The sequence below is a fragment of the Microtus oregoni genome, unplaced genomic scaffold, assembly GCF_018167655.1.
Source record: "Microtus oregoni isolate MIOR12 unplaced genomic scaffold, Mior012 000009F_ref0000495, whole genome shotgun sequence".
NCBI lineage: Eukaryota > Metazoa > Chordata > Mammalia > Rodentia > Cricetidae > Microtus > Microtus oregoni.
In genome coordinates this window covers 12,216,434-12,287,754 of record NW_024543068.1, presented here as the reverse complement: position 1 = coordinate 12,287,754, position 71,321 = coordinate 12,216,434, and the positions used below count along the sequence as shown (strand labels likewise).

At 45.7% G+C, this 71,321-nt stretch overlaps 2 protein-coding genes across 4 annotated transcripts; one reads left to right on the top strand and one right to left on the bottom strand.

The window, feature by feature from the left end:
• The first annotated feature begins 22,971 nt into the window (after positions 1–22,971).
• On the top strand, positions 22,972–30,849 carry Eif2b2 (eukaryotic translation initiation factor 2B subunit beta). Its single transcript, XM_041658333.1, has 8 exons — positions 22,972–23,189; positions 23,315–23,435; positions 23,588–23,736; positions 25,076–25,239; positions 26,811–26,906; positions 27,478–27,615; positions 28,804–28,870; positions 30,373–30,849. Exons 1-8 carry the CDS (start codon positions 23,027–23,029, stop codon positions 30,528–30,530), a joined length of 1,056 nt encoding a protein of 351 aa, XP_041514267.1. The 5' UTR covers positions 22,972–23,026; the 3' UTR covers positions 30,531–30,849.
• Positions 30,850–37,326: 6,477 nt separating this feature from the next.
• On the bottom strand, positions 37,327–71,012 carry Mlh3 (mutL homolog 3). 3 transcript variants are annotated; one of them, XM_041658665.1, is made up of 13 exons: positions 70,921–71,012; positions 66,449–69,746; positions 62,987–63,085; positions 61,491–61,576; positions 60,649–60,753; positions 58,728–58,800; positions 52,069–52,161; positions 49,407–49,518; positions 47,154–47,313; positions 42,414–42,437; positions 42,246–42,324; positions 39,422–39,573; positions 37,327–37,735 (listed from the first exon to the last, which is right to left on the bottom strand). In XM_041658665.1, the coding sequence occupies exons 2-13, from the start codon at positions 69,681–69,683 to the stop codon at positions 37,592–37,594; spliced, it is 4,362 nt and encodes a 1,453-aa protein (XP_041514599.1). In that variant the 5' UTR covers positions 69,684–69,746; positions 70,921–71,012; the 3' UTR covers positions 37,327–37,591. The 3 variants fall into 3 exon arrangements, with proteins under 3 accessions (XP_041514599.1, XP_041514602.1, XP_041514601.1); XM_041658667.1 differs by having other exon boundaries at positions 37,330–37,735; positions 52,069–52,140; XM_041658668.1 differs by lacking the exon at positions 52,069–52,161.
• Positions 71,013–71,321: the final 309 nt, after the last annotated feature.

Below are 71,321 nucleotides of genomic sequence, written 5' to 3'. Positions count from 1 at the left end.
CAGTCTGCCGTAGCCTCCAGCCCCTCCCCAGGAAAGGGCTGGCTTGTAAGGCAGAGGCTCTAGAACCCCAGCTACAAGAAAGGGAGAGGGAAGAATAAGGTTGGAGCAGTGAGCAGGGAGGGATGGTGGGCCTGCTTGGAGGCACTGATGTTCCTCTCCAACGGCCCCTGGAACCCATCCTGCTCCCAGGCACAGAGCCCGGGGTCCTGCAGGCCTGAGCAGATCAGGGATGACAGCTGGCCTTAGAGGGATTTTCAAGCCATACCTGGCAAGAGAGCAGGGAGGTTTGCTTTTCAGTGTCGGGGTCCTGCAGGCACACATCTTCATCCAGGCTTTTCCTCCCCAGTGTGTCTTGTCTAGTGCTCATTGGTGGGTGTGGCCACTGGCCCTGCTAGAGTGCTAAGAGAAAAGCCTGTCTCTCCGCTAGGACTATCATCCTTCACCATCCTGCTGCCTGTAGCTGCACGCACACACACACACACACACACACACACACACACACACACGGGAATATGCATGCACCCATACACTCGGGTGCACCACACTGACTCACAAGAGAGAAGTCCACAGGAACGCAGCTGGCAGCGAAGACAGCAGGGGGATGATTCCCTCGGGACAAGGGCACAGATGGGTGGTCTTTGGAGAACTCCAGTGTTGAGGTCATCTGGAAAAATGTTGCATTACAGAGATCCTCCCACAGAACACTTGGGCTAGTCAAGGAAGAAGACCCCATTCACTCATGTTCTTAGTGTCTTTGAGAAAACTATCCGAACCAGCTGCCAAGTTGAGGGGCTTGTGGAGTCTCCTTGTGAGGCTCAGCAAGCACCAACAGCCAGAAAGTACACCTGGGAGGGCTTATTCAGCCATCTGAGCTGGTTGGAAGTCACTATGGGATCTGCGGGGTGGCCCAGCTTAGCCATACTGAAAGCGGAGATTCCCTACATCCAAACCCAGCTACCACCCACTTAAAAGGAGGGTTGAGGTCTCCTCTCTGCCCACAACCCCCACTCCCACCTCACATTGCTGGTCCTGGCCAGGGCCCCAGGAAGGAAATCACTAAGAAGGATTGAGTGTCAATTCCCTTAACTAATCCGCTCAATGCACACAGGCGCAGCACGGGCTGTTCCTGCGCAGGCTCCCTCCCTGGCCCTGCAGACCCCAGCGGCTGCCCGCTGTCAGGCCTCTGCTGGGCTGTGAGACCAATTACCGCAGCCTTAATCATCACAGTGGCGGCGGTTCAGCGTTAACAACTGTCTGCCCACCAGTCTCCTTCCTGGGGCGTAGAGGAGGGGATGACCCCTAGCAGTTCTCCTCGAAGGAGCATGAAATTGTATCCCAACAACAGCGCGGTGGCCGCCATCCAGGGCAACGCCTGGCTCCCTTGCTGCCGGCTGGTCTTTTGCATGTTTGCCCGGCTCCTCTGACCACGGGACTGAGGACAGGCACTGGGCATCCTCTGAGCACTAATGTCATTGTTCCCTCCAGCCAACACTGCCAACTGCTGAGCTCAGGAAGGCGGGCACTCCCTGCCAGCCAGAGCAAATTAGGTGCCCGGATGTTGAGGTCTGTTGGCATTTCCTGTGTTGGCTTTGGCTGATGGGGCCAGACCAGTGGGCTGCCCTCTTGCCCTGAGCAGAGCCAAACAGGCACGTCCCAGTCTTGAGCCCACTGACTTCTGCCCTGTGCCCACAGGGAATCATGTTCCAGAATTAAAAAAAAAAAAAAAAAAAAAAAGACAAGGTCATCTTTCCCTGCCATGGTTCATACGGAGTAGCTGTCCTCTCCCTTGTAGGGTACTACAACAACTCAGGCCTGGCCTGTCCCCAGCTAGTCTGCCCCGAGCCCCACCCTTCAGGCAGCGGACTCTACAGACCTTCAAAAGTTTCAGGGCTTGTCCCTCTGCATGCTCGGGCCAAGTACCCTCTGCACATTCAAGGCTACCACCGTAAGACTTGGGCTGGAGACTCCCATGGATATGTGGAATGATTTCCTGAGGTCCATCCTGGGACCGCATCTGGGGAGCTCTTGGCACCTGGACTCTAGCTTGGGACCCAGCGGAAGCCCCTACCCCACCAAGTCCAGAGGGGCCGATTCCACCTGCAGGCCTCAGCCTTGCTGGCCGTTTCCTCAATCTGTGTTTTCTTTGGCACAGGGTCACTGGGACGCAAGACTGTCAAAAATAAGACGACTCCGTGATACTTATTTTCCCAAAAACTAAAACTGTAACACAATTGGGTCCTTTGTGTGTAGTGCGGTCCCAGGCCACCCCCTCTCCAGTTGGGCCTTTGCTACTCCAGCCAGATCCCTTGGGGCGTGAAGTACTCTTCATTCCCTGTCACTGGAGGTCTCTGGCCTAGGACAGGATTGGGCAGAGATGGCAGAGCCAAATCCCACCACAGAGAGCATTCCTAGCTCACACAGCTCTTCCCTCCTCCCTTGCTAGACATGAAATGCTGTCAGAGACCCTAGGAAGAGCAGGACACAGGACAAGCTTGAGAGTCAGAGACCCTGCTACACTCCAGCTTCAGTTTTCAACAAGACACCATGTGGCTGTGGGACTCAGTAGTGTTGTCAGAAAAATGGGTACAATAGAGGCACCCATGACATAGGATCTGTGCAATACTCAATATAGTAACTTATTTTAAATGTCACCTTCAGGACTGGATCAATTCTTAGCACCCACATGGCAGTTCACAATGGTCTATAACTCCAGTCCTAGGGGATCTAATGCCCTCTTCTGGCCTCTGAGCACCCTGCATGCACGTGGTGCAGAAACACACATGTATATAAAACACCCATACAAGCAAAATAATTTTTATAAAAAGATGACACTGTTTATACAGTTGCCTCCAGGTAGGGGTTGGCTGGGTAATCCCTCGGGTGTCGCAGAGTGGTCCTGGACCATATCGAGGAAGGAACCATTCCCGCCTTACTCGTTGCTCATTTACCTGAGGGTGGCGCTATCCTGCCGTCTCCGAGTGGGCTCTAGGCTGGAGACTAACTCTTCTGATGCACTCTGCTCTGCGACCATCAATATGCGGCTCCTCCACTAGCCTGGGCCGCCTGCTCTGGTGGAGCAGTGGCAGGAGGGGCTGGAAGAAGGTGGCTGGGTCTCCCGAAGTTCTGCTCGCCGTGGTTCCTGCCTTGCTCCTAGAAAGAGCGGCTTGGCACCTTGGCTCCTGGGGGCTCTGAGTTTGCTGGGTGTTGGTGGAAGGGAGGCGGGGCTACAGATTCCCTGTGCTGCGTATGGGAGCAACAGAATGCATAACTGTGTGTTGTGCTTCCGGGAAGCTTGAGTTATCACTTTATCTTTAAGAGACCAAGAACATTGGTCACTGAGATGGCCATTTCAGGTAGTACTGTTCCTTGCAAAATACTCTGGAATTCCGGAAGTCAGGCAGGGACCCATAAAAGATGCCTAGAAAGATGCCCTTCTCAGTGTCATTTATACTAGCATAAGCACAACAGACAAAGGACACGCTTGGTTATGTAGCGGTAGATATATTATATAACAGTTCAATATATTGCTCTAACTCCAGCTGTGCAAGGAATTAAAGAGCAAATTCTGCAACGTGTGTTTGGGGAAACAGTGACGTGGCAACACCTGAGTGAGAGTCAGGGGTCTACTCATTATGTGTAATCTTTATTGTGTTTTAAAATAGGTTATGAGCGAATAACACCACGGAATATTATTTGACCTTTAAAAGGAAGGAAATTCTGACACAGGCAGAAACAAAGATGAACTTTGGAGCTATACTCCGTGAAGTCAGCCAGACAGATGTGATTTCATGCATAAAGCATGGGCACACAGTTGCTGTTGGTTTGACGGAATGTTCTGGAGACAGACGGTGGCGAAGGTTGCACAGAGCATTCATTAGTGTGGTAGTGCTGACCCTAATGCCTGAGAGAGCCCCTTAAAGGAGGAAAAGACTCAGTTTGGCTTCACTGTTTGAGGGGTTACATCTCTGGGCACTTGGCCCCATTCATTTGGGCAGAACATACTGGAGATAGGAGTGTGTGGCCGAGGAGGACGGAGGGCAGCAAGCAGAGGGAGAGGAGGAAGGGACCAGGGACCATGTGGCACCTGCAGAGGTGTGCCACTTCCTCCAGCTAGGCCCCACCTCTCATTTTCCAAAATGTCCCCAAATAGCGCCACCACCTGGGAACCAAATGTTTAACACATGGGCTTTCAGGGAACGTTTGGTATTTAAACTATAGCGCACACAGCAACGAGGATGTGCTTAACTACGTGCTTAAACATCCGTAAAAACGGTAACCTTTATGTGATGTGTATTTTGAGACAGTTTAAAAGTGTAGGTTATGGGGAAATACGTTGAAAGGTTCATAGAGATTGTGTGCATTGGATTATGAGTGGCGTTTCTTTTATTCTTTTTAGTTTCTAACAGTGTCCCCCCAATAAATGAGAATTTTTGTTGTTTAGAAGAAGCTTTTTCCCAGAGTCTCCCAGATGTGTGGAAGTGGATGGAGCTTCCAACTGCAGTTGGTAACACAAAACCACAGCCAGAGTCTTGGTGGAGAGAGTGGCATAGAGACCTCGAGACTTCTAGCCTGCCTCAAGCACCCTACCCTGCTGGCCAGCCTCCTCTGCAGGCCCTCGACACTTTGGGTCTGTTCTTTGCCCGCGATCCTCTCTTCCCAGGAAAGCCCAGTCACTATCCCGAAGACACTGCCCTTGCTCTAGTGGGAATGTGGGTTCGGGGCTTTCTCAGACAGCCAGTACCCAAGACGCCTTCCCATGCTGCTCCACCCCAGTCCAGCTGCAAAAACAACATCCCATACCCAAAGCCCTGTTATTGCAGGGGGAGTGAAGCCTGGCGAGCAGCTCAAGGAGAGGAGATGGGGTCTGCAGAGACCCAGGGTCAGGGGTGTCTTGGGCAGCTGGAGGCTCTCCCCTTGCTGTCCCCTAGGGAAGCCTGGCTCTGAGGTGTGTGAGGAAGGGATTTGGGGAAGCCTATGGGACTTCAGGATTGAAGGACAACTTTGCCAGTGGCTCCCTGACTCCCTGGGGACTAAGAGGTGGGAGTGGAGAAGGAAGTCAAGCCACTTGGGAACCCGCTGAGCCAAGCCGTGGGTAGGAGGCGGCACCATCGTGGCTCCTGGGCTGGCCAGGGGTAAGGCTTTCCCACGGGGTGCAACCCGCCACTGGACTCTGGAGCACTCACTCCGAGTCTCATGAGGCGGGAGAGATGCTCTGCGTCCGGGAGCTGGCAGCCAGGACTTTTCCAGGACCCTTCCATCTCAGCAGTCTGTGAGCAAGAAGTAAGACCGCTGCTCTTCAGCGGTCTTAGCTTCAGCTTGTCTCTTCTGCCGGCTCCCTAGTCATGTGACAGGGATAGCTACACAGAGGCCCCCGAACTCTCACAGAGACCAGGTCCAGGTAAAAGCCTGTGCCCTACTGGATGATAAAAGGCTTTTCTTACCACTCTAGTATGCTCTTCCAGAAAGAACTAGGGGAGTCTCCGGAGAGAGAGAAACCTGGGTTAAAAACTATGTGTACCCTGTCCCCCACTCGCTGTGGGACCATGAGTTTTCAATTCCCTTACTATAAACAGATGTTAAGCCAGGCACAGTGATACATGACTGTCATCCTGGTACTTGGGAAGCAGAGGGAAGAAGATCTCAAGACGGGCCAGCCTGGGCTACACATTAAGGTAACTCTTCTGCCCACTCTCTTTCACCTCTCTCCCCATAGCCCTCGCAAAGTGGAAGGCACTGAGCTAATATTTACCTTGTGGATCCCTAGAAGGCTCTGAGGGCAAAAATGCAGTGTTTGGTACAACACAGGTCTTCACACATGAGTGCTCCAAAGTGACCGTTTTTGGTTTTGCCATTTCATTTTTTTTATTTTAAATTAACTTACCAAATAGAAGGTTTCAACATGGCATTTTCCATACTTAGCCTTGGTTGGTCTTCTCCCAGCCTCTCCCTCCCCTACTCCTCTGTCCCATTCCTGCTTACACCCTTCCATCCCAGGGATTCCCCCTCCCATTTTTTAAAACAAGATTATTTTTTATTTGTGTGTGTGTGTGTGTGTGTGTGTGATGTGTGTCCAGGAGAAGGCCTCAGATCTTCTGGAGCTGAAATAGGGACAACAACAGCCATCCGCCACGCGGCTGGAGTTGAACTCTCCTCTGCAAATGAAGCAGGAGCAGCCACTGTTCTTAAAGGCTACATGGTCATCCCTCCCCCTTGCGCTCTCTCATCGCATGCTCTGTTACCCTCCCCACCCCTCCCCTTAAGCTCTCCACCACAGGCCCCTTCCAGTTTCCTAGCCTTCATTCCCACATAAATACACATGTATCAGTATGAGAAGACACATATTTGTTTTTCTGAGCCCGGGTTACCTGACTTAATATAATATTTTCCTACAAATTTTATAATTTCATTTTTATTCACCACACATGTACTGATGGGAATCTAGAATGATTACTTCCTTGTTGTGGGCAGAGAAGCAGCAAACATGGATGCACACGCATGTAAGATTCAGTGTCCCTACCATGTGAGCCCCAAGAACCTTGGGACTCAACTCTAGGTTTCGTTGTCCCCACTCCCCTAGTCTGCTCTCTACAGAGAGCAGCTTGAGGGTCCCTCTCAAAACCAGTCAGGGAGACCCCTCCCTGAAGCCAGACAGTCACTGCCTTGTGTCGGGATGTTTCTGGCATCCTGGTGGTGGTGGTGGTGAGGGGCATGATGGGAGCAGGTGAGCCATGGGCCTCTGGAAACAGCAAGCTGGCCACATCTACAAGTCACTGAGTGTCCCTTATGCACAGAATGTCAAGAAGCTTGGGGTCTCAGGGCAAAGGATCCTGGCTGGAGGGCACGGGCGTGCAAGCTGCTGAGCTGCTGTGTTCTCAGGTAGGTGCAGTGGTGACCCCTCGAAAGAAAAAGGGGGTGTTATTTTTGTCTTTTATCTGGCCTTTGAACTAACAACTGGGTCCTCATTAAACACTCTAGAATATAATTTTATAGAGATTTTTTAAAAAGTCATCTAGGCTATGAGATCTAGACCTACTGAGGCTAAACCATCATGCTATGCTCCATACCCCTACAGTCTGTCACAGTGTTTCAAAATTACCAGACTGTTGTCAACCACTGTCACTACTACCGGTGAACCACGGTTACTGTGTATCAATCTCTGCCAACAAAGGAGATCACCCAATTAGGATAGGGGGTGAGCTTGAGGCTGTCTGTGACCTTCTAAACCCAATCTTTCCATGGCTAACCATTCAGTGTCACTGTCAGCACAGCTGAAAGAATAACTGGTGAACCTCAATCTTCACCCCCCACCCCCTCTTCAGAATCACAGATGGCATTTGTTTTAGTCTACCTAGGGGCTTGGTACGTCCTCACCTAGCAGAAGGGACCTGTCATTTGGAATAGCTGATCTGATCTGAGCCAGCCCTCTTAATGGGGCTGTCCTTGTTACCAAAGGAAAGAGGTGAGCAAAGAGCAAGGTGCATGGTGCTTTTCTGCATCCTCCGTGAAGCCCGGGATAAAGGACTCAAGAAGCCCGTGTCACATTGAGAGTGCGCCGGTCTGTGAGGGCGGCTGCTGACATCCAACAGGGAACTGAACAGCGAAGTGGACTTTTCTAACCACAAGTCCCAAGTCTGCCATTTGAATTTCTCTCCAAATTCCTAACACTTGACTGTGTTCAAGGGGACAGTGCCAGGTTCTACAAAATATAAATCTACATTTAGACCAAGAGAAGCGTCAAGCTCAGCAAAAGCAATGGAAGAATGGATCCCACCTTGGCAGAGCACAGTGCTGGGCTCCTGGAGGATAAAAGGGAAGCTTAGCCCAGACTACAGCAGCAGAGTAAAGACAAGGGGTTTGTTGTGAAGCCTATGGGCCTCTACATTCAGGCCTGATGGAATCTAAAAGCCCAAGTCAGCCTGTTTCAAATCATCAGTTCACTGGCAATTCATTGCTCTAAGGACCTGGCTCTGCATACCTCTCCTGAAGCAAATACCAGGTTTCCTTCTGGGCAGTTACCTGATTTTCTCCTAAAGCAGAGCAATCTCTCTCCTTGAGGCCAGAAACGTGACCCCTGACAGTTCAAAGCCAACTTCTTTACAGGAGATAATGTGGCAGAAAGAACCCTCCTTTATCCCAGGGTATAGCTGGCAAGTCACAGGGAAGAACTGAGGGGCTTTGCGTACCCATCAGCGAGGAAGTTGGATGACTGAGCAGACAGGGCAGTGTGCTGTGCCTGTGGGTGAGGGGCCACTGGAGACTCCAGAAGGTGCTGGGTTGCCAGTTCCATCCAAGTCACACGGGACCTGGAGGGGCAGTCCCTGGCGGAAAGGGGTGCAGGGCAGATGAAAACAACAGGTGGCCACGACAATAGCGCTTGTTCTCAGGTTGCGTGGAGACATGACTACGTAGCAAAACAACCAAGGCCGATAAAAACAGTGATGCATTCGCATGCCCAAGGGTTGAGTCAAAGCCTTTCAGGAAAAGGAAGTGATCTGTGGCCTAAAATCGAATCTTGAGCTCAGGCGGAGAAAGACGCAAATGTCTAGACCAGCCTCCAGCTGAAAGTTGTCTTTCCAACTGGCTGGTCTCCAGAGTAAGCACAGGAAACACACCTGATAGAGATAGTTGTTGGAATGTCTGATATGGGGGACACTTGAGGAAGAGCTGGAAGAGCCTATCAAAATCATTGTATTCCCAGTGGAGAGGAGACTAATCAAGGATTTCTTTTTTTTTTTTTTCTTAGAAATAACATCTACTTTTGGTGGGCTGTATCCACTGTTTATGTTTTGGGAAATGCAACACATTTCACAAATGTAAAAAAAAAAAACCCTCACCAGTCTTTGTATGTATTCAGATTAGATGGAACTGCAAGTTGGGAAAACACAGAATAGCAATGACTTGAATAAAACCCACATTGGATTTGTTCCCTGCTACATGAAATCCAAAGACAAACAGTCCAGGCTGGTATGGGAACTCTTCTCCTCAGAAGCCTCAGGGTACACACGCGGCTGCCAACTCGTCTGTCACTCATCGCCCGCTTCCCACCGCATCCTGCACCTGTATCATCTCAACTGGCAGAGTGGAGATGGGGCAAGGAGGAAAAAGTGGCACACCCTAGCACTCTCCTAGGGGAGGGTCCAGAAGCAGCAACACATCGCCTTCCCATTGGCGAGAAAACACCTGCCTGCTCCAGACTAGGAAACGCAGTCTGTATTCCAGGGGGTCACTTTGCTCAGCTAAAATTCTGTTAGAATATTTTAAAGAAAAGGGGAAGAATGGTTTGGGGGCGGCTAAGGGTTGATAAGCTTGTAAACATACCAGTCAGACTGTCATTTAACATCTACACAGAGAGCCATCATGTCCATTGTGTTAGGCTTTCTATTGCTGTGATGAAACACCATGACCAAAGCAAAGGTTTATTTGGCTTACACTTCCACATCATAGTCTATCACAGAAGGAAGTCAGGGCAAAAACTCAAACTGGGCAGGAACCTCGAGTCAGGAGCTGAGGCAGAGGTCTGTCTACTGACTTGCTCTTCCTGGCCTGCTCAACCTTCCTTTCTTTTTATTTACTTATTTATTTGGTTTTTCAAGACAGGGTTTCTGTGTTTAACAGCCCTGGCTGTCCTGGAACTCACCTTGAAGACCAGGCTGGTTTCAAACTCACAGAGATCCACCTGCCTCTGCCTCCCGAGTGCTGGGATTTAAGGTGTGCACCTCCACAAAGCTCAACCTGCTTTCCTTTAGAACTGAGAACCACCCGCCCAGGGATGGCCCCACCCATAGTGGGCTGGGCTTTCCCATCACTAATTAAGAAAATGCTCCACAGGCTTTCATACAGCTTTATCTTACAAAGACATCTCTCTCTCTCTCTCTCTCTCTCTCTCTCTCTCTCTCTCTCTCTGTTTTTTTCCCCCTGAGACAGGTGTCCTGGAACTCCCTCTGTATATAGACCAGGCTAGCCTCAAGCTCAAAGATCCACCTGCTTCTGCCTCACAAGTGCTGAGATTAAAGTCATGTGCCACCACTGCCCAGTGGGAAATTATTATTTTTACTTATGATTATTGTGTATATGTATATGGTATGGGAGTCAGTGATGTGCCTTAGTACCTGTGTGGAGGTCAGAGGGAAACTTTGTGGACTCACCACCAGCTGGCAAGAAGGCATTTTCTCAGCTGGGCTCCCTCCTCTCAGATGACTCTAGCCTGTGTCAAGCTGACATAGAATTAACCAGCACACCCATCTCGGTACATCTATGTAAATACATTCATTTGTGTGTAAAACTGAGATCCTACCAAATATACCATTTTTGTACTTTGCCTTTTAAAGCAAAAAAAAAAAAAAAAAAACCTGTTGTTCAATCCCCAGCATCCACTGAAAAGTTGGCACACACCTGTAATCCCAGCATGGGGAGGTGGAGACAGGAGACTCCCTGGGGCTTGCTGGCCAGTCAGTCCACCCAAACTGGCAAGTTCCAGTTCATCCAGAATGACTGACAGGACACCTAGAGCTGACCTCTGGCAACAGAGGTGCCTGCGCACATGCACAGACGTGATCTCACACACACACACACACACACACACACACACACACACACACACACACAGGCCATGGTAACTCAGCGCCATTTAACAATTAGAGATAAATTAAAACAAATCCTAACTGCTGTACCAGGAAGCTGGGCCACCACTGCCCAGCGAGGTGCTGGATGAATTTTAGCATGGCAAAACAAACAAACAAATAAATTTAAAGCTATATTGTCTTGGGGCAGTGGTGGTGCATGCCTTTAAACCCAGCACCCGGGAGGTGGAGGCAGGGGCATCTCTGAGCTCGAGGCCAGCCTGGTCTACAGAGTGAGTTCCAGGACAGCCAGGGCTACATAGAGAAACCCTGTCTCAAAACCACACTCCCCAAAAAGCCTGCTTATTGTCAAATTAATTGTACATTTTCAGGAGATCTCTATGGATACACACACCCCTCTCTAACCCTGCTCGGCATCCTCCAATGTTGACATCTTATACAGCTACAACACAGTGTTGAAACCAAGAAACACTGGCACAATCCACAGTTTACTCATGGGTCACACATGAGCTGTAATTACATCGTGCATAAGCACCACAATCAAGAAACCCGACACTATTACAAGACTTCCTGTGTTATTACTTCTCCCCCTCCCCCCCCCACATACACACACACACACACACACACACACACACACACACACACAGAGCCATCTCCAACTCTTGGTAACCACAATCAGTTCTTTACCTCTAGAAATATATTATTTCCAAATTATGACATAAATGGAGTAGTGCAGTATGTACATTTTTGAGAAATTTATGCATGTGAATCTTTAAGTATGTGCATAATCACCCATCTATGGGTGTATGTGTGCACATGTGCAGGTACCTGTGAAGACCGGAAGACAACCCTGGGTATCATCCACAGGAATGCAGTCACTTCCTTGGAGACTGTAATTGGCCTGGAGCTGACCAGCTACACTCGGCTGGCAGCAAGCCTTAGGCGTCCTGCCTCTTCCTCCTAGGCACCAGGATTACAGGCACATGCTGTAATCACATGGTCCTGGGATCAAACTCAGGCCCTCACCCTTGCAACTGCAGCGACTGAGTCACCTTTCTGACCCACGGGTGCTCCCTCAGACTCACCTGAGCTGTCGCATGTTTCAGTGTCCGCTTGCAGAGCACTGGTCTATGGCAGGGAGGTAGCACAGTTTAATATTGGACGACTATGGGAGAGGTGGGTATTGGTACTATGAATAAATCTTCATAAACAATCATGTACAAGTTCCGATGTGCCATTCTTTTTCTAAAGGACCAAAACTCAGTCACCGAGTCAAGTAAACGCATTTTAGTTTTTCCAAACTATTCAAGAGTGTGTAGGTGCAGCAAGGGGCACGATGATGCACGCCTGTAATCCCAGCGCGCGTAAAAGGGAGGGAGAAGATGAGGAGTTCAAGGCCAGCAGCTGCGTAGTGAGTTTGAGGTCAGTGTGAGGCCAGGCGGTGGTGGCACATGCCTTTAATGCCAGCACTTGGAGGCAGAGACAGGCGGATCTCTGTGAGTTCGAGGCCAGCCTGGTCTACAAGAGCTAGTTCCAGGACAGGAACCAAAAGCTACAGAGAAACCCTGTCTCGAAAAAAAAACAAAAACAAAAACAAAAAAACCCGAGAGATTGCATATATGCAAACTGCATTTAAAACAATGTGCTGGCAAGAGTTCTTATTAAGTATTTCTGATTTGTTTGTATATGAGAGAGATGTATTTCTGAGTGAAAGTAGGGACAGCCTTTGGGCCTTTGGGTATTAATCTTTGCATCTCCGCGTTGCTTGTTTGTTTGTTTTTGGGACATCATCTCTTTACTCTTGCATAACTCAGGCTAGCTGCCCATGAATTCCTGGAGAGTCCCCGACTCTACCTCCCATTCCCTAGGTGCACTGGAGTTACAGATACACCTTCCACTGCACTGGCTTTCACAGTGGCTCTGGAGATCCAAACACAGGAATAAGGATATATTATTTGTGTTTTTAATAAATAAAGCTTGCCTGAATATCAGAAAGCAAATCAGCCATATTAGTCAGTCATACAGGCTAGGGAGTAGTGGCACACACCTTTAATCCTGGGAATCGGAAGACAGAGGTAGATGGATCTCTGTTAGTTCAAGGCCACCATGGGCTACCCAAGATTGAATCTGTCTAAAAGAGAAACAGGACTCACACAAAGGTAATCCCAGCACTTGGGATCACACGCCTTTAACCCTAGCACTAGGGAAGTGGAGACAAAGTGATATGACTGGGCAGAGAGAGGACTATAAGGGGGAAGAGGCAGGAACTCCATGGTGTGTGGAGTGTGTGAAGTTTTCCGGATTCAGGGAGACAGGCTCTCACCCTGATGTGGGATATTCTTCTGTATATGTGAGCTTTAATTGGTTAATGAATAAAGCTGTTTCTGCCAATGGCTTAGCAGAGTAAACTCAGGTGGAAAATCTGAACAGAGATAGAGAGAGAGAGAGTAGGCAGAGACAGGGAGACACCATGTAGCTGTCAAAGGAGAGAGATGCCAGAACCCTAATGGTAAGTCACAGCCTCGTGGCAATACACAGATTGCTAGAAATTGGTTAATTTAAGATATAAGAGTTAGCCAGGAGTATGCTTGAGCCATTGGTCAAACAGTGTTGTAATTAATATAGTTTCTGTGTAATTATTTGGGTCTGGGAGGCTGGAAAACAAACGAGTAGTCTCCATTTACAAAATGGTACCCAACGTGGGGCACAAACCCATGCCCTTAGGGTTAAGAGTCCCATGCTCTACCAATTGAGTACATCACCCATTTTTGGTCTGAGGTAGAAGTAAGAGTCCGTGGCTGACTGCTTTGCTTTTCTGATGATCTTCAGGTTGAATTCCAATGTCTATATCTGGGTTTTCATTATTCAGACTACAATTGCCACCCAAAGTTTGGGGTATGAATTCACACACACACACACACACACACACACACGCACACACACACACACACACACAAAGCCGTTTGCCTGTGACTTTAGAGTCACTAGCATAAGCCAGAGCTACATATGGCCAGAATCACTGGCTTTTCTTTTTTCTCTCCTGGTGGGCTCTCCCTGAATCCCCTTCTTGGGCTGCTGCCAAACTAGGTGGCTGCCTTGAAATCCAGTCAGGCTTTTACTGTTCTACACAGCAGTAATAAGCCTCACATCTTCGTCAACATTGCTAGTAGATTTTGTAAGACAACTGGTAATTCTTAAAGGGAGGAATAAGTTAAAAGAGAGAGTTTTTTTTTTACCACATTAAAAAAATGGGAAAAACCATTACAATGGAGGGTTTGGGTCTCTGTAAAGTAATATGCTGGACAGTTTGAAAATGGGATGATTAAATGAGAGGGTATCTAATTTAGGTGGGATTTATGTAATGTCAATTGTAAACATTATCAGTTTTATCATTTTTGTCTCTAAAAAAGTTGGCTAATCTGAGTGCTAAGATACAAGCCTTAGAAAAACTTAATAAAATAGATAACATAATCAAATCCAGACAGAGAAATTTCATGGAGAACCAATTTCAGCATTGCATTATAAGAATAGAGAGGAGCCGGGCGGTGATGGCGCACGCCTTTAATCCCAGCACTCAGGAGGCAGAGGTAGGCGGATCTCTGTGAGTTCGAGACCAGCCTGGTCTACAGAGCTAGTTCCAGGAGAGGCTCCAAAGCCACAGAGAAACCCTGTCTCGAAAAAAAAAAAAAGAATAGAGAGGAATAGCCTAAGGTTTTCAGACAACTAACTTTAATATATCCAGTAACCTTACAGGAATGGCTAAATGGCAGATGCTCTGTTACAGCTAATTGGATTCCTGTGCCAATGCTGGACTTAAAGAGACTCAAGGAAGCAATAGTCTCATATGGCATGCATTCACCTTTAGTGAAGCAAACGTTAAACGTGTGGTCAGTTTGTAATAGAATTATCCCTAAAGACTGGTTATATTTAGTTAAAGGTGTTTTAGAGACTGGTCCACAATTTCAATGGAGTATGTGGTTCAGAGAAGAAGCTAAGATTATTGAACAACAGAGTAAAGTTAGAGATATGAAAATCTCCCAAGTTCAAATTCTTGGAGAAGAAATTATGTGACTATAGAAAGGCAATATGTGTACAATGACCACACCCTGGATTTATGCCACAGAGAAGCTTTGAATCCTTAGGACAGAATTGGAGAAATAGGAATGAAAACTGATTCATTCTACAAGGCCCAAAGGACATCTTTACGAGTTTCTTACAAAGATTAACTTCATCAGTAAATAAAATGATACCAAATTCAGAAGCTAGACAAATAATAATTAAATCTTTGAATTTTGAAAATACTAATTCTTGAGCAAAAGGATAATTAGGCCATTAATGTCAAGGTCAGCACCTTGATACAATGAATATTGAATCTCATGACCATGATGATAAATGGATAGGAGAGGTGATTTCCAGCGGTTTGAGGAAAACTAGAAATGCCACGTGTTTCAATCATGGCAAAGGGATTGTAAACAGGGTATTCCTAGACACAATGTTTTTTTCTAAGAATAATCCATTTAGAACACCCCTCTCTTCTGGATTATTCAGGTGTGGCAAAGGCAGGCATTGGACTAATGAATATAGGTCAACAAGGGATATTCAAGGTAATCCTTTGCCATCAGGAAAGTCCATGAGGGGCCTTTTGCAGGTCCCTATGCCAAATCAGTTCAGGTATTTCCTGCCATCGTAGAGAAAACTCCTTCCCAGAGCAATTAAAGAAACTAATGCCAGCCGGGTGGTGGTGACACATGCCTTTAATCCCAGCACTTGGGAGGCAGACGCAGGTGGATCTCTGTGAATTTGAGGCCAGCCTAGTCTACAAGAGCTAGTTCTAGGACAGCTAGGACTGCCACATGGAAAAACCCTATCTCAAAAAACAAAACAAAACAAAACAAAACAAAACAAAAAGAGCCTAATTCCTATTCTAAGAAACTATACTGCTCTCGATAATAGAATATCTATAGAAGAGAGAACAAAAAATTCAGCAGAAACCATAAATTAAATACTTTGGCAAACTTCCATAAATGAACAAAGACCAAAATTAAAAATACAAATAAATGACATTGCCATTGAAGGTCTGGTAGATACAGATGCAGTTGTAACAACAATTTCATCAGAATCTTGGCATCCAAATTGGCCTTTTCAGGATGTAAATGTTCAGTTTTTAGGAACTGGAACTTTATCGTAGGCAAAGCAGAGTGTGAAATGAGTTGAATTTATAGAGCCAGAAAGACAGAGAGGAATATTAAAACCATATGTGGCTAACACAGCATTGAATTTGTGAGGCCATGATTTGTTATAGCAATGGAATACTCAGATTAATATTCCCCTAATCTTAGAAACAGACCATAAATTAACATGTGCTTCTGGAAAAAAATATTACAAGGTATTATATAAACAGTCAATGACTATTCAGGTTGTACAAGGACAGGGCAAATAGCTTATGGTATTTCAAAGACACTAATGGCCCTACTTTAAAATGGTTGACAAACAAACCTGTAAGTTAATTTAATCAGTGACCTATAACATCAGAGAAACTACAGGCTTTAGAACAGCTGGTACAGAAGTAAATAAATGCTCAGCATATTGAAGAATAATCCAGCCCTTGTAATTCTCCTGTATTTGTCGATAAAAAGAAATCTAGACAAATAGAGAATGCTGCCAGGCAGTGGTGGCACACGCCTTTAATCCGAGCACTTGGGAGGCAGAGGCAGGCGGATCTCTGTGAGTTCGAGACCAGCCTGGTCTAGTTCCGGGACAGGCTCCAAAGCAACACAGAGAAACCCTGTCTCAAAAAGCCAAAAAAAAAAAAAAAAAGGAGAATGCTGGCATTCCTCTGCCTTCTCTATTGTCTAATGGATGGCTTCTTATAGTTATTGACATTAAAGATTGTTTCTTCCGTATACAGTTAACAAGAAAAAGACAGAGAAAAATTTGCCTTCATGGTGCCTATTTAAAATAATTCTCAGTCTGCTAAGAGATATCAATGGAAGATTCTCTCACAAGGTAATGTTAAATAGCCCCACTCTGTGCCACTGGAAATAATACATAAGCAATTTTCTCAATCTATAGTTTGTCATTACATGAATGACAGTTTACTGTCTCATTCACATGTAGATACTTTAGAATGTTTGAAGAAGTAAAGAAAATTTTGCCTTGTTAGGGATTACAAATTGCTCCTGAAAAAAAAATACTAACAGGAGATTTTATTAATTATTTAGTCTATAAAATAGGTTTACAGAAAATTAGACCTCAAAAGGCACAAATTAGGAGAGATCGGTTGCAGACTCTTAATGAGTTCCAAAGACATTTCCCATCTATGGAGCACTACTGGGATAAAACATGGTGAACTGATTAATTTAAACAAAACCTTAGATGGTGATAAAAGTTGAAATAGTCCCAGAGAATTATCAGCTAAAGCTGGAGAGAATTGGCTTTGATTGAAGAGAAATTAGAGACAGAACATGTGGATTGTATGGATCTGAATCTTAACTGCATTCTGGTCATATTACCCTCCAAACATTATTCTATAGAAATATAGAGGGGGCCTGGAGGGATAGCTCAGCCGTTAAAGGCTAGGCTCACAACCAAAAATATAGAAATATAGAGGGAATATATTGTCTTAGAATGCATCCTTTTACCACATAAACTGAGTAAAAAATTAAAAACTTATGTGGAAAATGTCTCTGAGTTAATTCTAAAAGAAAAATTGAGATTTTGTCAGTTAGTATGAATAGACCCAACAGAAATTATGGTACCTTTTAACAATGATAAAATTGACAAATTATGGGGAGAAGTTAAACCCTGGTACAGAGTTTGTAGCAATTTTTGGGAGAGATTAACAATAATTATCACAAAAGCAAGAGAAATCAACTTATAAAGAGAGCTAATTGTAATTGAATCCTTCTCCCGCATTGTACTTGGCAAATCAATAACTGGAACCCCTATGTTCTATACTGATAAAAATAAATCAGGAAGGGTAGGTTAAAAATCAGAAGATTTAAGTAAAGTGGAACAAAGCCCTTATGATTCTGTCCAAAACTCAGAATTATATGCTATTCTCATGGTACTAAGGAATTTTATTTTATTTTATTTTTTAGTTTTTTGAGACAGGGTTTCTCTGTAGCTTTGGTTCCTGTCCTGGAACTAGCTCTTGTAGACCAAGCTGGTCTCGAACTCACAGAGATCCGCCTACCTCTGCCTCCCGAGTGCTGGGATTAAAGGCGTGCGCCACCACTGCCCGGCTGTGGGCAAAATTTAAATTAAGAAAAAGTCCCACAGTGCAAGACTATTTTTCACTGTCATTTGAATTTAGTTTGACAGATAAGCAGGTCTACCTTTGGTTTCGTGAAAAGAAGAAGAAATACGAGGAAGAGATGGCGAAGCAGAAGAACAGAAGAAACAGCTGGAGTGAGGTGCTGCAGACCCGAGGGACGAGGACATGGCCGACCCGAAGGACGAAGACATGGCTGACCCGAGGAACGATGACGTGGCCAACCCGAGGAACGATGACGTGGCCGACCCGAGGGACGAGGACGTGGCAGACCCGAGGGACGAAGACATGGCCGACCTGAGGGACGAAGACATGGCCGACCTGAGGGATGAGGACGTGACTGACCCGAGGGACGAGGACGTGGCCGACCCGAGGGACGAAGACATGGCCGACCTGAGGGACGAAGACATGGCCGACCTGAGGGATGAGGACGTGACTGACCCAAGGGACGATGACGTGGCCGACCCGAGGGACAAGGACGTGGCCTACCCGAAGGACGAGGACATGACCGACCTGAGGGATGAGGACGTGACTGACCCAAGGGACGATGACGTGGCCGACCCGAGGGACGAGGACATGGCCGACCTGAGGGATGAGGATGTGACTGACCCGAGGGACGAGGACATGGCCAACCCGAGGGATGAGGACGTGGCTGACCCAAGGGACAAGGACATGGCCGACCTGAAGGATGAGGATGTGGCCAACCTGAGGGATGAGGACGTGGCCGACCTGAAGGACGAGGATGTGGCCGACCTGAGGGATGAGGACATGGCCGACCTGAGGGACGAGGATGTGGCCGACCTGAGGGACGAGGATGTGGCCGACCTGAAGGACGAGGACGTGGCCGACCTGAAGGACGAGGATGTGGCCAACCTGAGGGACGAGGACATGGCCAACCTGAGGGACGAGGATGTGGCCGACCTGAAGGACGAGGACGTGGCCGACCTGAAGGACGAGGACGTGGCCGACCTGAGGGATGAGGACGTGGCCAACCTGAAGGACGAGGATGTGGCTGACCTGAGGGACGAGGATGTGGCTGACCTGAGGGACGAGGATGTGGCTGACCTGAAGGACAAGGACGTGGCTGGCTGAAGGAATGAATTCATAACTGAGGTCACACAGACCAGTGAGCGTACTTGGAAATCATTAATTTACACAAAAGTAACATTAAGCTGAAGGGCCAGGCAATGGTGGCACACGCCTTTAATCCCAGCTCTTGGAAATTCTAGAAAAAGGTTTCATATACCTTTCTTTACATGATTTTGGCTTTGAGTCTCTATCAGTTTTTTGTGGTGAACCATGAGCCTAATAATGACCTTTGAAGTTGTCCCAACATTGCAGAGGAACTTTGGGTGACTGTCCAGACAGCCAGCTGTTTCTGCCATTTCTCACATTTTTTGGAAGTTGCTTGCTTGTACTTCTTATTTACTCACTTAATATTATTTCCTTCTTGGGTCTCTGAGGAGGTTGAAGGGTAGATAACTATAGTTATAGTTTTCCTTGTTTACCAGATGCAGAAAGCAAGTTATGATAGAAAGTAAATTAGGCACAAGATTTCGAATTCGCAAAATAGGATAGATGTGGAGTATTTTCTCTGAATTTGTCAAATACAAATGGACTAGACATTGTTGGTGTATTTATTGCCTGTATATTGTATATAGTTATTGTACTTCTTGTCTATAAGTTTTTCTTATATTAGTTATAGCATTCTTTTTTATTTTAGACAAAAGGGGGAAATAATGTGGTATATTATTTGTGTTTTAATAAATAAAGCTTGCCTGAAGATCAGAGAGCAAAGCCCACACAAAAGTGATCCCAGCACTAGGGAAGTGGAGACAGGAACAATATGGCTGGGCAAAGAGAGGAATATAAGGGGGAAGAGATATTAACTTGGTGGTGTGTGTGGTGTGGGGTGTGGAGTCTTCAGGATTTGTGGAGAAAGAATCTCGTTCATTTTTGGTCTGAGGTAGAGGTAAGAGTCATTGGTTTGCTGCTTTGCTTTTATGATCTTCAGGTTGAACCCCAATATCTGTCTCTGTGTCAAGTGCTTTATCCACTGATGCTTCCTGGCTCCATTATTAAAACACAATATTCCATTGAATATACAATAATGTTCTAAACTAACCTCTTAATTTGCATTTTGTGTGTGGGATGTAGAGTATGGGCCATGCACATGCCCCAATATGCATGTGGATATCAGATGGTCACTTTATGGAATCAGCTCTCTCCTCTGCTTTTATGTGTTCCAGTGACCAACTCAGGTCATCAGGTTTGTTTGGCAAGTGTCTTTGCCAGTTTTGTTTCTTTATTTTTATTATAAATGAAAGTGGAAAGATTATTATGAATTAATAATTGTGATCTTTCTGATTATTTGTTTGAGATAAATTCCAGGGCTGAGGAAGTGCCTTGTTTGATAAAGTGCTTGCCTTGCAAGCATAAAGCCCTGAGCTGGCTCTCCAGCACTCTATGAAAGCCAGGTACCACGTGCACCATGTGCACCTATGTAATCTCAGAGCTGAGGGAGGGGTGGGCAGTAAGGATGATCCGGTGAATCCTTGGAGCTCATTCACCAGCAAGTAACCAGACCAAAAAGACATCCAGTCTCAAAAATAAGGTTGTGAAGCCGGGCGATGGTGGCGCACGCCTTTAATCCCAGCACTCGGGAGGCAGAGGCAGGCGGATCTCTGTGAGTTCGAGCCCAGCCTGGTCTACAGAGCTAGTTCCAGGACAGGCTCCAAAGCCACAGAGAAACCCTGTCTCAAAAAACCAAAAAAATAAAAAATAAAAATAAGGTTGTGAGGAACTAAGGGAGATCCCCATTGTCAGCCTCTGGCTTCCACATGCACACACATGCACACACATGCACATGCATCTGCGCATGTGCACTTCCATACACATGCCCACTCAAACACAACACAACACAACACAACACACACACACACACGTAAAAGTAAGGAAAGTTTGTAAACATGCCACGAGGATCAGAGAGAAGGAATGGACATTGGAAGGTCCTTTGTCTTTCAAAATGATCCTGTTGAAAGGCATGTCTAATGCTCTCTGAAAAGCGTGTGAAAACAGAGGCAAAGTTTCCCCACAGCATTGGGACCCTTGTGTCAGTGAAGCAGTTCATGTCTTTAACATAGAAATATAGCCCACAATTTCACTACAAATACCTACTATCGGGAACTTTGGCTGAAAATGACAGAAAACTCCACTCAGATCAGACATGGAGCCCAGAGTTGTGGTTTGTGCTTTTAATCCCATGTATGGTACGGGCGAGTCACTGGGACAGATGTGTAGCCATGTCTCAGTTAAAGAACACTGGCTGCTCTTTCAGAAGACTGGGGTCTGATTCCAACACCCACATGGCAGCTCACAACCATCAAGGGCATCAGGTCCCCATATGCCCTTTCTTAAACTGAGAAATGCTACTCATTTGCCACCCTAACTCACTGTGCTCTACAAACATGCACACAAACAAAACACCTCCTCCCAATACCATCACACTAAATACTGAGCCTTCAGCAAACGAACTTTTGAGGAACACAGTTGCATATGGTTGCCTATGCAAGCTATCACAATGAGCAAAACGCGGGGTGATAAATGTGGAAAACCATGAGCATCACTGGCGAGCAAGAAAATGCCCATTAAAACGATGCGGAAGAATCTTTTTTATATCTACTTTCTACAAAGACGTTTGGTAATAATAGCATGTGTTGACAAGCATGTCAAACGTTGCTAGGAGCAGCACACACTCCTTTGACCAGCGTGGAGACTTGATTTATTTGGGAAGGTAAATATTCATACAACTTGTGATGTTCCAGATATAGTAATGTGAACATATATATGCACTAGAGTATTTAGAGGCTGAATTTATTTATCCCTTTCCCACAGGCTGGAAACAACCAAAATGTCTCAAGAAAAATGAGTAGCTAGATTTTTGCACAGTCACACTGTATAATACTATTCAGCAGGGCAAGAAAGGGTGAATTTTAGTAATGTTATACTGAATGAGGAAGGCAAGTTGTAAAAATTACATTATGATTTTACACATCCTGACATAAGTTCTGAGCTTGTTTTCAGATACATTAAAGACAAGCAAATTAATCAATATGCTATTTAGGGATTAAAAGTACTTAACTCTTTTTAATGTATGCATTAATAATTTATTGCGGGTTTTTTTGGCTAATGACAGGCTAATTCTTGCACTATCTTTGCATGATTTTGATACTGACATAATCTCTCTGTAAAAAAAAAATCTGTCTGTTGTAAGGAAAGTCTTAAAAGCTTGGAAGATTCACCTTTGAGGAGTTTATCTTAAGAGATTCTAATTACAGACTTTGGGTTCAGACGACGACCCTGGATTTAAGCACCTTTTCCCTAACTGCTTAAACTGAGATTCTCTTTCTCAATGTGCAGAACTCAGGGTAAGAGAACCCATCTCACTGAGTAGCTCTAAGTCATCTTACACACAGCACTCGATACCTAGTAGGCTTGGGTTCAACGGAGCGCTTACTACATTGTATGTACTCCGGGGCCACCATGTTTGGTGTTCTATTAGCTCTTAGTGACTGCTTCCTCGGCCGATATACAAAGGCAAACAACAAAAGCGCTAGGGATAGATATGATAGCTTAATGGTGGGGCGCTTACCTAGCACCTCTTAGTTCCTAAATTTAATTCCTTGCACCAAGGGGGCGAAAGAAAGTTAATGTCGGTGGGGAATGGAAGCTATCTGAAAGAGGCGCACCACATCACGCCTTGTGACAGACAGCACTTTTCTGGGCGCCCGGAGCCCTGGACGCGCACTCACGGCGTCCACCAAGCAACAGGAGGAAACCCCGACGCCCGGCCAGGAAAGAGGAAGGCAACTCCTCCTGGTCGCGGGGCGGGATCACCACTCGCTATTCCCATAGCAACCGGACCGGCTTGCGTCTGTACCGCAGCCCCGATCGGCGCACAGACTCCCAAGAGGCCGCTTCCAGCGGTCACTTCCCGGCGGCTCGCCCAGTTCCGCTGTAGCTCATTTGTAATTGGTCCCAGCAGCAGGGTGGGCGGGCTTACGGAGACCAAACTCAAGCACGCCTCCCTGCACGGAAGTCGACCTCTCTCGCCCCGGAAGTGAAACGCTGTGGTTTGGAAGTCGAGGTTTCGGCAGGTTGGGGGATTGTGAAGATGCCGAGTGCCGCGGCGAAGGGCTCGGAGTTGTCCGGGAGGATAGAGGGCTTTGTGGAGACTCTGAAGCGAGGCGGCGGGCAGCGCAGCTCGGAGGACATGGCTCGGGAGACCCTGGGGCTGCTGCGCCGGCTCATCACGGACCACCGCTGGAGCAACGCGGGTGCGGCAGACCCAGCCTCCCTCTGCTCTGCCTCTTTCCCCTTCTGAAGCTGAGACTCACCCCCCCCCCCCCCCCCAGTCTCCCGGTTCGCCTGCCGCGCTCATCCTGTCCCTCTTGGGTTGCAGGGGAGCTGATGGAGTTGATCCGCCAAGAAGGCAAGCGGATGACGACCGCGCAGCCCTCCGAGACTACCGTGGGTAACATGGTGAGGAGAGTCCTCAAGATCATCCGGGAGGAGTATGGCAGGTCAGGTTCAGGCCGGGGTGGGGTCTGGGTGGGATCTAGGGCTTTTTTTTTTTTTAAACACCATGCCCTCTGAAGCTTCTGTTGGGGCTGCTCCGGTTACCCCCCATCACCCTTCCCCACACCCACACCTTTGGGTCTTGTTGCCTTCTTAGGCTGCACGGGCGCACTGACGAGAGCGATCAGCAGGAGTCCCTGCACAAACTCTTGACATCCGGTGGCCTGAGCGAGGATTTCAGCTTCCCTTATGCCCCACTAAAGTCCAACATCGTTGAGGCCATTAATGAGCTGCTAGTGGAGCTGGGTAAGAGATCACCAAGTGGACGAGATAGGTCGCAGGTAGATAAGGAAACAAGCCCCCAGAGATCGTCCATTGACAAGAGTCGGGCGAGATTACCAGTCTTCCGGTTTCCAGAGTTTGTTCTCCATCTGGTACCACCCGTACTATAGTAAATAGTAACTCCATCTTTCAGGACAGGCCCACTCTTTTAAAAGTCGATTGTGATGGAGATTTCTGTTAGGGCAGGTCATTTTTAATTTTGAAGCAAATGAACTTGCTGGGGATGAAGCTCGGTGGAAGAGTATCATACTTGAAGCCCTGGGTTTAATTCCCAGCGTTTCAAAAACAGAAGGTGAAGTCCTCAATAAACTTCATCCTGTCTTTACAAAAAAAAAAAAAATCTTATTGTGTATGTGTACTTCGATGGGAAGGGAGCACATGTGTGCCATGGCTCATGTGGAGGTCAGAGGAGAACTTTGTGGAGTTCTCTCCACCCACCTTTATGTGGAGTCTAGGGATGGAACCCAGGTTTCCAGGGTTGACCAGCAAGCACATTTACCCATTTACCCACTGAGCCATCTTACCCACCCCTCCGTGAATTCACACATACACACACCACCTCCGTCCTTACTTGCAGATTGTTGTTGTAACCAATTCTTCAAAGATTAAAAAACTAGGTACTGGGGCTGGAAAGATGGCTCATGTAGAGTCCCCAGGTTCAGTTCCCAGCATCCACACAGTGGCTAACAGCCACCTGTAACTCCTGTTTCAGAGGCTCTGATGCCCTCTTTTGACCTCTGCAAGGACTGGGCACACACAAGGCAAACAGACATACATACAGGCAGACCATTCATGCAATAAAAATAACTAAAGATAAAAAAATAAATAAAAGGAGGATTTACAAACAAAATAAACCAAGTACCATCTGTGCCCCAAACTTCCACTCTCAAACTCCTCTGCTTTCTTTTGCCCCCCCCCCAAAAAAAGGAGGTGCTGTGGCCACCTTTTGGAGGAAGAGTTCTGTCAAGGGCAGATCTGTTTGCTCTCCAGGTAGCACTTCAGGATTTCCCAGACGGCCTTACCTCATCTAGAGCAGCTGCAGGGAGCTAGTGTAGACAGCAAGGCGTGCGGATGAACAGGAACGCTGCTGGGAGACAGGGCAAGCTGAGGCATGGAGGTAGAGGACCCTGCAGGAGTGCGGCTTCTCAAAGGTTGGGATGCTCCAGTTTGAGCCTGTGAACCCTGGTGACCGGGTCTGCCGGGTGGGCAGTAGATAAGAAGGGCGGGCTCTCTTTCTGAAATTACCGTGCCTGTCTGGGATGAAGCAGGGCAGTTTCCATTCCCTTGCAAACTGTTCTTGCAGAAGGCACAACGGAGAACATTGCAGCCCAGGCTCTGGAGCACATCCACTCCAATGAGGTGATCATGACCATCGGCTATTCTAGAACAGTGGAGGCCTTCCTTAAAGAGGCAGCCCGGAAGAGGAAGTTCCATGTCATTGTTGCAGAGTGTGCTCCTTTCTGTCAGGTAAGAGGGGTTACTGGAGTTGCTTAGAAAAGGTGAAGAGGGGCCGGGCAGTGGTGGCGCACGCCTTTAATCCCAGCACTCGGGAGGGAGAGGCAGGCGGATCTCTGTGAGTTCGAGACTAGCCTGGTTTACAGAGCTAGTTCCAGGACAGGCTCCAAAGCCACAGAGAAACCCTATCTCGAAAAAAAACAAAAAAAAAAAAAAAAAAAAGAAAGAAAGAAAAAGTGAAGAGGAGCCGGGTGGTGGTGGTGCACGCCTTTAATCCCAGCACTCGGGAGGCAGAGGCAGGCGGATCTCTGTGAGTTCGAAGCCACTCTGGTCTATAAGAGCTAGTTCCAGAACAGGCTTCAAAGCCACAAAAAAAACTTGTCTTGAAAAACCAGAAAAGAAAGAGTGAAGAGGAGCCACTCGGGAGTGTGCACTCAGGAGGCAGAGGCAGGCAGATCTCTGTGAGTTTGAGAGCAGCCTGGTCTACAGGGGGAGTTTCAGGACAGGCTCCAAAGCTATAGAGAAACACTGTCTCAAACCCCTGCCCTCCCCCTCCCCCAAGAAAAAAAGAAGAAAAAAGAGAAGATGAAGAGGGAATAAAGAATAAAGGAGGGATGGGGTGAGTCTGAGCCAACCATGAGTTGATTAACATGACCTCGATTCATGAAGAAAGTAAATCATTGCTGGGCAGTGGTGGCACACACCATTAATCCCAGCACTCGGGAGGCAGAGGTAGACGATCTATGTGAGTTCAAGGCCAGCCTGGTCTACAGAACGAGTTCCAGGACAGCCAGAGCTACACAGAGAGCCCCTGTCTCAAAAAACAAAAACAGAAAAAGAAAAAAAGTAAATCATTCCAGCTTCAGTGTCGCACACCTTTATCCTAGCCCAGATTCTAGGCAGAAGCAAATGGATCTCTGTGAGTTCAAGGACAGCCCGGTCTACAGAATGAGTTCTTCCAGGACAGCCAGGGCTACATAAAGACCCTGTCTCAAAAGAAAGAACAAGTAAATCAGGCACAGTAGCAAGGTCTTTAGTCCCAGCACTGGGGAGGCAGAGGCAGGCGGCTCTTTGTGACTGTGAGGCCAACTTAGTCTGGTCTAATTAATAAAGTCTAGGCCAGCCAAGAGCTACATAGTGAGAACCTGTCTGAATAAACAAAAACCACCCAAAAAAAAACAAAGGATTGTTAAGGATTTTCAAGTTGCTATAGATATTTTTAAGTATTAGTTTAAGAAAGCCGAGTGTTGCTGAGTCTCCTAGGAGTCAGTAGGGCATTTATGACCTTGGGGATGGCTGGTGTTTGATTTGATCTCACTCAATCCTTAAGTAAATAATAGGTCTCAAGAAAGAAACGCACAGGATGTCCAGTGTTATAAAACAAGTCGGGAGCCCTCTTGCCAGCTTGGTTGTGTAAGTAGCTGTGTTTCCAGTTTTGCGGCTGCTCTGTTTATTAGCGTCCCTATGGCTTACCAGGCTGTGCACACCACAGATAGTTGACAGAGTCTTCCAGTTCTGGTTACATTTGAGAGCTCTCCTCACTTCTTACTCTCTCCAGCATCAGCCTTTCCCTCCTGTTTCAGGGTCATGAAATGGCCATAAATTTGTCCAAAGCAAACATCGAGACAACTGTCATGACCGATGCTGCCATTTTTGCTGTTATGTCAAGAGTCAACAAGGTGGGTGGCACTGGAGTCACTGAGATGAATTCAGGAAGTTCTGCTTCTAGAATACTGATTTCTTCTTGTTGTCTTATGAGGTCCATGGCGAGAGGAGGTTTCCAGCACTGTTTGAAAGTGTGCACTTAGGCACTCATAATCTGTCCGCTGGACTTGTTCCCTCTCACCCACGTCACTGGTCCTCAATAGCCTCTAAGTATGGCTAGGGCATTGAGGAGAATGGAGTAGAACTGAGCTATGAGTGTTGGCTGTGGGGGCTTCGCTGTGGGTTCCCACTTATGCTCAGGGTGTGGCCAGAGTGGGTGGGAAATGACAGGCTCTTGGTTTCCTGGGAGGTACTCCAGATAGATTTCCAAGAAAGATGGGGAAAGAACTGGAGGTGTTGCAGCTTCCTATCCCATGCCATGTTTGGCAAAACTAGAACTTGGTAGTCTCGGCTTGAGTCTAGGAGGCTCCTTTCCCTCTATGGCCTGTGAGCCCTCCAGATGCTAAGGTAGAGGCCTGAACATGCAGCCAGAGGGCCTGTTAGGACTCCACTCCAGGGTGGCTCATGTCTCCTCTCCTTCCAAAGGTGATCATTGGTACGAAGACTATCCTGGCAAACGGCTCCCTGAGGGCTGTGGCAGGAACTCACACTCTGGCACTGGCAGCAAAACACCACTCCACCCCACTCATCGTGTGTGCGCCCATGTTCAAGCTTTCTCCACAGGTACGCCATTTGTCTCTAGCTGGTCGCCAACAAAGAAGGAAGTCAGTTGTAGGCTTGAACTCTGGCCCTCAGCTTACACTAGATTTTCTTTTTGATCTGTTCCTTGCTTAATGGTTAAAAAGAGCCATAGATGTTTTGAGCCATGAACAGAATTGATAGTTATAACCTATCGCCACTAATGTTAGGATAACACGGGACAGAGAAAGGCCCTTGTGTCCAGTTACCACTCACTACACTCCGTTGCCTCCAAACACTTCTGAAAATGGCAGGTATATTGAAACTAGGATCATAGAATCCATTCAGCGCCTTCCTCTGCAGTCTGAATATCAGCAGTTAAATGAAGAGTCATTTCTTTTTTATTTTTTTTTTAATTTTTTTTTTTATTTTTCGAGACAGGGTTTCTCCGTAGCTTTTGGTTCCTGTCCTGGAACTAGCTCTTGTAGACCAGGCTGGCCTCGAACTCACAGAGATCCGCCTGCCTCCGCCTCCCGAGTGCTGGGATTAAAGGCGTGCGCCACCACCGCCCGGCGAAGAGTCATTTCATAGTGACAGAAAGTGTCTGCTTGGGAACAGCCTACTGAGAGGTCTGCATGAAAACATACCACAGTTTAATTTACCATTTATTTAGATTTACATTTTTAAAATTTGTAAGTGTATGAGGTTTTTGCATGCATGTATTTCTGTGCACCACATGCATGTCTAGTGCCCAGTGAGATCAGAAAAGGGCCTCAGATTCCCTGGAATGGGAATTAGGATGATTTTGAACTGCTGTGTGGGTGCTGGGAATCAAGCCCAGATCCTCTGCAAGAATAGTAAGTGCTCTTAACCACTGGACCATCTCTCCAGACCCTAACTAACCATGTATGTGTCGGTAGGTATTTGAGTTAGGTCTACCTTTTAGTTTCTGCAAATAATGCTAAGCAGTTAGATATAAAGCTTCTGTGGGCCATGCATTTCTCTATGTCTTGTCTACATGTCTCTGAGTGGAATTACTGAATCTCTTTTAAAAAATATTCGTATAGCTGGGCAATGGTGGCGCACGCCTTTAATCCCAGCTCTTGGAAAGCAGAGGCAGGTAGAGCTCTGTGAGTTCGAGGCCAGCCTGGTGTACAAAGCAAGTTCTAGGACAGCCAGGTTATACAGAGAAACCCTGGCTCAAAAAACAAACAAAATTTTAATTTTTCCTAGTTCCCCAGTGAAGAAGATTCATTTCACAAGTTTGTGGCTCCTGAAGAAGTCCTTCCTTTCACAGAAGGTACAGTGTGTGTGTATGTGTGTGTGTGTGTGTGTGTGTGTGTGTGTGAAGGAGAGGGAGACTTTTAGTTAATTAGTTGTGTGAACCATCTTAAGTTGCTATAAGTAATCATTTTGATGAATTGGCTGCCTAAAGCAGCAAGATCTGAAATATTTGTACTTGCTAACTCACCTCTAGCCTATATGCCCCTGTTTGCAGGGAGGGGGCCTGCATCTCCGGCCTCTCCCAAAGGCAGCCACTCTGCTCCGTGAGCCCACAGCCTTGACAGCAGGCCAGTCGGTTGTGTACCTCCTGTGAGAGCAGAACACTGCCTGCTGTCCTGACCCTTCTTGGAAGTTGGAAAATTTCATCCTTTCATTTAGACAGTTTTTTTTTTTTTTTTTTTTTTTTTTTTTTTGGTTTTTCGAGACAGGGTTTCTCTGTGGCTTTGGAGCCTGTATTTAGACAGTTTTTAAAGCCAGATGTGGTGGCACTTATAACCCCAGCATGTGGGGGCATGGTGCTGAGGCAGGAGGAGTACCACAAATTCAAGACCATCCTAGTCTTATGTATATAGTGAGTCCAGGACCAACCAGAGATACAGGATGAGACACTATCTCAGAAAACTAAGGAAAAGAAAAGAAATGCCTGTCATGCAGTCACCATCTATGTCCAGGAAATACAGTAAGGAGACGCTGGAGCCGTTTCCATAGGGTCCTTCCACTGTAGCTGACAGCAAGGAAATGTTGGCTCCCAGCATGCTTTAGGAAGGAAACACAGTGACGATAGGACTATACCTAAGACTAATGAAGGATCTCCATGAGGGGACATTGCTGGAGTCCTCACTGAATGGACGCTATCCTGTGAAGATTTGGGAAGCTTTCCAGGGACGGTACAAGGCATGAGATCCAAGTGTGTTTAGCCTGTTGGAGATAGCTGGGCTGTTGTCAGCCTGAGAGAGTGGTTCAAATTATAGTTAGTGTGGTTGGTGGAGAAAGACTGGGCCTTTAAGGTTGTAATCTTGAATTTAAAAAAAAAATTATAATGGGTATTTTTCCTGCATGTTTATCTGTGCACTACATGAAGTCTGGTGCCCTCAGAGCCAGAAAAGGACATTGGATCCCTTGGAACTGGAGTTACAAGTGGTTGTGGGCTGCCATGTGGTGGCAGAAATCAACCCCAGGTCCTCTGGAAGAGCAGCTAGTACCCTTAACCAGTGAGCCATTGCTCCAGTCCCAAGTCTGAAATCTATTTCAAGTGCTATGAAAAGTCAGCCGAGAGCTTGGTTTCACTGTTGTTGAAATGTTTTGGTTTGAGACAGCAGCCCTGGCCGTGCTCACACTTGCAGTCCACCTGACTCAGCCATTGGAAAATGTTAAACATGAGAATCCGGGGTGGGAGTCGTCTCGCCCAGTTTGATTTTGCCACGGATTTCTGGCATGCCTGCATTATTGAACTTAGACCTTCTGTGCTACGTAGAGTAGGGGCCTCAGTTTCATCTCTAGCATGTGATTGTCTTGCAGGGGACATTCTGGAGAAGGTCAACGTTCACTGTCCCGTGTTCGACTACGTGCCCCCCGAGCTCATTACTCTCTTTATCTCCAACATTGGTGGGAATGCACCATCCTACATCTACCGGCTGATGAGCGAGCTCTACCACCCTGATGACCATGTCCTCTGATGCCGCCTGTCCTAAGTGGAACCAGCGTAGACCCAGAGAGAGGAGCTGGAGACATAGCAGTGCTGCTGCAGTGGGGAGTTCCCTGCCTTCCTACTCATCCCCAGTGACGCATGCCTCCAGGACTGTTCTTACCTGAACAGCGGGGCTTACCTGTTGACTCTGGGGCCACTTTGTGACCACGCTGTTTGTTTCAGAAACTCCAACCTTCTTGCTCTGTGGTGTGTTGCACATACCATGACTCTTTGCTGGGTTGCTGTTTGCTCAGAAATGCCTTCTGGACCTTTTCCTAGGCTTTGCCAATAAAAGCTACTGGAAACTCCCGGAGTTCGTTTATTGTTCAGAGTTCTGAATGAACTGAAAGAGCAGCCGCACAGCCCTTTCTGTGTTTGTGAGAGAGGGCTGTGATGAGAGGGGAGCCTCAAACAGAAGTATAAAGAGAAGGGCTCCGTTTCCTCTTGCAGCTCACTGGAAAGGGCTCTGACCTTTTAGTAATCTACGGTAATGGCTTCAAGACTTGAGCATCTTGGAGCTTAAAATACACCATCTTGGGGCCCACTTCTATATGGCTGCATCAGATCTTGAGAGGAAGGGAAGCAGTTCAAAGCTTCCCTGTAAGAAGAGGATGAGGGCTCATTAATCTGGGAGGTCTGGGAGGCAGCTTGGAGCCTACACTTGCAGAATTACTTGAAGAAACTCGGGGACTCGAGAACTAGTGCTGTGACGTCACAGCCGTGTTCAGCGTGGCAGGAAGGGGAGGTAAATAGGTAAGCTTTCACGGCAATGCTATACATACTACAATGCTCAGTGCTATATAGACTACAGGTGAGGCTTCCTTCTGAAGCAGTGTGGGTGGAAAGCATTTCAGTCGAAACCAAAGCAATTCAAAAGGCTGCTTTTCCCAGCCTTTGATTTAGTTCTCAGTATTAAAAAGTCTAGATAGGGGTTGGAGAGATGGTTCAGTGTTTAAAAGAACTGGCTGCTCTTCCAGAAGTTCTGAGTTCAGTTTCCAGTACCCACATGGTGGCTTACAACCATCTGTAATGTCAACTGGTGTGCAGACATGCATTCAGACATACATATGTAAATAAATCTTTAATTAAAAAAGTCTAGAGAGGCCTTAATCCCAGTACTTGGGAGGCAGAGGAAGGCAGATCTCTGAGTTTGAGGCCAGCCTGGTCTGCAGAGCAAGTTCCAGGACAGCCAAGGGTACACAGAGAAACCCTATCTTGAAAAAAACAAAACAAAAATCAGCAACACATTTAACAAATTCCAATTTCTTGCTTTTCTGAAAACTCGAATCTGGTCATTCCCGATCCACATTCCCTAATGATAGGTGTGTGGCTTCCCTAGTGTGTCGGTGGCCAGTGTGTCGGTGGCAAGCACAGCAGCCATTCGTGATTCCATTAGGCTGGTAACGATGGACCACCTGTCAGAAGGCCTCACGTTACTCTTGAGAGTGGGAGATAGCTGTAAGGAAGTCCACTTTGTATTCCATCAGGGTGGCGGTCAGAGGACAAGCAAACTGTAATGTGACCCTAAAACATGGCACATGCATGCAGAATCAGGTCGGAAGAACACCAGTGTTAGCAGGCTAATTTCATTTTATGTAGACTCCAGTCTTACGTGTTTACATTTAAACAATGTCTGTGCGGGTGAACCTGCTGGTCTGAAGATGACTCCTCCGTGGCAGTGTCCGGATGGAGGGAAGGAGGTCAGGAATCTGCATGATTGACCCTACGACCCTGAGTGATTTGGATGGGTAATTAGATGTCAGTAAACTGGTTGGAAGTAGGTTTTATAAGGGGAAGGCCTTGGGCCTGATGCCAGTTTGAGAGGTTTCTGCTTTGGGCTTTGTGGGGTGGGGATTGTCGTAAGATCAACGAGGTCAGCCTTAAAGTTCTAAGAAGAGCCTGACTCACTCACTCAGACTTGTCATTATTTCTTAAACTGAAGACCCGCGCTTTCTTACAAAGTGGCTTCTGACTGCCAATTAGAAGCTATTGTCTCCCCTGAAAGCATCAATTCTAATAGCAATTCACTTGGGTCCAATTGTGTGGTTTGGAATGAGGACAGCAGCGAGTCAAGTACTTTAAATCTGGTTCTGGCTCCCAGGGCTTGGTGACACTTTTTGTGCAAGCCAGTCTCGGTCTAAAGTTAGCACCAGTGTCCTTCCAGGCAGGAGACAGGGACATGGGTGGGACAGAGCTGTCTTTGCGCGCAGAAGAGAACTGCAGGATGCGCTTTAGGCTCTACGACCTCAAGTCAACTCCACCAATCCTCATTTCCAATTCCCTTCTCTTCCTTTTCCTATTTGAGGCGAGGCAAACCCTGGACCGAGGCGCTGCACTGGCTGACAGGAGTTCCAGGACTCGCTACCCAGTCTGGCCGTGCCTACCTCGCAGCCCTACCCTGCAGGCAGAACCCAGAAAAAAACTTGTAGCTTGAAGAGAATTCTAGAAAGGAGATCCCGCAGATGCAGATGATTTCCTGAATACATCAAATAAACCGCCAGATAAGAATGGAGTTTGTAGAGACACTTGTTCCCACGGCTTCTGTCTTCCAAATTGGGCAGAGGGCAGGAAAGGCATAATTCTTGGAATCTGAAGAAGGAACAGAAACTCTCAACCTCAGAAGTCTGAAAATATACTCTCACCAAGAAAAACTTCAGTGTAAAGTGATCCCCAAAGAACTGCTAGTACTTGTAGGACCATAAATTTCAGATATGCCTGAAAACTATGTAAAAAACAAAAACTCGCATTGGTCTTTGGATTTCAAAGGCTCCCTGTCAAACGGCTCTATTGCTGAGCTCTATGGCTCTGCTAACTTCCCACAAGCACAACTTCTCCCATCAGACCCGCTTAGCCATGACCTCTCAGACACTCACGCGGTGGCCTTGGTGGCTCAGCTGGCTATCGGCACTTGCTGTCAAGTTGTTTTTGTGTGCGCACGTGTGCACACATTTAGAAGTAAGACCCGCCTAGAAAAGAAGCTAAGGTTGTGGGGATACCTGACCAGATCCCTAAAATTCATAACACAGAAGTCTGCAGGTTAAGGAAAGAGAACACAGTTGAGTTAAGAAAACTAAGCAAGTCACAGTGGCTCACTCTGGTAACCCTAAATAACACTCAAGAGGCAAAGGCAGGAGGATTTCAAGTTTGAGGTGGTCTGGGCCCCATACAGAATTAAGCCTTATCTCAGAACTGCAAACTAGGCCAGGCGTGGTAACTCTGGCCTTCAATCTCAGCTCTCAGAACACAAAGACAGGAGGATCTCCGTGAGTTTGAGGCTAACCTGGTCTATGGTGAGCTTCAGGATAGCCAGGAATGCATAGAGAGACCTTGTCTCAACAAAAATGCAAACCAGAGACTGAAGAGATGGCTCAGTAGTTAGGAGCACTTGCTCTTGCAGAGGACCTGGGTTTGATTCAGAGCACCATATGGTGGCTCACAACAGTCTGTAACTCCAGTCCCAAGAAATCTGATGCTTTCTTTTGACTGCAGCCACCAGGCAAGCACTGACCTCTGAGGGCACTAGGCATGTATGTGGTACACAAACACACACAGACCAAAACACTTATACACAAAATAAATCTAAAAGAATATTTTTCTTTTTTCTTTTTGTTCCAAGACGGTTTCTCTATGTAGCCCTGGCCGTCCTAGAACTTGTTATGTAGACCAGGCTGCCCTCTAACTCAGAGATCCTCCTACCTCTGCCTTTGGAGTGCCAGGATTAAAGGTGTGCACCACTATACCCAGTATTTCAAGGCTTATAATGGTCTGCCCCATGTAACATATTTTTAAAGACAATATTTTTTGTGTACATATGTGTGTGCTTGTATGAGTTTATGTGCACCATATGTGTGTAGGTGACTGAGGAGGCCACAAGAGGGCATAATATACATGGGACTGAAGTTATGGGTGGTTGTGAATTACTATGTAGGAGCTGGGAACAGAACCCTGTGTCCTCTGCAAGAGTAGTAAGCATTCTTAACTGCTGAGTATTTCTCCAGCCCTATGTATATATATTTTTTAAATTTTTAAAAATTTATTCTTACCTTATGTACATTGGTGTTTGGCCTGCATGTGTGTCTGTGTGAAGGTGGCAGATCCCCTGGAACCGGAGTTACAGATGGGTGTGAGCTGCCGTGAGGGTGCTGGAGATTGAACCCGGTCTTCTCGAAGAGCGGCCGGGGCTCTTGACTGCTGAGCCATCTCCAGCCCGTATGTTCTTATTGCTTAGTTTGTCCACTTGGTGGTTCACCTTTCTGGTATTTTGTTAGTGAAGGTGTTGGAAACTTCAGAGCAAAAGTTTTGAGATGTGAAATAGAACCATTCTGGATGAACGTTCTCAGCAATGTCCATCGACATTTCCTGGGAAATACAGGTACAATGGCTGCCTCTAACTTCAAGAGATGGAGCGTTAATGTGGGAGAGGGTTAAGGCAGCTGAGTGCAGATACAGATCCCTGAGGGTCAGCTCTGCTGCTGGGCTGAGAGATGACAGAGTGACTGTGAGAACAAAAGCAGCCCCATCTTAGTGTCAGAAGCGACTATCACGGGACCGGTGAGATGGAAGTCAGGAAGGACTCGTTTCCAAGCCTGGACCAGCGGGAGGAGAGAACCAGCTCCCCCAAGCCACCCTCTGGCCTCCACACACACACCACAGCCCATGTGTGTACACACACAGATGTTTTAAAAATCATTCACATATATTAGAAAATTAAGCGTAGCTTTGTTCTTATGGTCCTTGAGTTTAAAGGGACAAAATAAAACCTTAATAGGCAATAAAAGTAATCTACCAGATTTTTTGGCTAATAAGTATTTTTGTGCTGATGGATGCAAATCGTTTATAAATTACTAACAGAAGAGAATTATCTCCTTACCTGAATCAGGCTAGTCAGGAAGACATAATTCATGGAAAACCTTTTCTGATTCTCTGCTACTCTCGGGAAAAGAGAAGTTGGCAGGCACACAGAAGTAACCTTCAGGAAGCTGCCCCACCGTTCCGTTAATAAGCACCATCACTTCTGAAATCCCATGGACATAAAAGGGCTAACATCAAAGGAGTTTTTCAAATTCTTGGAAGAGAAGACATGGCGATTCATGCCTTGAGAGGTAAAGACAAAGGCGGGAGTTCAAAGGTCGTTCTCAGCTACATCTGAGTTAAGGATAACACGAGCTATAGGGGTTTCTGTCCCCCACCCTTCGCCTCCCCTGCAGAATACTCAGTGCCACAGAGGCCCAAAGCCACACCTCCCTACTCAACATAGGCAAGAACTCCACACATATGAAACACCCACTGGTAGGGCTCTGGGGAGGAAGGCTGTCTTAGACGGTAGTGCTGTTCTCCATGGGTCCAATGATGAAGCTATTAGGATTGGCAGGAAAGTGAGTGCTGGCTCCCCTTGAACCTGCCCTGAGGCCCACGCTCATGAAGGCATTACTTTCATCCCTGAGAGTCACTTCAAGACTGCTGGCAAACAATTTCTCCCGTGAGTACACATTTGTGTCCTACATTAACAGATAGAGAACTATTTCATCGATCGAAAGGCCAGTGTGAGCAGGATGCTCAGGAAGCGCTGCCATGGAGATCCTCCTCGAGATCTTGTTAATCACACAGCAGCGAGTCAGACACTCGCAGTAAACCGTACCAGCTGGGTTTTGTGTACAAACACTCCCCCACCATCATTTCGTCAGCTGAGCCTTATTAACCACAAATAAATTGAAGAGCAGGGAAAACACAATTTAAAAGAAGGATAACGAGCATTTTCAGAAAAATCAGTCCTGGTCCCATGTGAAAGTCTAATAAGGCTATTAGGCACAATGTAATAAAACCAGCACACAGTGGGAAAAGGACCAAAGAACCCGTCTTCTGCAAAAAATGGTGTGGCGCATACTAGGTGAGGATGAAATACGTGCTATATTTTAATATAATAGTTACTTTCAGAGAAACATTTTTATAAAGTACAAAATTCATTTTCAAAATCAGTATTTTTTTTAACATTTTACTGGTTCAGGATATGAACATTCACTTCTGGCTTTAAAAGCTGGTAAGACTATCAAAAAAAAAAAAAAAAAAAACCAAACAGGGGGGGCTGGAGAGATGGCTCAGAGGGTAAGAGCACTAGCTGCTCTTCCAGAGGTCCCGAGTTCAATTCCCAGCAACCACATGGTGGCTCACAACCATCTGTCATGATATCTGGTGCCTACCTTGCCAGCAGTACATTGTATGCTTAATAAATAAATAAATAAAAAACAGGGAAAAAAATTGCAGCTTTTCTTGCCAGGTGGTGGTGGTGCACACCTTTGATCCCAGCACTCGGGAGGCAGAGGCCACAGATTTCTGAATTGGAGGCCAGCCTGGTCTACAGGTCTAGTTCCAGAACAGAGAGGGCTGAGCAGAGAATTAGAAAAGAGAAAAGGTTTCAAACGTTCTCTGTTCTACCTTTGTGATTCTCTTTGTCCATAGTTGATTTATTCATTTTGAGATAGAGTCTTGCTACACAGCCTAGACTAGTACTGACCTTGCTAGCCTCTGCTGCAGCCTTTCAAGCTCTGGAATTGCGGGTGTATGTCACCACACCCAGCTATTAACAATTTAACTGAAGTCTTGCTGGGAGACGTCAGGTGATATTTTTATAGAGCAGAGAAGCACCATAAACCCAGCACAGAATAGGAAGAGGCAGGGAGTGAAGCTCAGGGGACCAGCAGGGAGGGTGAGCGGGAGGAGGCTGAGCCAGGGCTTCAAGGGAAGCAAACCGGCCCTTAGTGTTCAGCATCCTCACACAACGGAAACGGAGAGGCTGGGGAAACTGCTCAAAACAATAGCCACACCCTCAAACGTAAGTCAGTACCAAATACAAAATCATTACCACTTTATTACTAAATCAGCTGACAAAAGACAGGTGTTATAAGGCAAACTCCTGAGTCCATGGATCCGTCGGCTTGAGTGCATCTGCTCCAGGAGACTGATGTACCCGACCTGCACACGTCAGGCTGACCCGGCACCGCTGCGTTGTTCTGTGCTGCGCATGCTCTCTGCTCACAGCTTTCCCGTAACTCCTCACAGATCCCTAACTCTGTTTCCATGGTGGTTCTCAGGAGGTGCGGACTGCTGCAGGCTCTGCCTTGTATCACAGCCTTCCGCTTTTCCAAACAGATGCCAGGCACGGGCCAGTTTGCGAAGTTTAGCAATATTGGGTTTTACCTATGAGAAGAAAGAGAATAACTATAATTAACAATAGGAAAAGCTGGATAAGTTTTATTATTTTTTTCTAAGTACTTCAAAGTATGGCTCCCCAAATGTGTTTAGATTTCTCCTTTCTGAACTCAGAAAAGATGGTAGTGTCCCTCAGAATGAAACTCTAAGTCTGGATTTTTATCTCCTAGTAATGGGGATAGAAATTTCTCAAAGAGGTGGGACTTTGTGGAGGGGTAGTGGGCCTGTTTTGCCTGTGCAACACGTATGTGCATGCCTTGTGTCTGAAGAATCCAGACAGTGCCAGGTCTCTTGAAACTGAAGTTGTTGACAGTTGTGAGCTGCCTTGTGGGTGCCAGGCGTCAAACCCGGGCCCTCTGGAAGAGCAGCCAGTGCTCTTAACCACTGAGGCATCGCTCCAGTCCCATAAAATAAAGAGTTTTAGTGGACAGTCAGGGAACAGTAATGAAATCTCCATGCAGGAGAACCTTCACAGCATCGGCAAGAGAGAGAAGAGAGCCCCAGGAAGCAGCACACAGTGGCCCGTGTACACACACTCACGTCTGTGTCATTTAAAATCGTAGCAGGAGGCTGGAGAGACTGGGCTAAGAATATTGACTGCTCTGCCAGAGCACATGGGTTTAATTACCAACAGCCATGTGGTGGTTCACAGTTATCTGTAACTCTAGTTCCAGCAGATCTGACACCCTTCTGGCCTCCATGGGCACTGTACACACACGGTGCATAAGCATACACGCAAGAAAACACCCATCACGTAAAGGAAAAAAAAAACAGATTAAAACAAGACTAGAAAGTTAACTTAACTGAAGGACCCGTGCATCTACTGGACCATCCACACCATTGTCCATGTGTGGCTCACACCACAAATCAGCCACGACACAGTAGAGATGGCCAAAGTCTAGCTCCCTGTCTCATGATGTAATTAATACAAGAGATCCTTTGAGACAGCTAGCTCCAGCTGCAAGGCTCCATCCCAGCCACACTTACAGGGGACTGGATGTCTTGGCTACGTTCTGACAGTTCTGAGTTCAAAGCATTTCTACCTCTAGGAATAATCAAACCTGGACCTGGCAGGCAACTGCTGTTCAGGATATATGATATTCAGGATCTATGTGCAATGTGAGGTTTAAAAACCAGGGGGCCACCAGGGAGATCATCTGGCACTTTACTCTAAGCTCCATTTCAAATGTGAACAGAAAGACCAAGTGTGTGGCCGCAAATAAAACTCCCAGTTCATGTTTTTAAAGCGCTCCTGTTTTAGGGAAGATAATGAAGGATTATAATAGTAGAAACTGGAAAAGAAAGAAAAGATAAACTTTGCTCCTCCCCAGTTCTATAGGTCTTGTTGGTACACTAGCTTGTGTCACCGGAGAACTCTGAGAAAACGCCTCCATCGATTGGCCTGCAGGCAAGTCTGTAGGTCATTTTCCTGATTAGTGACTGATGTGGGCAGGTCCAGCCCGTGGTGGGCAGCCGGCCTTGGGTGCTGTGAGAGAGCAGGCCAGTAAGCCGTGCCCTCCGTAGCAGCTCTGGCCTCCAGGTGCCTGCCTTGCTTCAGTTCCTGAACTATAATTAGGATGTATAAGCCAAATAAATCCTCTCCTCCACCAAGTATGTTTTGGTTGATTTTAGCACAGCAACAGAAAGCAAAGTGGGCCAGGGTCATCACAGTACCGTCTTCTCCTGCTCCAAGTGGTCCAGATCAGCTAAGGGCAGCATTGACGGCCTCCCATGAGCACACTGGAATGGCAGCTGGCACAAGGACAGAGCTTCGATAAGGCGATAGCTCTCCTCTAGGCTCAGGCAATCATTAAACTTAATGGCCCCTAAATAAAAGAGACACCGAAGAGTCATAGTGTGACGGTGAGAACCAACGTCAACCTTAGGCCAGAACTGAGCACCTGGACAATGTAACCCATTTCTTAGACTGGCACCTGAGGTCATGGAATAGACTCAGGCTTCAGACTGCCCTCCTGCCTCAGCTTCCATATGGAGTCCATTTTTCTGATGTCACAGGAGACATTCCTAAACTTGGTAAGATCTTGCTTTCAGCCAGGGTGAGTTTATGAATGTCCACTCTCCTTCTGTGCACAGTGGCTCAAAAGCAAACTCTCATAGAGTCCGTTTCATCCCTCCTTTTTTAAAAATAATTTATTTAACTTTATTTTATGTGCATTGGTATGAAGTATCATTATCCCCCTGGACCTGGAGTTACAGACAGTTGTGAGCTGCCATGTGGGTGCTGGGAATTGAACCCAGGTCCTCTGGAAGAACTGCCAGTGCTCTTAACCCACTGAGCCATCTCTCCAGTCCCCTTTTTCTTGGTTTTTCAAGACAGGGTTTCTCTGTAACTTTGGAGCCTGTTCTGGAACTAGCTCTTGTAGACCAGGCTGACCTCGAACTCACAGAGATCCAGATCCTCCTGCCTCTGCCTCCCGAGTGCTGGGATTAAAGGTGTGCACCACCACCGCCAGGCTCATTTTTCCTCTTTCTTAATTTCCATAATCTAAATCTTTACATGTTAGAACTTATCTTTAGTCTAAGATCAATTCACTCAGTCAATAAATGTTAATTAAATGTCTGCTTTGCAGCAAGAGCCCTTCAGACAGTGAGTGAGTAAAGAGCTGCCTCTCCCCACGGCTCTTGGGCTCCAGCAGGTACAGCAACATGAGACAAGTCATTACAAAGTCATTTAGACATCAGTGCCATGAAACACAGGTAGGAATATGTAACACGGGGCCGGCCCGGGTTAGACCAGGGAGTGCTCTCTTGCTAAGACGATTCAGTTGAGAAGACAGATCTACAGGAGAAGGAGCAGAAAGGTTTTTCAGGCTCAGGAAAGGACAATGCAGGGTGTCAGTATACAGGAGGGACACGGCAAAGAGGAGGCTGGAAACGTGAAGAGCACAGTAGGGTGTGACACTTGCTGAAACAAGCTGCGGGCGGGGCCAAAGCACCGAGACCCTTGTAAGCTGTAGGTTATGGCTTTTGCCAAGTATGGTAGGAGAGGCCAGTGATCCCAGCGCTCTGGAGAGAGAGACAGGAGGATCCAGAATTTCATTAAGATTATCATCAGCTACATATTAAGAGACCACCCTGGTCTATAAGAAACTTATCTCAAACAAATAGACAAAAAGAAAAAGAAAGGCAAGTAAACACATAGCAGAGCAGTGGTGGTGCATGCCTTAATTTTAGCACTCAGGAGGCAGACACAGGCGGATCTCTGTGAGTTCGAGGCCAGCCTTCCCTACAGCGTGAGTTCCAAGACAGTTGGAGCTGTTATACAGAGAAACCCTGACTCAAAAAGTTAAAAATAAATACATAATATATACATAAATAAAATACTTTCATACTAAGAGTATTAGTAAATGTCAATGCATATTTCAGATAGAAGAACTGACTTTTTTTCTTTGGTTTTCTTTTCTCTTTTTCTTTCTTTCTTTTGTTTTGTTTTTCAAGACAGTGTTTCTCAGTAGCTATGGAGCCAGTTCTGGAACTCACTGGCCTCGAACTCACAGAGCTCTGCCTGCCTCTGCCTCCCCCACTACCGCCTGGCAGAATTGACATGCTTAAAGGCATGTCTGAAAGATTTGCCTGGCTGGGAGTGGTGGCACACATCTGTAATTCCAGCATTGGGAAGCTGAGGCAGGAGAATTGCTACAAGTTAGAGACTGGCTTACTCTACATAAGTTCTAGGACAGCCTAGAGTACAAAGCAAGACCCTGCCTGAAACCAAACAATAACAGGACCCCTGTGGGTGCTGAGAGAACAATCATTGAGTAGGAGCCAGAAGGGAGTGAGGACTGCGTGGAGGCTTCAGCGGAGGCAGGAAGAGTGCAGACAGCTTCGGGACAGGTGCCACGGTGCAATCTGGCGATGGAAGGCAGAAGAGCAGGATGAGGGGCAATGAACACCGAGATCTCTGCAGGGGGCAGACTGATCTGGGAGAGGCACAGGTGAGAAGACAGGAAGGACAGAAATAGAATGGGGAGCAGTAGGTCAAGGACAGTTATGGGGTTCCAAAGCTGCCACTCCCCTGGATGAGGTCTTCTACCCATCAGATCCCCTACTCAAGACCCCACCAGATCAAATGCATCCTGGACCAGCTCTAAACGTTTCTCTGGAACCTTCTAAGCGTCTGGTCTTTATTTCCAGCCTAATTTCTTGGTACTTTTGGCTGCTCTTCATGAGAGGAATTTACTCCTGGCCTTTGTGGCTCTGCCAAGGCTGCTTCCTCACGCTGTGATGAGCCCCAGGCTCACTCTGGGGTGACTCCGAGTCAGGGGCCTCTAGGGTCCACTCCTCTGCTTTGTCAATCAGTCTGCACCCGTACTGGTGTTTTACTTTTAAAAAGCAATTTTAAAAGTAGATTCAGGTTCTTGACCTAAAGTACACTCTGTAAAAGGCGAGCAGAAATGTACATTTTGCCTCCTCTACAGTGACTGTACCTCTGCAGTGCTCAGCGCACCCGAGATCCTAGAGATGTGCAGGCTCTTACCATGGCAGGCCTGGGAGGCCAACACCTTCTGGACAGTCAGCGGCAGCGTCCCCTGGATGCCTCCTGTGGTCTGAATCAGCTACATTATTAACAGAAGGGGAATGAGGTAATGAAGCCTTTTGCATGGAGCACTTCAGCGTGACACCCTCCAGTAAGAGAAAAGCTTACCTCCACTTGTTCTCGAATAAATTCCTATAAAACAAAAGGAAAACAGGCATGAATCTATTGTCCTCTTCATTGAGGATTTAAAACCATCCTCAACGACACAGGAAATGGTTCCAAACATTGAAACATGTGATGACATGGAAGTCTCTGCACAACAAAGGGGACAGAGAGCCTAAAGCATGAGGGAAAACCTTTGCCCTTAATATAAGAGTTAACATTTAGATATATAAAGAACAGCAGATTAAACACACACACACAAAACTGCCAGGCAATAATAGATGGGCTAATGAATTGAACAGACAATTCTCAAAAGAAATATAAATGGTCAATAAATATCTTTTAAAAGGTCAACATCCCTAGCCATCAGAAAATGAAAATTAAGCCTTCTTTGAGATTCCACCTTACTCTAGTCAGAATAACTATCATGGAGGCTGGAGAAATGGCTTGGCAGTTACGAGCACTGGCTGCTCTGCCAGAGGACCTGGTTCAGTTCCCAGCACCCACATGGCAGCTCACAACTGTCTGTAACTCCAATTCCAAGGGATCCAACACTCTCACATCGATGTGAATACATACAAAACACCAATGCACATAAAATAAAAATATTTTTAAAAAACGAAGCCAGGTAGTGGTGGCCTATACCGTTAAGCCCAGCACTCAAGGCAGAGGCAGGTGAATCTCAAAGTTCAAAGGCAGCCTGGTCTACAGAACAAGTTCCAGGACAGCAAAGGCTGTACAGAGAAACCTTATCTTGAAAAAAAATGAAAGAAAAAAAGAGAGAGAGAGAGACAGGAAAGAAAGGGAGAGAGAGAGAGAGAAAGAGAGAGAGAGAGAGAGAGAGAGAGAGAGAACAAATCTTGGCAAGGATGCAGGGTAAGAAGAAACCTCATCAACTGAACGGAATGTGAACTACAGCAGCCACTGTGAAAATCAGTGTGAAGCCGGCTCCCAAAGCTAGCGCAGAACTACCGTGTGACCCAGCTATCCCACTCGTGGGCAGCAGAACTACCATGTGACCCAGCTATCCCACTCATGGGCATGCATCAAAGCTCTCCATAGCCTACCACAAAGGGAGGGCACATCCATGCCCACTGCTGCTCTCACAACAGAAAAAAAAAACAAAAAAACAAAAACAGAACCAGCCTAGACACCCATCAACAGATGAACAGATAATCAAAACATGGGAATATACTAAGTGAGGTGTCCCGCCCATATGCAGATCTCAGCTTCTAATTGTTAATGTCTTCCTAGGTGAACAGATGTGCATAGAGGCTAGGAGCCAGAAAGGGCTCCTGAGACAAGACAGAGCAGCTCTGAGGGTGAGGGAAAGGGCAGTGGAACACAGGAGATATTAAGGTGTAAGGGGCAACCCCGGTGAAAGGACAGCAGGGGAAGGGAAGGGCGGGGAGATGGGAAGCAAATCAACCAAAAGACAGTATTCATGAAAATGTCACAAGAAAGCCTGTTACTTTGTAAGTTCATTTTTAAATTTAGTTTTACTTAAATGTTATGTGTATGTGTGTTTTCCTCCATGTATGTCTGTGGGCCACTTCAAGTTGATGTCCCAAAGCACACTTAAGACGTTTCTCCTCCCTTGTAGATCTTTGTCCTTGTGGAGACTTTTTTCCTCCTTCAAGACAGTCTTGCTATGAAGCCCAGTCTGGTCTTGAGCTTATGCTCTTCCTGCCTCGGTCTGCCTACATCCCTTTATTTACAAATTAAATTAAACTCCAGGGCCAGTGAGATGGCTTAGCAGGGATAGACCGGGATTCCTACGGTAGAACAAGAGAACAGTCCTGACCTACACAGACATTCACACTCACACACACGAAATAAAATAAAAAAATTTAATTAAAGCTGATACTATTAAATGTGCCAATTTGTTTAGCCTCTGGAGGCAAAAACTCTCTCAAGGTATGGTACATTTAATGATCTTTTAACAACACTATTGCTGTGAAGCTGAGAGGAATGGAAGCCAACACTAACTTCTGCTATTTTCTCTGGTGAGTGTGCGAGCAGGACTGTAAAGCATGTTTATAAGCCTGAAGAGGGGAAGAAGGGTCTCATTTTCAGTTGACTTCATATTTCAGTTAATGTAGACAATCTAAATAATGTTAAAAAGGCTCAGTCATGCCAAGCACAGTGGTATATGCCTTTAATCCCAGCAGGTCTGTGAGTTCAAGGCCAGTGCTACAGAATGAGATCCTGTCTCAAAAAAAAAAAAGAAAGAAAGAAAGAAAGAAAGAAAAGAAAGAAAGAAAAAGAAAACGGCTTAGACATCAAACGGGAACACAAACCGTTAAGAATGTATCAATGAGCTGGACCAAGGTGGTGCATGCCTTTAAGCCTAGCACTCAGGAGGCAGAGGCAGGTAAATCTCTGAACTCAAGGCCAGTCTGGTCTACAGAGAGTTCCAGGACAGTCAGGGTTACACAGGGAAACCCTGTCTCAGAAAAAATAAAAAAAGTATCATGACTGCTAGGATTCTCAAAGTTACCTCCTCAACACTGAACTGCTCCAACTCTTCCAAAATCAACAAATCCTCCTATCAGCCTGACTAAATATAATCAGATTTTCTGAAACCATAAGCTTTGTTTTAATTTGAAGTAAACTATTTAAGAGTATCTTTGAAGTCACTTCAGGAGTTTTTATTATAATTTTCTGGTTAAAACTTTAGGTTTTGAATTACAGTAAGAGCCTTGCGGCTCCTGTCTTTTGGAGTTGACACAATCTGAGTCCATATCTGGAGCAGGAGTCTGAGAAGACATGAGCTGTGTGGGCAGAAGAGAGCTCCGCTGAGGCAGAGCTGAGCTGTCACCAACAGGCAACTTGGAAAGGGGAAAGGAAGATAACAAAGGCTGAGCCCGGGAGCGCCGCCGCCTGCTCTTCAGTGTCCTCCTTCCGTCTTAGAACAAAATGGCCTGCACATGCAAACTCGGCCACTTCTAACCTTCAGTCACCAGCCGTCTCTGTGTGCAACAGAGGCTTTGACTTCTCCTCAGTGCACAGACAGAAACCTAGGGCTTTGTACATACATGTACACATCCCCAGTCCTTTTGTTTGTTTGAGACACACACACACAGAGAGAGAGAACAGAATGTAATCCAGGCTAGTTGGTCTAGAATTATGTAATTCAGGCTAGCTTCAAGCTTGTAATCCCCCCGCCTCAGCCTTCCAAGTGCTGGAATTACAGGTCTATGACAGCAGCTTGGCCAGCGTTCTAGGAAGAGTCAGCAGGCTTCACTCCTGATTCGCTCAGCCATCTGTCAGATTCCATCCCAATGGATGACTCAGAATATCAACCACGGCATCACCTACCCCAGCTGCTCAAATCTTACTTTCTGGTCACTGCTAACTATTTCCTCTTGCCTACAGCTTCACTTAGTTGAAACAATGTTCCCTTTGCCGGTTCTTCCTTCCTCAGTGTCCCCAGTCATCTCCCAGCTCCCTCAGTGTCACCCCCTGTCCTATGGCTCTGCCTCTGCTCCTCCCCTCCCCCTTATCTACCAACAGATTCACTGTCTCCTGGCCCAAGTCACCAATTGTGCGGGCTGTTATGGCCACCAGATATGCACAATCCAGATTTCTTTTCTAGATACAAGAGTGACAGTCAGCCAGGCCCCTGGCACTTGAAGGCACTGTCTGCGCTGAGGTCATATCACCCCGCAGGTGTGCTGCGGCACTGCCTTCCTCCTCCTCAGCAGCGCTGTCCTCATCCAGCTAAAGCTCTAGCAGCACGGTGATGTGTCTTTCTCCTTTATTACTCTGTGTGCCTTTCACAGCAAATCTCCTGGAGTTTCCCTCTCACCTAGGTGTCAGATCTGTCCTTCCTTTCTATTCCCAGTACACTGATTTAGTCAAATCATATAGCAACCATTACAATAATTCGAACTTTTTACCTGCCTTCTAGCTTTTCCCAAACCTGCCCATGTATCCTAACAGTCACCAACTCTATCTTAAAATTTCTGGGCATTATTTTATTACATTATTTATATGTATATGCATATGTGTGCATTCATGTGTGCATGTACACATGCCGTGGTGTACACTTGGAGGTCAGTGAACAGACTGAGGGAAACTGTGTAGATCCCGAGGACTGAACTCAGGTCAGACCTGGCTGTGGCACCTTTACCTGCTGAGCCATCTGGCTGCCTCTGAGTGTTTTGCCTAAATGTCTGTAAGTGCATCACATGTGTGCCTGATGCCCATGAAGGCCAGAAAAGGGCATCGGAGCCCCTGGAACTGAGTAACTGACGGTTGTGAGCCAACACATAGGTGCTGGGAACAGAGCTGGGGTCCTCTGCAGAGCAGCATGTGCATGGACCTGTAAGCCATCTCTCCACCCCGCCCATTTGAGACAAAGCCTCGCTGCGAGAGCTTAAACTCTCTACCCCTTAGCCTCCTGAGCACTGAGACGACCAACAGGTGCCACATGGACAGCTCTGTGACACTTCTAAACATGCCTCCACCCTCCACAAGTACTGTGTTATAACTGAGTGTCCGCCTCCTTTCCGTGAGCTAACTCATTAACTCATCTTAACTTCATGCACCTGGCACGCTGAAAGTAAGCCAAATGTGTGTTGACTAAGGATGAACACCAGCATCAGGGGCGCTCAGCCACTTCCCAGGCACTAAGGATGAACACCAGCATCAGGGGCGCTCAGCCACTTCCCAGGCACTAAGGATGAACACCAGCATCAGGGGCGCTCAGCCACTTCCCAGGCACTGGACGATGCATCTCACCTCCACGATGCTCTTAGTCACAGGAGACCTTCCTCTTCGAAGCTCACTGGCCTCCCTCTCTACAAAGCAGAGTGGCACTTTCCCCACAAGGATCAAAGGATCACTGGCATCTGGAAATATCAATTCCAGTCCCAGATCTTCCAAATATTTGTGGTAAGACCTAAAGAGACAGGCGCAGATGTAAGAGCGTGACTTCACCCGCTTCAGTGCTAGTTCCAAAACTTGATGGTTTGCAAAAGCGTCCATGACCTTTGGAAGTTGTATTGTTTTCCTTATGCTTATATGTGTTTAGAATTTCATTATCAAATTTCCTCTTCAATTACAGTAATTCTCATTCACAGTTACACTTTCTAGGAATTCAGTTACTTGTGGCTGACCAGGATCCAAAAAAATAAATGGAAAATTCCAGAAGTAAACTTCTCTTTTCTTTATTTTGGGGACTGCACTGGGGCCTTGCACATGCTAAGCATATGCATCTGCAGCCGTAAAATTTAAATTGCTGCTCTGAGAGTATGATCAAATCTCAGCTTGTCCCATTGGAGCACCCTGTGTCCGGCGCACCCTGTGTCCAGCATACCCCCTAGAGGCCACACATCTGTTCACCGCTGGAGGACCCTGTGTCCAGCATACCCCCCTAGATGCCACACGCCCGTTCACCGCTGGAGGACCCTGTGTCCAGCATACCCCCCTAGATGCCACACGTCCGTTCACCGCTGGACGACCCTGTGTCCAGCATACTCCCCTAGAGGCCACACGCCCGTTCACCACTGGAGGACCCTGTGTCCAGCATATCCCCCTAGAGGCCACACGTCCGTTCACCGCTGGACGACCCTGTGTCCAGCATACTCCCCTAGAGGCCACACGCCCGTTCACCACTGGAGGACCCTGTGTCCAGCATATCCCCCTAGAGGCCACACGCCCGTTCACCACTGGAGGACCCTGTGTCCAGCATATCCCCCTAGAGGCCACTCACCCATTCACCATGCAGCTATCAGATGCCTACTCCACTGTCCCATTTTAAAAGAGAGATTTATCTATTATATTTGTATCTCATGTGTATTAGCCTTCATGTATGTGTACGACATGCTTGTGAGGCCCCCGTGGAGTCCAGAAGAGGGCATCGGATCCTCTGGAACCAAAGTTACAGTCGGTTCTGAGACTTTATGTGGTTGCTAGGACCCAAACTTGGGTCCTGTGCAAAAGCAGCAAGTGCTCTTAAGATACTGAACCATCTCTCCAGCCCAGTACTGCAGGTGTTATTCTCAAGTAACCCTTATTTTCTTTCATAGTGTCCCCAGAACACATTAGTAGTGATCCAAAGCATTAAATACGGAAGACTGATCATGGTACAATGTGGCAATGTTACAGGACATGCAGATTAGCCGTGGTATAAGGGTAGTAATCTATAGGGAAAATAATATATACACAGGGCTCAGTATTGCCATTTTCAGGCATCTTCTGAGGTCCTGGAATAAATCCAGCACACACCCATCCTTCTGTTTTTCTATTGAGAGAACCAATTTGCTTCCAAATCTTATTCCTAAATTTTCATTCTCCACTAAAGAACTAATTTACTGCCCCCACTTAAAGAAATTTGGCTCAAAGAAAAGCTCTGCAAATGTTTTGAATCATAACAGAAAGAGGTAATTAACAGCTTCAAGAACAGAGAAGTCCCGCCTGGGGTGTCTTGGTGACAGTAAATAAGGGAATTATGCTCTGGGGAAAGCTGTGTTGGTAGCAGTGCCTATCCAAACCTGAAATGAACTGACAGTCTTCACTGTCGCTAAGTGACACTGCCCAGAAGTGGGAAAACGACCTCTCTAGCGACTGCTCCAGGACACCCCACCCTTGCGTCACAGTGCTTGGCTTCTTCCTAATAAGATTATGGTAATGAAGAATCTACAATGAACCAAGACACAAGAATGGAAGCAATTACTCCCCAACTCTGCTCTCAGAAACAGCACAGCATAAACACTTGGCTGTTCCAAGAAATGAGAAGAGTGTTCTAAGCCAACTGCTGGAAAAAATTATCAGGGAAATTCTATCCTGTACTCAATAGCTGTGCCGCAGGAGGGGTCAGAAGGCAGGCTTCGAGTGCCTGCTCCTCAGCTAACTGTTAAGACCTTGGCTGAGCCATCCACTATTTTTGTCTCAGTTTCCTTTTCTGAAAAATATGGACTATTTATGCAGAAACCTAAAAACTTACTGTAAAGCTTTATACTTCCAGCATCGCGCCCTCGAGGTGTTACTGACCTTAAGAGTCTCCTCTGCTCCTCTGATACTGTGATCGCTAGTGGGGGAATTATTGTGGACGACAGGAGTTTCTTCCGACCAGAGCTTTGTGGCGGCTGCTTCTCGTAGGAGTCTATCAGAAGGGAGGTGAACAAAAACAGAATAAGAGGGGAGACGGGTACATTCCGTTAGAGGATGCCTGGAGAGGAAAGGCCGCGGTAAAAGTTCTCAGACTAAGTACTGTGCTCAGTGTTCGGGTCTACACTTTGGATTCTAGTAGTAAACTAAGGGATATTCAGACATTTTCCTCATTTTAGCGGCTTTTCAAAATAAGAACTAGAAGACTAAGCCCTTACATCCCAATGAACAAGGAAGTGTTCCCATAGTTAATTCGTGTGGTATCAGTACAGAACCACACAATGTGGCATAATGTCTGTGAGTCAAGTCAAGAGAGATTCTTGGTTCCTTCAGAAAGGTTTCTCTGTCTTTGAAAAGAATTTGCCTATATTATTCACAAATGATGCAGGCCCTATACAGGAAATAAGCTTGGGTGTGAATTTAAGAAAATTATTATTTCATTAAAAATTTTTTATGTGGGCCAGGTTGTGGCAGCTCATGCCTTTAATCTCAGCATTTGGGAAGCAGAGGCAGATGGATCTCTGTGAGTTCAAGGTCAGCTTGGTATACAGAGTGAGTTCCAGGACAGGTTCCAACGTCACACAGAGAAACCCTGTCTCAAAAAAGCAAAAAACAAAAAACAAAAACAAAAAAACAAAACATTATGTGTACGGATGTTTTGCCCACATGTATTTCTGTGTACCATGTGTGTGCCTGGTGCCCCCAGAGGCCAGGAGAGAGCATTAGAACCTGTGGAACTGAAGTTACAGATAGTTGTGAGCTGCCATATTGTGCTGGGAATTAAACCTGGATTCTCTGCAAGAGCAGCCAGTGCTTTTAACTTCCGAGCTCTCTCCCCAGTCTCATATTATTTACGATTGTGTATGCGTGTGCTGTGATGCGGGTGTATGGCAGGGGGCTCCACACAAGCCAGGGCCTTCTACACACATGGAGATCAGTGGACAACTTTTTGGGAGTCAGTTTTCTCTCTTCCCACATTATGTGGGCGATGGGACTGAACTGGGGCTGTCGGGCTGCATAGCAAGTGTTTGCCAGCTGAGCTATCTTACTGACCCCTAAGTTTGTTTCTAATGAGCCAAATTTTTTATTTATTCATTTCTTGCATTTCAAGTTTTCTTTGATGACATCCTTTGCCTGAGATTCTTTGCCACAACCCTTAACAGTTACACCATGGCCAACCACTTTAATAATTGTTATGGTCTTGGGTAAGCCATGGTAAGATCGGGTCTCTTGATCTCCCTTTCTTCCTCTGACGATTTTTTATGCAAAAATCTCACAATTTTGCACAGCCAGTTCATTTCTTGTGGTCGCCAGCCTTCTTAAAGCCAACAGCTCGGGGCTGGAGAGATGGCTCAGCAGTTAAGAACACTGACTGCTCTTCCAGAGGACCTGTGTTCAATTCCCAGCACCCACATGGCAGCTCACAACTGTCTGTGACTCCAAAATCTAAGATAAGAGTTCAGTATAAAGGGTCTCCAGCAGCTTAACACATGCTCACCATGAAGACAGGTCTGTGCGAAATTACCACAAAATCAGCAGCAAACATCAGTTTGCTATTTAGTGAATGGAACAGAATGCCTGATTTGCTAGCTGCCAAACAAAGGTCAGCAACTCCCTCCAGCTGCTGCGAAACCCACCGTATTCCACTCACCAAGTGAGCAAGGAGAGCTCAATCTGTAAATCCTTCCTCAGAGTAAGTAACTTTCCTATAACTGTTTTGACTGTATCTTTCCGAACTCTTGGGACTTCATTTGTTTGTTTTTCAAGACAGGGTTTCTCTGTGTAACAGCCCTGGCTGTCCTGGAACTCTGTAGACCAGACTGGCCTAGAACACACAGAGATGCACCTGCTTCTGCCTGTCAAGTGCTGGGATTAAAGGAATACACCAGCATCACCTAGAAAAATACACTTATGGCTGTTTTTATTGGGTGGGGGTGTCTTCATTTTATAAGGGCAAAGAAAATGGCAATGACATTATTGCCATTTCAGTTCATGAAACATCTACCTGGAAAAACCCTATCTCAAAAACAAACAACAAATCAAAAAGCACATGCACTTTGGAAAGATACATTTAGATAGCACTGATACTAGCTGCCCAAGATGAAACGAGAGACAGGGTGTAGGGGATGCTTTGTTATATTTCCTTCTGTTCCTTTCAGAATTAGATCAATTTGATCACACTAACTGCACCCAAATAAACAAGATTTTAAAATAAAAGTATTATATGGGACTTGGTGGACTGTGGGGAAGGCCCAAAGAGAGTGCACAGGCATCGATTGGAGTGCATCCCTTTGTGCTGGGAGTCAGAGTAAACTAGCCCAGTCTCTCGGTAGGTCTGGGTGGAGAACAAATACATAGGAAATGTGCCTTTGACCAAGTCAGTCAGACCCACATGTTTGAGTTGGCAAGGCAAACTACTGCAGTCTTTCCACTGGTTTTCAGCCTGAATTTTAATTTTCAAACGCACAGTACATCCCTCCTCACATGTCCAGCCGTATCAACTGTGCCAGGAGTCTGGACTCTCCAGTTGCACACCGAGGCTTACCAGTAATGAGCTGTTCCAAACGAACTCGCTCGTGGGCAGCGTGCTGATCCACCAAGACTAGCAGGTGTCCACCTACAAAACCATCCATGGTTACTGGTGTTTCATAAAGTGTGGAGAGAGAAAAGGGTTCATTCAAGCCACCCAATGGCATAAACAGAAGATACACTGAGTAGATACAATTGCACATTTTTATTTTTTGAGACAGGGTCTTGCTATATATATAGCCCTAACTGGCTTGGATCTTGCTGTGTAGACCAGGGTGGCCTTGACTTCACAGAGATCCACCTGCCTCTGCCTCCCAAGTGTTAGGACTAAAGGTGTGTGATATCACACCCAACTCAATTGCACTTTATATTAAAAAAAAAAAACCTTGAGATTATCAATAAATCAACAAATTCACCCCTGGTTAAAAAAAAATCTTTTTAACTCATCAGTATTTCATTTAGAAAAGAAGGTTACATTTTAAAATTTATTCAATACAGATTTAGCTTTATTAATTCAACTTTACTACAATGAGGAACTATAAGAAAATGCAATGTATACATTATAATCAGTGGACCCTGATTTGTAAACCACTCTGAAACTCAAGAGCATACTTGTACACTTTAGATCAGAAGCCAGGGATTTTTTTTTTTTTACAAAGAGTCAGAAAGAAAATATTTTATGCTTTTTAGGCCAGATGGATTCTGTCACAACTACTCAACTATTCATTTTGAGTCAAAGCAGCCACAATCTGTGCCACTATAGCTATGTTCCAATAAAACTTTATTTATGGACACTGAAGTAACTGCATACGATGTGGCTGTGTCAAGAAGTCTTCTTTCGTGTTTTTCCTAACCATGTAAGGATGTAAAAGCCATTACTTCCCTGGCTGCAGAGAAACAGACCCTCAGGCTGCAACTGTAGCTGTTTTAGGCCGGGGCTTCCCACGCTATCCTGCGTGAACCTATCACCTGGGAGCATATTCAATGCAGAATCTGATCAAGAGGTCAATAACGGGGCACAAATTTCTGCAATTCTAACTAACTCCCAGATGATCTTGCCTACTGGCCCCACTTTTTTTTCAAAAAAAATTTTTTTTGTTTTGTTTTTTGAGACAGGGCTCCTCTGTAGCTTTGGAGCCTATCCTGAAACTAAAAATTTTTTTATGAGGGCCAAAGAGGTGGTTTATCAGTTAAGAACACTTGTTTCTCATCCAGAAGACCTGGGTTTGGTTTCCAGCACCTCCGTGGGAGCCCACAGCTGTCTGTAACTCCAGTTCTAGACTTGAGGCCTTCTTCTTGGTATCCACATGTGATGCACATGTGTGTATGCAGGGAAGACATCCAGACATATAAAATAAAACACAAATTTTAACTAAAGACATTTTAAATTATGTGTAGTTGTGTGTCTCTGTATGAATGCGGGGGCTCACAGAGGCCACACGTGGCGTGTTCCCTTGCCAGTGAGCCCCTGATGAGGGTGCTGGAGGTAGAATTCTTTTTTTGTTTTTGTTTTATTAATGATAGAAGAAATGCTTTTTACTGAAAATATACTTTTTTCATACAATATATTTGTATTATGGCTTCCCATCCCCCACACCACCCATCTCCTCCCCATTTGCACCCACCCAAACCCACACCAGTTCTTTCATTCTCTCATCACAATGAAAATAGGCATCTAAAATGAGGAGGAGGCAAAGGAAAAATAAAGATAAACCAAACAGAATAGGTTAAAAAAAAAAAGGAGCCAAAGAAAAACCACCAGAAACAAATACGGATGCTGAGACACATACATTCACACACATAGAAAACGCATAAAAACTAAAACCAGAAACCACAATATGTAGAATTCTTGAGGAGCTGTGTGGCTCAATTAACCACTGAGCTGTCTCTCCACCCCTCCAGGCCTCACTTTTAAGAGCAGGACTTCAAAATTTCAAGGACAAGCAAGGGAACAGAGAGTTTAGAAGTCAAACCTACAGGGAAGCCTCAGGGACAGGACAGTTATCCGTGACATTATTATACCTTTCAAAAGCTGCGTTTTATTATTTTGGACCAATAGATTGTAAGCTTATCGTTATTAATCATATTGAAACAAAAGTTCTTCTCTTGAATTTGATCAAAATAGAAAATGTCTTTTTCTTATTTCTATTAAAAGATTGAACATTTTCCTATGATACTCTGACAGTCTTGATTGTCAACTTGACACAATGTAAATCACAGAGAACTATCTAGAACAGGCTGGCCTGTGGGCGTGTACGTAGAGCACGATTTTAATTAAGTTGCCTGGAAGTACGAGGCACCATGCCCTGCGTTTGCGGTGCAAACTGAAAGAGCAGATACGGCAAGCCAAGAAGGTGGCAAGCCTGTGCGAACTTCTCTCCTCCAGACTATGGGTGTGATGTGACTAGCTTCTTCAAATTCCTGTCTGGCTTCTCAGTGATGGAATGTACTATGAAGTTGTGAGCTAAAATAAACTCTCTTCCCTACATTGCTTTATGTCAGGATATGTCGTCATAGCTACAGAATGAAACTAGGGGAGATACTCTCAAATTCCCAGCAGGAAAGCCTAAGATTTCAAGTAAAAGGAAACAGACAATTTACTTTTTATTGTTGAGACAATATTCATTGTATCCAGACTGGCTGCAGACTACTATGCAGTTGAAGGTGACAGTGAACCTCTGATCCTCCTGCCTCATATGTAAGGATTCTGCCAATTAAGCAACACCGCCATAAACACCCCAGCCGAGGTCAATCTCAGGTGTTGTTCTACACCAATCATCCTTTCTGAGAGGGCTCTCTCACTAGCTTGGGGATTATCGAGGATGAGTTTCGCTGGCCTGTGCACCCCAGGGATCCACCTGTCTCTGCCTCTCCAGCACTGGGATTATAAGTGCATGCCAGCACACCCAGCTTTTGAAATTAATTTTTAAATTAATTAATTTATTATACTAATTATTTTTAGGTTAGAAAACAAAGTATTTCATCATGGCATATATACAAAAACATGTCACATACTTTAATTTGTTCTCTCTTTAAATACTTTTTAAAAATGTTTATGGCATGCGTTAGAATGTATTTAAACTGAAGACTAGACAAAGGATGTGGATTTGGGATTTTTGTTTCCTTATTTCCTGATCCATATTCTAACATAGTCTTTTAAAAGTTTTTAGCATTCTTTGAGAATTTCGTACATGTATACAATGCATTTTGACTGCGCACACACCAGAGCTTTTCTGGGCCTTGAACTCAGGTTCCGTTGCTTGTGAAGCAGACACTTTCTGACTGAGCTCCCCAGGCCCAAGGCAGACTTCCGACAGCAGGGCTGGAGGGAAGGTTCAGCGGGTACAGCTACTTGTTGTCAAGCCTCAAGACCTGAGTTCTGTCTTCTGGTAGGAGGAGAGAGCCAACTCCTGGACCAAACCCTGAACAAGACCTGTTTTTTTCTAAATCTATAATCATGATAAAGTTGAACTGGTAAGTTGGGTACAGTAAGAAATTCACAATAATAAAAAAATAGAACAGGGCTGGGGTGTGTGACTCAGTGATAGAGTACTTATGTAGCATGCCCAGCACTGTAAAGATAAATAAATAGATAAATACACCTCTAACAGTGTGCCGGTACCATTATTAAATATAATAAGGTTTCTTTCAACATAAACAATGTAAACGATACAGCTAATGTGTACTGTCTGCAGCTACAGAGTAATGCGCAGCTAGGGTAGAGAGCATGGATACACAGGAGTCATTTGCAGCTTGGGTGGACCACGGTGAGACGATACGAGATGATGTCATGCAGCAGTGTGAAACTTAAGACTTGCCAGTTGCTTATTTCTGGAATTTTCCACATAATATTCTGACCTTGGTTGACTGTGGGTAACTGAGACTGAGCAACACAAGACCACAGACACAGAGACAACTCTAACTGTGCTCAGAACTCAAATCAAAGGCAGCCTCCTCACTCTCTGCTGGCTCCTCCCTCCCAGGTCTCAGATCTCTGGTCTCTCTTTACAGTCCTCATGAGCAGCAATGGCTTGTGCCCCAGCTCTTCCAGACGGTCCTCGGTGCCAACGTCTCCTCTGTCACAAAACCGAACAGGCCTCCCTTAGCAAACACCACTGCAGCAGACGGTGTCAGATCCTGGGCAAGACCTCATTTTCTTCGTTTCTCTGGTTCCTTCCCCTCTTCTGCTGGGCTGCCTTTCGTCTCAGCTGTTACAGGTTTGACTTATTCTAGATTCAGGGCTTCACTTTCCACATTTCTAGGTGAGAAAACTCAACCACCAATAACAGACCCTGCGCAGACAACTCGAATCTATATCACCAGGTCAGAACACTCTAGCTCACACCTGCACTAGCCAAACACATTCCTGCACCTCCTCGTGAACATTTCAAAGGGAATTTAGATTAAACTGGTGATTTTCATCCTCCCAGCCTGCTCCACCTCTTGGTCTTGCAACATCATCCACTTGGCCATGGAGGTCAGAAAACTAGGAGTTACCTTTGATATATCCCTCTCCCATAACAATCCATCACCAAGTCCTGTTAACTTTATCTCCTGCTTTCCTGAAGCATCCACATTTTTCTGTTTGTTTTACTGGAGGTGAGGTCACACGTGGTAGCCCAGGCTACACTATCTAGCCTGGCACCAGTCTTCCTGCCTTGTCTTCTGAGTACTGGATTATATGCACAGGACACCACGCAGTCCTAATGCTTTTACTTCCCCTTAGTCTACCATGATCCTAGTAACCATTTCTTAGATGCTGCAGTTACCTTCTCAACTGTCTCTGTGAGTCTGTGTCCCAGAACTCCGCCCAAACTCAGTCCAGTCTCCAAACTGCAACTAGAAGAGTCCTCCTAAAACAGGACATGGTATGACAGGCAGCATTCCAAAGACAAAGACTAGGAAACATCCAACTGTTTCCAGCCAGGGTTGGGTGGGACAGAGCGAAGCTTGAAACACATTCAAGACCTGGCTACTGCTTCTTCCCAGCTCTGTCTCCACACTTACTCTTCTGCTGTCACTAACAAGGAGGAAATTACAAGTTACCTGCTCACTGTCTTCCTTGACATGTTCATACTTCAGACTCATTTTACCAAGAACTGTCTGCTGACCTCCCTGGCAAAATCAAATCTCTCCGTATCAGTTTTTACACCATCCTCTACTTCTCCATAAGAGCTACCTTAAAATTTTATGTGTTTGTATGATTATTTCTCCCATCTATTTTTCCTATCATTGTACCCCGAGGGCCTGGTACAGTCCCTAGCAAACAAAAGGCATTCAAACAGTATTTGTTGAATGATTTATGTAAGAACTATTGTTTGATTTAAGCAAGTCACTACCTGATTCTGTATAATTTTTTTAATTTTATGTATATGAGTGCTTTGCCTAACCATACATCTATGACCACATGCATGCCTGGTGATGGAGGAGGCCAGGAGAGGGAGTCAGATCCCCTAATACTTGAGTTACAGACAGCTCTGTGAGCCACCATGCAATGCTGAGAATCTAACCCAGATTCTTCAGCTTCCTGATTCTGTGTAACTCTTGACAAACCTAGCAGAACACACCATATAAACTTACATAAACCGATTACTTTTGATGAGAAGACTGTAAATGAAGCGAGGGCGGGTGGGGGGGATGGGTCAGCAGGTAAAGCACCCGCCTTACAGCACCAGGGCTTGAGTTAGAACCTTAGAATCCATGTAAAAAGGCCTGGTACAGTGGTGCACACTTGTGATCGCAAAACTGGAGAGGAGAAGACAAGAAGAGGCCTGGAGCTCACTGGCCAGCCAGTCTAGACTAACTGCTGACCTCCAGGTAAATTGGAAATCCTGTCTCAAAGGAGAGGGATGGCATTCCTGAGTGTGACACCCACGCTTACCCCTAACTCCCATGTGTACAGGTGTGCACCTGTGTGTACACACAGTCATTAAAGGAGGATGGGGCTCAGCCGTAAAATAAATACTCGCTGTGCAAGCACGAAGATGGAATTTGGATCCCTAGCATCTACATAAAAGCCTGAGTGTGGTGGGGCCACACCTGTAGCTGCAACAATGGGGAAGGTAGAGACAGGCAGATGAGGCAGGGGTGCTGCTGGACAGCCACTCTAGCAGAACAGTTGGCCCCAGGTATACAAGAAACCTTGTCTCAAAAGGTAGAGTGGGAAGTACTGGAGGAAGGCACCCGAAGTTACCCCTGGCCTCCACATGTCTGTCTGTCTGTCTGTCTCTCTCTCTCTCTCTCTCTCATGCACGCAAATGTCACAACGTAAGACATTTCAAGGGAGTAGAAGATGAACTTCCCCCTTTGCCCACCCCCATTTTCATTTCCACGGTGAACTGGGTGTGGTGTGGTACAGGCCTGCAATCCCAGCAGTCAGGCTGAGGCATCAGGATACCATGAATGTGAGTCAATCCTGGGCTACATCTCAAAAGACCAAAATCTTAATATGCCTCTTATGTGTGTCAATGTACTTAAAGTCCATCTCCTTTAAAACCTGTCTCTTACTTTAGGTCAGTTTCCTTTATCTGTTTAAATCACTGAAATTACAACAATTTCAAGTTGTTAATCCCAAACAAGTTGTCATATCCCACAACAAGAGTACCCCCAAGTACTGTAAGAGACAGTGGCCAGAACCCCAGCCGGCTTATTAACTGAAGCAAATCCCGTGCTCACCTGCTTTGCCACTCTCCTCCACCTTCGTGCTCATTAGACAGGCTATAAACTTGTTATCCACTTGCTGGAGAACCTGCCATTCATTCAGACAAACAATGTGACAGTAACAATTAGCCAAGGCTTACCTGCATCAAGAGCTAAGCTAACACTGTACATGCTAACACCCACAGCCGAGACCCCGGCGAGGAGCCGGCTAGAGGCCCCACAGGTGCTCTTACCCGAGTTTCGCCTTTGGGATCACAGGCAGCAGAGAGCTGACTCCTGCAAGCTGCTCTCTGACACATACGTGAGCTCGCTCCCGACAAACACACAAAGACTTGTTCTAAAACACTGACTAAGGTGCTGCCGACGGTGAGACAGTTCTGAGATGGGGTGAAAGGATGGGTAGGGAGGCCAGGCTGGGACAGGAAGGTCGCTAGCTGGCAAGGTCAGAGTACCTCTGCAATGTTTCCAGCAGAGATACTCTGAGGAACACACGTGACCAGAGACTGCTAATGAACACAACTAAATTAAAGACACTGTCTCAATGTGTAGCCCTGCCTGACTTGGAACTCTATGTAAATCAGGCTGGCCTCCATCTCACAGAGATCCACCTGTCTCTGCCTCCCAAATACTGGGATTAAAGGTATGTGCCATCATGCATTGCATAAAATACAAGTTTCCAACTGTGAAAAGCCAGGAAAGCCATTTTGGAAGAGCTAGTCTAAGAGCAGTTGTAAAAGCCACCACCAGCTTCAGACCGTGGAGGCTCCCTCTGTCCAGGCTCATGCTCCCCAGAGGTCTCGATCTGGACAGAAAAGTAGAGGAGACAGGGGTGTCCCTTTTGTTAATGAACCTCCCACTCTACAGCTTCCTTAACCTTTGCAGCTTCACATAGGGAGGGTCATTCAAAAGTGAGGATTCCGCACAGTTAAGGACAATGTTGATTTATAGATAATTTGTTGGCATTTGTCATATAGTTATAAAATATAAGCTAAAATTCAGAGCTGCAGAACTGTTAAACGCCCTTGGCATAATTCATTCCCTGAAAACCTACTTGCATGCACTATTTAGAATATTCTTCTTTGCTATTGAAATTTTTTGCATTTTTTGTCCTGATGATAAAAATTCAACTTTTAATCTCAGCACTTGAGAGGCAGAGGCAGGCAGATCTCTGTGAGTTTGAGCCCAGCCTGGTCTATAGAGCAAGTGCCAGGGCAACCAGGGCTACACAGGAACCCTCTCTCAAAAAACTAAAAAAATAATAACTATTAATAATATTATTAATTATTATTATTATTATTTTAAGATTCCAGTCAGATTAAAACAAACACACATGTGATGGCTCTTCTTGGTTGTCAACTTGACTACATCTAGAATTAACTAGAACCCAAGAGTCTGATATACCTATGGGGGATTTTTTTCTTAATTAAATTATTTGAAGTGGGAGGACCCACTTTTAATTCAGACTTTTTGAGGTGAGAAGATACACCTTTAATCCAGATCTTTGGAGCTGGCAGCCTATATAAAGGATGTGGAAGAAGGAAGCTGGCTCTCTGCTGCCTTGCCCTCACTCTCGATGGTAAATCCACTCCTTCACTGGCAACAGAGCCTCCTTCTTTGGGATTCCTGTGTAAACTGAAGATCAGCTGAGACATCCAGGCTTGTGGACTGAACAATTACTGGCTTCTTGGACCTTCAGTTGGTAGGCAGACATTGCTGGACTAGCTGGACCAGAGCCTGTGAGCCCACTCCAATCAATCTATCAGTCTATCAGTTCTGTTCCTCTAGAGAAGCCCAATACAGCATGCCTTGACTAATACGGTCTCACTCATTTAAAAAAAACCCTCAATTTCACAAAAGTTAGTCTAGCGTAAACACTGCATGGGTTTGGTGCTGACTTACCTGCACTGAACGGATCATCTCTTTGGTGCTGACTTACCTGCACTGAATGGATCATCTCTTTGGTGAAGCGATAGGGATACAGCACGTTGTGGATTTTAACCACTAAGCTCTCAGCCTGGCCACTGCTGACATCAACAGCAACCTAGGAAGACTCAGGAAAAACACAATTTAACTTTTAATGTCTGTGGAACTGTTTTACCAATGATTTCAAAGTCCTTGAAAATACACATTTTTTTCGGGGCTTGGAATATCCAGGTCAGTGACAGAGTACTGCTTAGCATATGCAAGGCTCTCGTTTCAATTCCCAGCACTGCAGAAAATAAATCCAAAACCAAACAAGGATTTTCATATATCCTACTAGAAATAGGATGAATGTAGGAAACCTATAGATTGTTTACAGATAAGAATAAGTTGTCTAACAATTTTTTTATAAACACTGACAAAACCCAGAATCATTTCAGAACAATTCGTCTGTGCTCCATGATCAAGTCCTTAAAGGCAGCTTAAGTGATGAATCAGTAGTCCAGTGCTTGTCTATTATCTACACTCATTAACACACTTAGTGCAGGCTGTGACAACGCATCAAAGGGAGAACAGAGCCAGGCCACACAGACCTGTCCCCGCAGGAGAAATGGCCCTGTAAGACAGGGTAAATACACTCACTCTTCACACTGAATATATATGCTAATCCAAAATTCTTGACCTTCCAAAATGCTGGTTATTTCTTTCTACATTAAGCACTAATTTCTGAGTATACCATCTAGAAAGCTGCCTACTTTCCATTCATAATTACAAATTCATATACTCATGCATGCCCATATTCAGCTTAAATGAAGTTCAAATTTATAAACAGGCAAAGAAAAAGTACTACAGACCCACCTCTGGGTGCCGGGCAAATACTGGGTTGTTCCAGTCTGAAAACAAGGCCTGAAGTGATTCACGGACAACAGCAGCATCCACAGCATCTAGGGCAAAGGGGACAGCTGCCATCAAGAACTCAGAAAAGAGTGTCCTCTCCTGCTCAGCTATGGCTTCCAGACCAAGAGTAGACACATTATCCCCACACTCCACACTCTCTGACTAGAGCCTCTACTGTGTCCCTATATTCGTTTTGATGTTACTTCTTTGTTCTGCAGAGCTCTTACCATGTAGCTCTGTCTGGCCTAGAACTCACTATGTAGACCAGGCTAGCCTCAAACTAGACTCAAAAGTGAGTCACAAAGACTCACTTGTTTCTGTCTCCTGAGTGCTGAGTTTAAAGGTGTGCACCACCACTACCCAGCTTGGTACTACCTTTTTTTTTTTAGATATATTTATTTATTTTGAATATAGTATTTTGCCTGCATGATGCATGTAGGTCAGAAAGGGTGCCAGATCTTATTTCAGATGGTTGTGAGCCACCATGTGGTTCCTGGGAATTGAACTCAGGATCTCTGGAAGAATAGCCAGTGTTCTTAACCACTGAGCCATCTTTTCTGCCCCTGGTGCTACTTTTAAAACTAGTATCATGACAGCACCTTCTGAGACAGCTTTTCTGCTGTGCCCTTTAATACAGTTCCTCATGTGGTGGTGACCCCAACCATAAAATTATTCCATTGCTACTTTATACTATAATTTTGCTACTGTTGTATATGTAATTTAAATATCTGATATGCAACCCAAGGGATTGCAACCTATGGGTCAAAAACTGCTGGTCTATACCAATGCTGGAGCCCTTTTCACCTCTGAGCCATCTTTCCAGGCAGAAGACCCAGGTCTGCTTCCTGGCACCCACACAGTGGCTCATAACCATCTGTAACTCTAATTCAGAGAATCTGATGCCCTCCTCTTGCCAAGGGCATTGGATACACATGGTGCACCGATACGTATGCTGGCAAAACATCCATACACAAAACAAAACTAAGTAAGTCTTAAAACAAAAGAAGAATATTTCCAAGTGCATGTACAGAAAATACTACAGTTCCAATTTTCTTGTTGCCTCTTGATAAAAATATACTTAATTGATTTTAAGAAACAACAACAAAAAAATAATAGGTTTCTTTAGGTTTTTTTCCAAAGAATTTTACAAAGATCAAAGTTCTGTAATATGGAGAAATTCAATCCTTAAAAATAAGAAACGTTTCCCCAGTCTCAGACACCATAGCCTATGCATAATCACCCGGCACCAACCGCCAGTCTGGAAAAGCAATTTCTGATCTGTATGCATGCACCGAATCACTTAGCTCTGCTGCTGAACAGAGCCGTGGGGAATTCTGGCTCCCGAGGCACAGCTGGTGCCGACCACGCCTCAGAACGCACCCCTGCTCAGTCTTCCGCAATGAGCGGGACAGGGTGTACCAGGTGTCTCCACACACAACCTCTGGCATTGCTCTCACCTCTCGCCTTTGGTCTCATCATAATCCTCTCCTCCTGAGCTCTCGGAAGGAAAGGAAGAATAAGGTCGCTTCTAAAAGGATGGCACCTGTACTGGACCCCTACACAAAGAAAGAAAAACCGACACATTTGAACTCAACATACAAACTATAAAAATTATGTAAAATCTTTCTCTGCAAACTAAATGAAGGCAGAAGGCAGACTCCTGAATACACGGAAAATCAGAACTTTCAATGAAATCATCGCTAACTTAATTACATGAACACATCATCTCTTTATCATAGATGTGACTTTCAATAGTGCAATGTGCAGGCTGCAGGGACACACGAGGCATTGTCTTCAGACATTTTCCACGGTCATATCCTGAGTAAATGAGGCAGCTACTGGAATCCAGCAGATAAAGGCTGGGTGCCACTAAATACCGTACAAGGTATAGTTATTCAGAAAAGTCTTGTCAGACACACCCTTGTACTTCATGATCACCCACAACCTGCTGCAGCCTTTACAAATGCCCAACTTTTAAGTGTCTTACCCACAATCTGTGACCCTACTATAACCATGATTGCATTGCATTATGTAGCTATCCCTAATATCCCTAATAAATGCTGAGAAGTCAGATGAGCTTTAGTGTGAGAACACCTACCACAGTGTGACAGACAACAAGTACTGGATGAACCTGTGCAGAGATGAACGCCTGGCAGACCTGGAGACGGCTCAGCGGTTAAGTGCCCTGGCTGCTCTTCCAGAGGTCCTGAGTTCAATTCCCAGTACCCACATGGTGGCTCACAACCATCTATAATGGGATCAGATGAATGAGTGGATGAAAGGTACCCTATGCAAATACCAGTCTAAACGCTAACCATCTGGAGGAACAGCAGATTTGAGTCTTAGAAACAACTCTGAAGAGACAGTTTTGAAAAGCCTGGAAAATTGGCTCAGTGGTGAAGAGTACCAGCTGCACTTCCAGAGGACCTGAGTTCAGTTCCCAGAACCCACACTGTAACTCAAGTTCCATGGATTTTTTTTTTTTTTTTTTTTGGATTTTCGAGACAGGGTTTCTCCATAGCTTTTTTGGTTCCTGTCCTGGAACTAGCTCTTATAGACCGGGCTGGCCTCGAATTCACAGAGATCCGCCTGCCTCTGCCTCTGGAGTGCTGGGATTAAAGGCGTGCACCACCACCGCCCAGCAAGTTCCATGGATTTTGATGCCCTCTTCTGCCTCCATGGGCACGAGGCACGAACATGGTACACAGACTACATAATGGGAAAAACATTCAATACATAAAATAAAAATAAAATAAAAAGGATGGGAGGAACACATAACAGAGCTATTGAAAAAGACAAGCCTGTCTGACAAAAACTAAAGCGAGAGCCGGGCGGAGGCAGAGGCAGGCGGATCTCTGTGAGTTCGAGACCAGCCTGGTCTACAGAGCTAGTTCCAGGACAGGAACCAAAGCCACAGAGAAACCCTGTCTCGAAAAAAAAAAAAAAACTAAAGCGAGAGATTACTTGAAGTAAGGTTGTATAATAAGAGACTGAGTGCGGCCTGGGCAGTGTTGGTACATCTTTAATCCCAGCACTTGAAAGGCAGAGGCAGGCAGATCTCTGAGCTCAAGGCCAGCCTGGTCTGCAGACCAAGTTCCAGGACAGCCAGGGCTACACAGAGAAATCCTGTCTCAAAAAACAAAAAATCAAAACTAAAAAACAAAAGAGAGAGAAACTGACTGCCTTCACTTCCTGATCTTCCTGCCTCCACCTCCCAAGTGCTAAAATTAGTGGAGCTTTACCGTTTCTCTTGGAAATTCGTTACACATCTACATTTTCATATGCACCAGTCATGCCCTAATGCCCCACTGTGAAGAGCCAATTCCATGTGAATGGAGGGTGTGAGGTGCTACTTTTTCAATGAACCTGTCTTGATAGCAAAACTAATTTTCATTCGGAACTTGACTTAACGCGGCTCTCAAAAGTTCACAAGATACGGTAATCCAGATGGCGCGGTGCACTGAAGTAGTTTCAACCCCAAATCTACTTAACAGGAGCAGATGTTTATGTTGAGTGTGGCAGCTAAGATCCCCCTCCTTTCTTTTGGCAACAACCACCCCACACTTGAACGTAATCCAGTTATTTTTTGGCGCTGTTTCAGAAGCAGTTCCATTTCAGGAAGATGAGGTGCCGGCACCTTAGATGTTCCTCTCTGATAAGCATTCAGCACATACAAACCAGTACATATGACCTAGACTGGAAAGCACATAAAGATGCCTTAAAGGCAACTGGATAGTCTCAAGAGCAATACTGAAAATAAAGGGTTTTCTCCTCCTATGAAATTCTCTAGAAGTTACAACAGTGATTTTTTTCCCATAAGGAAAAAAATTGAAAAACATTTAAAACTAAAGGATTTATTTAACATCAGAACCTCCAACAAGAAATATTTATCCTAAGGAGACATTGTAATTTGCAATTATATTCATACAATTTTCATTCTTTTACAGCATGAGAGACTTTTTCTCAAGGATGCATATTTAATGTTTATCCTACTAGTGAAAGCCGAGATTACAGCCAGATGGAAATCAGCTTCACTGGCTCCCAACATCTGGCTCTCAACACACTGCCAAAACAATGTCACTTTTAATGTTGCCTGAAACCTGAGAACCCAGAGTCCTAGACCAGGCTCTGGTGTTGCTTTGTGGTGTGACCTGAAAACCATATTATTATCAACTTCTTGTATCAGAAATTCATCAAGTGGATTGGTAGATATAATAAAGTACATTTGAAAAATATAGTTATGAAGGCACCTATCTAGCCTACATTTTGAAAAATGTTTGGCTAACTCCTACTTTCCAGGGGAAGCTCACAAAATCCCACTGCACTGACCTATGTATCCTACTGGGAACTTAAGATAAGTAAAGAATTTCCCCAACCTTAGGCTGGCAGCCACAGACAGAAGCAGTCATGTCTCTAAAGACAAATTTCTAGAAGTATATTTGGGAAGAAAGGGAAAACAGAATAGATAAATACTGCGAGTCTTTTTTAGCCACTAGCAGCACAATTTGATTAAAATGAAGTCCATCCATCCCCTTCCACACACATATGTCTCAGACACATGTAGGTACCTTTATATTCTTTATCAGTCGTCACAAAATTCTCACATTGAAATATTGTCAAACCTCAAGAATCTCCGTATGCCTTAAACACAGTTTAGGTTTTAAAACTGGCCTTCAGAAGCCAGGTGTTGTAGTACATACTTTTAATTCTAGCATTTGGAAGCAAGACCTAGCATGAGTTCAAGACCAACTTGGCTACAAACAGTTTGAGGCCAGCCTTAGCTACACAGCAAGACCCTGTCTCAATATTCCCAACCCCCAAACAACAGAACAATACAACGTGGCTTTCCAAGGCTGTCTGCTGGCCACCTCTGTGAACAACTGTATTGCTCTTTGGCCATTGTTCTTCTTCGTACTTACCATTCTCGAGGAGGACATCCACAGCCACAGTCGTCAGGTCTCTGGTGCAAGCAGTCTGAACATCTTCCGTGGGAGCGACAAACGTGCTTAGTCCGGTTGTTCTGTTGATGTAAACCATTCTTCCCAGCGTAACATCAAAATGCTGCAGCCAACCCATAGGGTATGAATTAGTTTCTTCATTTTCGGAACAAGATCTTGCTTTAGACTCATCATTCTGGGAAGAAATTCCATCTTGGCTGGCAGTGGTAACTTCTACCTGACCCGTGATCATTCTACTGGGAGACTCAGGAGTCCCTGTATGTTGCTCTGAAAATCTGACGAGAACATCTGAATCTTTAGTGGCTTTAGAATCACTGCAGGGCAACGGCAAAGGAGTTTCAGGGTTCTCTGTGTGGTCCACTACACTGTGAGAATGCACTGCACTGCTGTGGGTGGAATTATCCTGGATGGCGGGATCTGGTATCAGAAGCACGGCACTCTTTATTTTTTCGTGTTTATTTTTAAATAATTCACCAAAAGGTAAGTCTAACCTAGTGCTCTGGCTGCTGTCTGTCCGACTGGAATCCGAACCTGGAAGTTCACTAATATGGCCTGTCATCTCCGTCGTTCGAAGCTCCTTTTCAGAACCTTTCCGTCTGGATAATTTCGAAGCAAGTGACTCGGTGGACTTCTCAACATTGGAACGTTTTCTGTTAAAGGGAGAGAATTCTGCCAGAGTAATAGGACTTTCTCTCAAGTGAGGCATCTGTTCTAAGCAAGCTTCTTTGGAAAATGGAGATTTTTCTGACTGCAGGACGTGACTTACTGGTTGACAAGTGTCACCGTGGTCCACGGTAGTGATCTTACCACCATCAGGCATATCTAAGTGGCTCTTGTCATTTAGTAGAATGTCAGGTTCGACCTGAGCATCACCATGGGCCCTTACTTCGGTGTTATTTTCCTCTTCTGTATCTAGAGAACTGATAACCTTCCCATATTGCCTCTTAAATCTCTCTAAAGACCCTACTTGTGAACGCAAGCTTAGCTTCCTACGGCCTGAGCGTCTGGAGGGATGCATCATCTTCTCTGTTTTCTTACTACCATTTGAAGCAGAGCTGCACCCTGGGAAGGAGGGTGCGTCAGGCAAAAAGCAACCTGTGTGTGGTCCTGTACCACCTTCCTGAAAAAGAGCTAAGCTCTCATCCGCTGCTACTGGGTTGTTCTCTGGCCCATAACCTGTGTTTGTCCTGCACAATTTTTTGTGGAGCAGTCGAGCAGATTCTGTACTTAAAGTGCTTGTTAAATCGGTGTCTGGAGTCTCTAGTGCGTGGTGTGCTCTGTTTCCAAATGTCTCTTGGGCACTTACAGGACCGGGTCGGACATAATTTTTAAATGAATGCTCTGTTTCACTTGATTTAGTGTGCACATTCTGTCCCACATGAGTTATAAAGCCAGCAGAGCAGAACTTAACCTCTCCATATCTAAAAACATTGACTCTTCCAGGACTACTCGGCTCTTTTTCTCCTTTTTCCTTCTTTCTCTGTGTACCCTGGACTCTAGATGCTGTTGTCTCAAAAGGCAGAGGTTGGTACCCCACTTCGGTAGCATCTTTATGTTTCTCCAGTAGGCTCTGAATCCTACTATTTGGGGGAACGTTGGCAGCCATGACATTAACAACAGGGCTTATTTTCTGTATTTCTACATCTGCCTCACTCTCCTCAAAGAGATGATGTGTCCGATCAGGGCTTGAAACCATTTTTGGGCTAGTTCCATGTGGACTTTCTGAAGTCCTCTGTTCCAAGAAAGATTTCTGATGTTTCTCGTTTTCTCCCTCTTCTCCCAACACCCTTGATGCTAAGTGAGCGCTGTCTTCGCTGTGTGATGACTCTATCATTTCACTATGGCCCAGGCCATCTGTTTCACAACTGTGCACTGAGTCAGCTGTCTGTTTTCTGATGGCTTCTGAATCCCCAGAATTCTGTGTGTTTCTACTTTCTATAGTAGCCGTTCTTTTCACAACTTTTGACTGTAAATTCAACATTTCATAGGAATCCAAAATATTAGTGCACGCTTCCTGGAAACTGCTCTGGTCACACTTCTCACGAGCGGAGGCCTGTGTCTGCAGAGTAGCACCAAACAAACCAAAATCGTTGTCTTCATTAAAGCCCTTAATAGCTTCACCTGATAACTCTACAAACAGGCTTTCTCGCTTTAAAAACCTTTTGACTCCTTCTTGAATACAAACCAACAGGGTATCCCAGTTCTGAAACTCGATCAGAGTTTTGGCGGGCTCCATGCACACGTCATATTCACAGCATTGGCACTGCACATTGATGACATAGATCCCATGGAGTTCAGGGGCAGAGCGGTGCCGAGGACTGGAATTCATTTGCCTACTGGCAGAGCCATTCTTTGGCCTACATAGAGTACTTTGTTTTCTTAATAAAAAGTCAATGAGTTTGTGCAACTTTGTCCTTAAAACCAGTCTTCGGTTCACAAACAAAAACTGCATATTCTTATTGTAGTGCGCTTCAGAGCTAATGTAGCCACCAAACTCAAACTCCTTATATTTAAAATGTACTTCTCTTAACTTTTGAGACTTGCCCAATCCATAAATTTGACAAAACCGAGAACATATGTCTTTGGTTTTGGGGAGCTGGAGAACCATGGCACCAGAAACATCATTCCTCAAAGAGAAAGAGACAGAGGGGTGCATGAGGGAGATGGCTTCCACCCGCTGCCTAACCTTCTCAAACTCTAGTCTAGGGTCCATGCTCTTCCTCCTCACAGGGAACTGGGAGAACAGGTTATACACGGTTACTGTGGTCCCCACGCTGGGTCTAGTCAGATCTGCTTCACAAGCATTTAGGGCTTTCCCGTTCTGAAACATCTTCACAAAGGTTTTCATAGCCATGCTTTTCTTGGATGAAATTTCCACAGCACTCGCCATGTCGGCGATACTTGCCAAGGCCTCTCCTCGGAAACCATGGAACTTTGGGTTCTCCAAGTCCTGTATTGAGCTGCATTTGCTAGTAAAATACCGGTTTCCCACCTTCTCTATCTCATCACCCGCCATCCCAAGTCCATTGTCTATCACTTGGACTTGGAAGGTTTCCATATTCACCCTGACGGCCACACATTTTGCTTCCGCATCGATACTGTTGAGGATAAGTTCCTCGACACATTGGCCCAAGGAGATTATGGCCAAACCGGAACGCAGTTTGGCTTGGACTTCATCTGACAAGCACTTGATCATGGCAGGGAGACATGTGGAGAGAATGCCAGACGCGGGCTTCCTTCTCTGACTGGAAATAACCACCTATGAAAAAAACAAAAACAAAGAACACACAAACCCTATCAAACCTCGATTATATAGCATTACTGACTTCTCTCAAGTATTATGAAGAACTACAGTTTGAGGAAAATAAAATATTAAACCAAAATATGAAACAGAAGTATACATCTAATTTCTGGACAGCACATAAAACTCATGCTGGTATAATGGACCTCGATTCCAAAGAAGCATTCATAATTTCATAATTTTCCCTGTTCCTAAAGTGAATGCCCTAAAGAGAAACCATAATTATACTTGATGTTGACCCGTAAAGACACTATTCAAAATTCTAAGCACTTCACTAAAAACAGATGCCTAAATTAAATTCAGCTAAGAAACGTTAGCTAGAAATTATTCATGAAAAAGATCCAAGCTTGTTTCATAACTCTTATACATTACACAATATCCATGGCTTTCAGAAAAACTTTAGTGTGCTAAGACACTGTAAGAAAGTGAGACAACGGGACAGAATTAAAGTCAAACATATCAAGGAGAGACAGGTAGTAAGCGATTAGATCGTCACAATTACTTTCTGAGGAGAGGCGGGGAGGGGGCGGCGTGGGGGCTAAAGCAGGGAAATTCCTTTGCCTGTAAGTTTTCTACCATTTGCTGTTTAAATCCTGCTGTTGCTTGATAGTTCGCTGAAAAGTCCTGATTACTAATATTCTTTTGTACTGATACGCTCGGTCCCTATATATCCCCAGAACACAACATGGCAATAATAATGATGGTATGGGGTGGTCTGAACTGATTTCAAGTTTTCTTGCAAGTGCAAACAAATCCTAAGAGTCTAGGTCTTTAGAGGTCTCACTTCCTTCTTCATAAACGATAACAGCAGAGCTGGTGGCCGGGCTAGCTTTTTAAAGCCTGGGCAAACTGGGGCTACGTTTGCTTTCTAAGACAATGAACTTAGCGGCCGTTGGCAAACGGGGTGAATGTTTAATAAGCATTCTGATTACTACAGTCCCAGGGTCTAGACAGTCCAGCTTCCCGTGCAGGAAGCTCGCGCCTGCGCAGTCCACCCGCCCCGCCGCTCCCGAGGCCCCTCCTTCTGGGGGGCCCCGCGCTCCTCCAGGCAGGCCCGCGGCCGTCACCACAGCTCTTCTGGTGTTAGACGAGCTCACGGGGCCAGATTTCAACACGCGCTTTCCCCCTTCACCTCGAATCTCCTCCATCAACTCTCGGGACCAACCGCTTCCGATGCCGGACGCGCGCTCTAGAGCATGCGCTTCCGAGACGCCGCGAGCCTGGGTCTGCACGACGTCTCGTGCGCAGGCGCCAAGGTGGCCCAGCTGAGAACTTGGCTCCTTCACCTGACTAGTTCTAATTAGTGCTCGCGCCCTAGTCTCTTTTGGTATTGGGTGATAGGCTGTTTCCAGTAAGTTTTGGTTTGTTCCCTTTCTCGTTCTCTTCTTCTTTGCAGGTACTAATATTTCGTTCCACTTATATTTTACTTGTTTCCTTAGTCTTTGTTCGCTAGATTGTAAACTGCGAAGGTGGCCTTTGCTTTTGTATACTGCCGCGACCTGGTGGCAAGTAGACATCAGAGAATGCAGAATG

Excerpts from the sequence above, each read along its gene's own strand:
- Eif2b2 (XM_041658333.1), top strand. The coding sequence starts at position 23,027 with ATGCCGAGTGCCGCGGCGAAGGGCTCGGAGTTGTCCGGGAGGATAGAG. Across the intron at positions 23,190-23,314 it reads CCACCGCTGGAGCAACGCGG|GGGAGCTGATGGAGTTGATC; the intron begins GTGCGGCAGACC and ends CTTGGGTTGCAG. Across the intron at positions 25,240-26,810 it reads AGTGTGCTCCTTTCTGTCAG|GGTCATGAAATGGCCATAAA; the intron begins GTAAGAGGGGTT and ends CTCCTGTTTCAG.
- Mlh3 (XM_041658665.1), bottom strand. The coding sequence starts at position 69,683 with ATGATCAAGTGCTTGTCAGATGAAGTCCAAGCCAAACTGCGTTCCGGT. Across the intron at positions 60,754-61,490 it reads TATTTGCCCGGCACCCAGAG|GTTGCTGTTGATGTCAGCAG; the intron begins GTGGGTCTGTAG and ends GAGTCTTCCTAG. Across the intron at positions 42,438-47,153 it reads TGACTAAGAGCATCGTGGAG|GAATTTATTCGAGAACAAGT; the intron begins GTGAGATGCATC and ends TTTGTTTTATAG.